This window comes from Xenopus tropicalis, chromosome 5, assembly GCF_000004195.4.
Source record: "Xenopus tropicalis strain Nigerian chromosome 5, UCB_Xtro_10.0, whole genome shotgun sequence".
Taxonomy (NCBI): domain Eukaryota; kingdom Metazoa; phylum Chordata; class Amphibia; order Anura; family Pipidae; genus Xenopus; species Xenopus tropicalis.
This window is the reverse complement of record NC_030681.2, coordinates 87795743-87856690: the sequence shown is the minus strand read 5'-3', so window position 1 is coordinate 87856690 and position 60948 is coordinate 87795743. Positions and strand designations below refer to the sequence as shown.

At 39.9% G+C, this 60948-nt stretch overlaps 1 protein-coding gene across 1 annotated transcript; it reads left to right on the top strand.

The window, feature by feature from the left end:
* Positions 1 to 17784: 17784 nt before the first annotated feature.
* On the top strand, positions 17785 to 44151 carry mrap2 (melanocortin 2 receptor accessory protein 2). Its single transcript, XM_002933917.3, has 4 exons — positions 17785 to 17871; positions 20110 to 20243; positions 42368 to 42467; positions 43681 to 44151. Exons 2-4 carry the CDS (start codon positions 20117 to 20119, stop codon positions 44069 to 44071), a joined length of 618 nt encoding a protein of 205 aa, XP_002933963.1. The 5' UTR covers positions 17785 to 17871; positions 20110 to 20116; the 3' UTR covers positions 44072 to 44151.
* Positions 44152 to 60948: the final 16797 nt, after the last annotated feature.

Genomic DNA, 60948 nt, shown 5'->3' with positions numbered 1-60948 from the left:
CTTAAAATGAACTTGAGATGGCCCTCGCGTAAAGTAGAGACTTCTGGGTCTCTGAATAACTGATCCCATATATAATTTTTATGTTTTTTAATAATCCAATGGGATCCATTATCTGGAGACCTATAATGCAGAAAGTTCTGAATTACAGGAAAGCCATCTTCTGCATTATAATCTAATAATTCAAATTTTTAAAGATTATTTCCTTTTTCTCTGTAAAAAACTGTGCCTTGTACATGATCCAAACTAAGAAATGGCTAATCCTTCTTGGAGGCAAAGGGTTTAATAGGGTTTATAGAGTATGTTTTTTAGTAGACTTAGGGGCACATTTACTAACCCATGAATCCGAATCCGAATTGGAAAAATTCCGATTGGAAAACGAACATTTTGCGACTTTTTCGTATTTTTTGCGATTTTTTCGGCACCTTTACGACTTTTCGGAAATTATCTCGACTTTTCCGTTACCAATACGATTTGCGCGAAAAAACACGAGTTTTTCGTAGCCATTACGATTCACTTGTATCTTGTCGTGACTTTTTCGTATTGAGCGCTCATAAGCGGCGGGCGAAACTTTCAGACTTTGCATGATTTTGGAAGCCTCCCATAGGACTCAATGGCACCCTGCAGTTCCAACCTGGCCCAAGAAAAGTCACCATACTGAAGCTTGAATGAATCCGAATGTTACGTACCCGGCGCGAAAGCTGCGAAAAAGTCGCGACTTTTCGCGCAAGTTTTAACGCTACGAAAAAATCGCCAGATTTTGCGCAACTTTCGGAATGGCTACGAAAAAGTCGCAACAATTTTCCGAAAAATCACAAAATACCGATCATTACGAAAAAAACGCAATCGGCCGCATTCGGCCCGTTCGTGGGTTAGTAAATGTGCCCCTTAAGGTATAGAGATCCAAATTATGTAAAGATCCCTTATACCTGCAGTATTTGCTTTGCAGCCATGGCGCCACGTTTTTAGTAGAATTCTAAGCTAATTTTATTTCTGGCTAGTTGTGTTTTTGAAGCTATACATATGTGAGGTACAACCCTATGTTGGTAAATATGCAGTATATGTGCGATATTCCATACTGCTGACCTTATAATGACAGATCCCAGATATGATTTCCAAAGAGTGGTTATATTTTCCCATGCTCTCTGTTTGCATTGATATTTAATTTGTTGTTATAGCATGTAAATGAAATAATAAACATGGGGAAAAGGCTAAAGAAAATATTTGTTACATAAAGCTCACGATGAGCTGATGTAACAAATGTGAGTTCTCTCCAGCATGGATCTGAGCAGGGTGAGAATATTTTCCTTCAATGAGAATCCCAGCTGATCTGTGTAAATCTGACTCCCTGTTCTCTGTTCCTGCAATTGGAGTTGGGAGCAATAAGCACAGTTTCCCAGCACTGACAAGTCTGTCCCTTTATCCCCATGTCTGATTCCTGTGCCATATAATGAAGGGATAAATGACATAATTATCTCTATATTTAAGACAATATCAAAATGGCTGATATGGTGCTGGGAACCTTATTAGCATTCTCATTGGTCAATTCTTTTGCATCAATATTTTTTTTTTCAACCTCTATAAAGTACTAGAGGGATTCCCATAAATGATACTGGCCAAATGATCCCATTGGCACAGGTGTATCATGGATACAGGTACATATAAACTAGTGCTGCCCTATTATACACATTGGATTGTAGCACATTATGTACATACTTTCCTCAATCTAGCAGAAAACTACTGTACTTTCTAAACAGAAAAAGCTTCTGGATGATTCTACAAATAACTTACATTGCCATTTAGGCCAAGCTGAGAGTTATAACTCAACCAAAACACTTTTCAAAGCAAGAGTTTGCTGAGCAGACTGGGGGTTTTATACACCTATACGCCTATTTATAATAGTGAGAGCCCAAACTCTGAACTCATTGTCAGTCAATTTGCATATGCAAATCAGCATGTCTGGGAAGGAACATAGTGTTTATGCAGCGGTTCCCCTGTACATATCATGTTGTGCTGCCTATACACCTACTGGCACAGTTTGGCCTCTCCCCGTGTGTAATGCACACAAACCCCAATGCAACTGCTTCATAAACACTTTGAGAGGTTATTGTTTTGTATCCCCACAACTAAAGCCAATAATGCTCTGTACATTGGACATGGGGGAGATCATAAGATGCTATGCAAATCAATATACCGCTAACAGAAAAACCTTTGCAATGGAGCAATTTATTCCCAGATGGACTGTTTTGTATAAGCAAAGTGACTGAAACTTTAGTCATAGCTTGTGTTCTCTATATAATAAACGGTCAGTGAAGGAATCTCCATTGACTTTGCTTTGTATACAATAAGTTGTGTTTTTTGTTATGTTTGTCCCCTATGTGGGAGCGGTATATGTTGTTTCACTCTATGGTATATAAGTAATAGAATCAACCTATTTTTATGTTTTAAAATAATTGCACAGAATTCAGTTTCTCTAAGTTCTGTTAATGTTTCCATCCTTTCTAACAAGGTGGAAAGAAAAGTCACACAATAAGGATTCAGCTAAAGTCTCGCTCCAAGCTCAATGTGCCAGAGCAGGACTGGAGTTTTTTAGGGAGCAGCCAGACAGGACTGTGATTGGATGGCTTGTATGCATGTTTAATAGTGACCAGGCAGTGACTAGAGCAAGCCGGCATAGTAAAGAAAAATATTGTGGGTCGATCCCTAAGCTGAGGTCACTGACATCAGCCAAGAGCAGACTGAGCATGTGCAGTAGTTGGGCAGGGCAAAAGATGGAGAGCTACTGTGGGCATTTTCAGGGGCACAGGGCTTTATTTCTATAGAGCGTTGGTGACTTTGGGCTGGTACAAGGGCTCAAAACACATTGTTAAACATTTCTAGCCATATTCTTTTTTAGACTTCAGTTGTCCTTTAAATACAATTGCAGACAACCCACGTTTATATATATATATATATAATATCTTTCCTGAAAAAACTGAAGCTAATCTATCATGGGAGATATTGGTAATGAAAATACAAAATAATTAACCGGCTGGAACAACCCATAGGATAAAAAGGCAACAGAGTTATAATGGTGCATTCTAGGGATAGTGTTTGATATCTGCAAAAGGAAACATTCTGAAACCTTGAGAACAGGCCAAAAATTTGCAAAAAAAAAACCTTAATTTGCAGATTTATTACATGGCCTTAGATTTCAATAGATGTTTTATACTATTTACATAATTTGAGAGGCAAAAGAAGGTTGGGACTAATTTTTAATTACCTTTAACTGAATACTCTACATAAATTTAGCCTGTGGTAAAGTGCTGACCACTTGACCAAAGTAAACTCATCAAAATAACAGATTCTCCAACCCTGTCCTGTTAATGGGTAAATGGATAAAACATTTAAATGTGAAAAACAGGTGTTGTAATTGATATCTCATCACCTAAAGAAAAGAGGATTGGCTGAGAGTGAGGTCTCTGGTCAGGAAGTAGAAATCAAAAAGTTAGGGGGTGCCACTGAGAAAGCTTAGGAGAAATGATATGAGAGTTAAACATCTCTGTAAAGGTGCCATGGGTGTCTCTGTATTTGGGTCTCTCTGTAAATAGTGAATTCCTACAATCATAAATAAGTGTAATGTTGTAAAGCTCTACCTATGCCTCCACACTCTTATACGGGTCATCAGGATACACCCAAGGAAAGAAAAACTGGTTAGTGAGAGGCTTTCACCAAGGTACAGTAAAATAATTTGTAATAAAATTACCTTTGGTGCGGCGGGGACGCCCGCCGCACCATCGGCAGGGACGCCTGCCGAGCCGCTCCTCTAGCCGGCTCCTTCCTAATGCGCGCGCGCCGCGCACGTCGGCTATTTAAAGGCGCAGGCACGCTGGCGCGTGACGTCAGCGCGCAATGGCGCCAAATTTGAAAAATTAAAGGGGTATTTAAAGGGGTTTTCTGGAATGCTTCTTTGCCCGTGATAGGTTTATTTCTGGTGCCTATATCTGTGCTTTAAACGTCTACTTGTTCCTGATTCCTGTTTTGACCCTGCCTGGCTTTGACTATTCTGAATACCTGTATCCTGACCCGTGCCTGTTTTTGATTACTGATTCTGCTTAATCCTTCTGACTGATTATCCGGTGTGACCCTTGCCTGCCCGACGCTCCTCGATTTCCGCCTGCCTCGACCCGGTCTGTCTGACTTCGTATCTTCTAACTCCTGTCTGTACCGTGACCGTTGGCCTTAAGACTTTTTATACTGTCGTGCCCCATTGCTGGCCAGAACTCCTGCCCTGCATCTCTCGTTTAAGTCCAGGTGGCATCTGAGTAGCTGAGGGCTCCTCCCGAAGCCAAAGGCGGTCACACTACTGGCGAAGCACGAGCCTAGACCAGGGTGCTTAGCATTTGTTCTGGCATTTGGGTGCCGACCGTGACATTATCACGGGCCACAAAAAATGGAAGACAATGGTCACGAAGCTGCTGCTGCTCCATCTACCACTGAAGTGTTGCTGACCACCTTACTTCAACGCCTAGAGGAACAAGAGCAGAAACAAAACTATCTTCTGCAGGGTTTCCACAATCTGACCCGTAAACTGGAGTCTCCTCTGCAGTCCAGTCCTGTATCTTCTCCTCCGGTAGGTTCTACTTCCATGTGGGGTAACACCTTTAGGCCCCAAGAACCTAAGATTGCCTTCCCCGATAAATTCTGTGGGGACCGATCTAAATTTTTTATATTTAAAGAGGCTTGTAAGCTATACCTTAGTTTCTTCCCTCATTCTTTCTCTACTGATGAGGAAAGAGTAAGGTTTGTAATGACCCTCCTTCAAGGTGACCCTCAAATTTGGGCCCTCAGATTGCCCACCGCTGACCCTGCCCGTTCTTCCTTAGACAAATTCTTTGACTCCATGGCGATTCTCTACGATGACCCGGATCGTGCATCCACTGCCGACGCCGCGATTCGTAGGGGAAACGGGATGTAGAGGTGTATTGCACCGAATTCCGTCGGTGGGCAGTGGAGACTGGCTGGAATGACATGGCCTTGTGCAGTCAGTTTCGTATAGGCTTGTCTGATTCTATCAAGGATAGTCTAGTCAACTATCCCCTATCTTCCAACCTGGATGACCTCATGTCTTTAGCCATCCAGGTAGATAGGAGACAGAGGGAAAGAAGGGGTGAGAGGAATACCTCTTTTCGTTCTAATTTTTCCAGCTCTTCTAAAGCTGTGTCTAACTTTGAATGTCCTGGTCCCTCCGTACCTTTGCCTCAGGAGGAACCCATGCAATTGGGCGTTTCCCGCTTATCTTCTGAGGAAAAGGTTCGCAGGCGTTCCCAAGGGTTGTGTTTATACTGTGGGGAGAAAGGTCATTTCTTAAATCAATGTCCTAAGAGGCCGGGAAACTCCCAAGCCTAAATGGAGAAGGGGAGCTCCATTTGGGTGCAGGTGTTTCCTCTCCCCTATCTGCCTCTAGGATCTTGATTCCGGTCGAACTGACCTGGCCTAAGGGCTCTATTAAATTATCTGCTTTCGTGGATTCAGGGGCGGAGGGTAATTTCCTGGATGCTGCCTTTGCAGCTAAACTTCATATTCCTCTAATACCTCTAAGTACCCCCCTGAGAGTTTTAGCAGTGGATAAGAGACCCCTAGGGTCAGGTATAGTCTCCAAGAAGTCTATGTTGTTATCTATGTGTGTTAACAATCATCATTGTGAGGAGATAGCTTTTTTCCTCATTGAAGGCGCTTCTTCGCCTCTCATTTTGGGGTTGCCATGGCTCCGGGCCCATAATCCCCTTATTGATTGGGTATCTGGGGAGATTGTTCAGTGGGGTTCTAATTGTGGGGGGGTCTGTACTCCTTTGGTAGTAGCAACTACCTCACTAGAGGATTTACCTGCAGCTTATTCTGAATATTCCGATGTGTTTTCCACAAAAGCTGCAGAAACATTACCCCCACATAGGCAGTATGACTGCCCAATTGACCTTATCCCTGGCTCTACCCCTCCTCGTGGTCGAACTTATCCTCTTTCCTTGCCGGAGGCCCAGGCAATGAAAGAATACATTAATGAAAATTTACAAAGAGGTTTTATTAGACCCTCTAGTTCTCCTGCCGGGGCAGGGTTTTTTTTTGTAGGTAAGAAAGACGGTAGTCTACGCCCTTGTATTGATTATAGAGGTCTGAACAAGATCACCGTAAAGAATCGTTACCCCCTTCCTCTGATCTCTGAATTATTTGACCAGGTTAGGAATGCAAAAATTTTTACCAAACTTGATCTTAGAGGAGCTTATAATCTCATCCGTATCAGAGTGGGGGATGAATGGAAGACTGCCTTTAACACCAGGGACGGCCACTATGAGTACCTTGTTATGCCTTTTGGCCTTTGTAACGCACCTGCAGTTTTTCAGGAGTTTGTAAATGATATTTTCCGGGACCTATTAGGATTATTTGTAGTGGTCTACCTAGATGACATTCTAATTTTTTCTTCTAACCAGTCTGATCATCTTAATCATGTCCGGGAAGTTTTATTGAGGCTAAGAAGGAATAATCTCTATGCTAAACTTGAAAAATTTATTTTTGAGGTTCCTTCTGTCCAATTCCTAGGTTTTGTCATATCCGATGAGGGGTTGGCAATGGATTCTGTGAATGTTAAGGCCATTCTTGAATGGGCTCAGCCTTTGTCCTTGCGTGCACTGCAGAGGTTTTTGGGGTTTGCAAATTATTATCGTCAATTTATTAAGAACTTCTCTTTAATTGTGGCCCCCCTCACTGATTTAACCAAGAAGGGTGCAGATCCAAGTTTATGGTCCTCCAAGGCAGTTCATGCATTCGAATTTCTTAAAAAGGAATTCGTATCTGCCCCTATCCTTCGCCATCCTGATACTGCCTTACCTTTCATTGTTGAAGTAGATGCCTCGGAGGTGGGAGCAGGGGCAGTCCTTTCTCAAAGGCATCCGACGACCAACAAGATGCACCCCTGTGCCTTCTTTTCCAAGAAATTTTCACCCGCAGAGGTGAATTATGACATTGGGAACAGGGAGTTGTTGGCCGTCAAATGGGCCTTTGAGGAATGGCGGCACCTTCTTGAAGGTGCAAAGTATCCCGTGATGGTCTTTACAGACCATAAAAATTTGCTATACATAGAGTCCGCTAAACGCCTTAATCCTAGGCAAGCCCGATGGGCTCTATTCTTTTCTAGATTTAATTTTTCCCTTACATTTAGACCAGGATCCAAAAATATTAAAGCGGATGCTCTTTCTAGGAGTTTTGAATCTATCCCTTCGGACTCCAGAGAGTGTTCTCCCATTATTCCTAAAGACCTAATTGTGGCAACTTTAGAGTCTGATCTCTCTTCCTTACTGACCCCTTTACAATCTGCAGCTCCTGTGGATACTCCTTCTAATAGATGGTTTGTACCTGAAGTGTTTAGGGAGCAAGTATTGAGGGAGGTACACGATTCCAAAATGGCAGGTCATCCAGGTATTGCTAAGACCATTGCTCTGCTGTCTCGTCATGTTTGGTGGCCTTCATTCAAATTAGATGTTAAAAACTTTGTTAATTCTTGTCCGATTTGTCAAAGGTCTAAATCCTCTCATAGTTTATCCCAGGGTCTGCTAAATCCATTACCCATTCCTGTAGAACCGTGGACCCATATTTCCATGGATTTTATTGTTGATTTGCCCCCATCTCAAGGGAAAACTGTGATTTGGGTGGTGGTAGACAGGTTTAGTAAGATGGGCCATTTCATTTCCCTCCCACACCTCCCTTCCGCTAAAACCTTGGCTGATCTGTTCATTTCGCACATTTTTAAGTTACATGGCTTTCCAGTAAATATTGTTTCTGATAGGGGGGTTCAATTTGTTTCTAAATTCTGGCGTGCTTTCTGTTCCTTAGTTGGTACTGAATTGTCCTTTTCTTCTGCCTACCATCCCCAGACTAATGGTCAAACCGAGAGGGTGAACCAATCCCTTGAGCAATATCTGAGGTGTTATGTCTCAGATAACCAGTCCTCGTGGTCCGAACTCTTGCCTTGGGCAGAGTTCGCATACAATAATGCTACTCATTCTTCCTCTGGGGAATCTCCTTTTTTCATAGTTTATGGATTGCATCCCAAAGCCTTTTCCTTTTCAGGTTCTGCTTCTTCAGTACCCTCTGCTAATTCTTCTGTGAAACAGTTTTCTGATATTTGGTCCCGGGTTCACGACTCTCTATCAGCAGCTTCCTCTGCTCAGAAAAAGGCTGCTGATAGATCCCGTAGAGAGGCACCTCAGTACAAGGTGGGGGACTTAGTGTGGTTGTCTACCAAGAATATCAAGCTGAAAGTTCCCTCTCCCAAACTTGGTCCCAGGTTCACTGGTCCGTATCCCATCATTTCCATAATTAATTCTTCATCAGTTCGTTTAAGGTTACCTGCTAATTTCAAAATTTCCAACTCTTTTCATGTTTCCCTGTTAAAGCCTGCTGCTGGTGTTCGACATTTGTCTGTTCCTCTCCCGGTACTGGTAGAGGGGCAGCCAGAATATGAGATCCAGGAGTTCCTCGACTCCCGCATTGTGCGGGGTAAGCTGCAGTATTTAACCAGGTGGAGGGGCTTTGGCCCTGAGGAGAACTCCTGGGTCTCAGTTAAGGACATTAAGGCTGACCGCCTCAGAAGGCGGTTCCATTTAAAGTTTCCTGGGAAACCTGGGGGTCCGGTGGCCCCCCCTAGAAAGGGGGGTAATGTAATAAAATTACCTTTGGTGCGGCGGGGACGCCCGCCGCACCATCGGCAGGGACGCCTGCCGAGCCGCTCCTCTAGCCGGCTCCTTCCTAATGCGCGCGCGCCGCGCACGTCGGCTATTTAAAGGCGCAGGCACGCTGGCGCGTGACGTCAGCGCGCAATGGCGCCAAATTTGAAAAATTAAAGGGGTATTTAAAGGGGTTTTCTGGAATGCTTCTTTGCCCGTGATAGGTTTATTTCTGGTGCCTATATCTGTGCTTTAAACGTCTACTTGTTCCTGATTCCTGTTTTGACCCTGCCTGGCTTTGACTATTCTGAATACCTGTATCCTGACCCGTGCCTGTTTTTGATTACTGATTCTGCTTAATCCTTCTGACTGATTATCCGGTGTGACCCTTGCCTGCCCGACGTTCCTCGATTTCCACCTGCCTCGACCCGGTCTGTCTGACTTCGTATCTTCTAACTCCTGTCTGTACCGTGACCGTTGGCCTTAAGACTTTTTATACTGTCGTGCCCCATTGCTGGCCAGAACTCCTGCCCTGCATCTCTCGTTTAAGTCCAGGTGGCATCTGAGTAGCTGAGGGCTCCTCCCGAAGCCAAAGGCGGTCACACTACTGGCGAAGCACGAGCCTAGACCAGGGTGCTTAGCATTTGTTCTGGCATTTGGGTGCCGACCGTGACAGAATTCTAATGTTTCTAAAGCTGGGCATACACACACACATATATATATATATATACTGCATATATATACTGTCATTAGATATAAGGTTTTATATCATTTTCAGAATGTCTGTCTAAAGAAATGAAGTCTTTTCCACCCAGAATCCAACCACAATATTCCACAGGTATCAGATCTGATGCAGGACTCTGTTTCAAGGAGTGTGGAGAAAAAAACTCTTCCTTTCTTCATATTACCTGTACCAGTTTAGCTCATTATTTATCCCTAGATTATAGGGGTAATTTAAGTGCTTTTGTGAGGCTGCTAAATTGGCCACAGTTGCGCAAAAAAAACCCCTATGTATGACATATACTTACGTCAACATGCTGTCCTGCTGGGGAAAATACTGCATTGTGGTTAAAAAACATCTCCCTTAAGTCTCCATCCTTTCATAATCTATATTACTACCTTTTATTTTTTATTACAACCGTCTCTTAGGTTGACCTTATACTGGAAAGTGGACCAGGAAATGTTATATTTTCTTGCTTAATGTAGAATACTCAGACAGGTTAAAGCAGGAAATGATGCTGAGAGACCTAAACCTCCATCTTTATCTGACCACACTTAAATATGTCTGTCATTGTCATAATGTGAAAATGTTATTCAAAATGGAAAGCATGCTGGCCTTGATGACCTACTCAAGATTTCATGGTGGAAGAAATTGGCCTAGAAATAATGTATAATGTTTTACACTGTATGTTTTTTACATTTTGTAAAGACTTTTATCTTTCTCTGGCTTAATCAACCTATAAGTATCAAAATTGTAATGACTGGAAACAAATATAGTAACACTGAAAGTTAGGTTGAAAAGGCACACGTCCATCAAGTTCAATCTTTTATGCCTATATATAACCTGCCTTACTGCTAGTTGATCCAGAGGAAGGCAAAACACCTTCTGAAGCCTTTCTAATTAGGCACAGAGCAGGAAAAAAAAAATCCTTCCTGACTCTGGACAATCGGACCAGTCCATGGATCAACTCCCGAAACCCTGTATTTCCTCACTTGCTGAAAAGCCATCTAACCCCTTCTTGAAGGTATCTAATGTATCAGCCAGCACAACTAATTCGGGGAGGGAATTCCACAACTTCACAGCTCTCACAGTAAAAAATCCTTTCTGAATATTCAGAACGGGTGCCCTCGTTTCTGTTGGAGGAACCTACAGGTAAATAAAACATTAGAGAGATTATTATATTATACACTTCAGTGTACGCAACCACAACTTGACTAGTCTTTCCCCATAACTGAGACTTTCCATACCTCTTACCAGCTTCTCTGGACCCTCTCTAACTCAATATCCCATTTGAGCACTGGAGACCAAAACTGCATGGCATATTCTAGATGGGGCCTTCCAGCGCTGGATAGAATTGATTAACATCCTGAATATAATTAATTGGGCTGCAAAGTTTTGTGTCATCTGCAAACACTGATACATTACTTATAATACCCTCCCCCAAGTTATTAATGAACAAGTTAACTAAAAGTGGACACAATACAGAATCCTGAGGGACTCCAATTAGGACCTTACTCCAAGTAGAGAATGTACCAATAACAAACACCCTCTGTGATCACTTAACAAGTCTTCAAATAACTTGCCCACCATGGATGTCAAACTTACTGGCCTGTAACTGCTGAGATCGCAATCCCTTTTTAAATTTAGGAATGACAGGATTGCTTTTATGAAAAAAATCCAGCTTATAAAAATGCAATATTATTAACATTATTAACACAGTATTTATAAAGCACCAACATATTCCGCAGCACTGATCCATTTATGTTTGATATGCTTCCTTGAATCATTTTACTTTATTTCCTCCATAAACCTTCATAAATTCATAATAAGCACAGCATATTTGCCAAATATTACATAAGATAGTACTTTGAGTACTTTTGGTTTTGTTATATTTTATTACTTATCTATTTAAGCCCTCTCCTATTCATATTCCAGTCTCACTCAGTCTCAAACCGCTGCCTTGTGGCTACACAAGTACAGTGGCTGTTGAAACTCCAGACAAGAGAGCTACTGAACAAAAAGCTATTTCTTTTCTTTTACATTAGATGTTAAGATTTTACATATCATTCAAACAAATATACTGTAATGGAAAATCATTGTGTTAGTCAAAATGGCAGTGTTATTTTGTATATACTGCTTCATATTATTGTCTTGCAATAACACTACTAACCAAATATTCAAGAACTGAAACAAAATCCAACAAGCTGGCTCTCAGGTAACCTAATAGGTCAACTGGGACACACTGGTACACATTGGGTATGGGTAAGAGGAAATGGTAAGCTAGACAGGTGTAAGTGAGCATTGAGAAACACTGTGGAATATAGGTTACATTTGGATCTGGGCATAGTAGGGGGGAAATGGGGGTGGAGAGGTGGATAGGTTCCTGGAGATTGGCATTATCATTAGCAGGCAGTATGGTTTTATGAAGGACCGATCATCTTAAACAAACTTACTTGTAAGCTGGACAGTTGTGTTGCTGTCATCTACTTAGATTTTGCTAAATAGTTGTTGTTTCTGGCCAAAATATGGTGTACAGAGAGTTGTGGTCAACAAAACATGGACTGCGAGTAGTATATCAGATAACAGGTAATCTCTTTATAGATAATTCTGTGTTCATTTTGCTTTAAATGTAATTAAAATATTTTTACTTTTTTAACCTTAAAGTTGTATCTGTTTACCAAGTTTCTACAAATAATATGTTTCTTGGCAACAAGTGTCCTATTTTGTATGACAGAGGTTTTCAGTATAGCAAGCACAGATTTACTGTTTTGGCTATACTGTTCCTTTAAACGTCCAGTTTAGTAGACTGTTGTACATTCTTTATATACAGATGCTACTATGTAAGATAATAAATCTGTTGATGCATGCCCTAACTGATGAGCATGACTGGGCCTTGACTCGTTTTATAGTCAGAAGGCTAGAGTGGTCTCTTTAATTAAAGAAGATGCAGTGCAATGCATTATTCAACTTGTATTATCTGAGATGTAGCAAGAAATTCTCAGCAGACATCTGCCTTTGCCATGGCTGGAAAAAACAAGAATTTATGCAGGATGATAAAAGGACTTCTGCTCACAGGCTGATGTCTAATATATAGAGGTTTTTAGACTACTAGGAATAGTTGTAGAGCTTGATAACCATGTCTGTACATTGTCAGCGTCGCCTCCAGAAGGAGCTAATTATTTTTCCTTAGCTACTGATTTCTTTTTTTTATATCGGGATTGATTGTAGCAAATGGTTATAGGTATAATTGTTTGCCTGCACTTGTATTGCAGCATCACTAAGGGCATGTACTGACTAATGTTTGTTCCTGCACTCCCCTGCGGTGGCGTTTTCTTATGGAAGAATTGGATGCATTTTGTACTTCCCTGCGGTGGAATGCAGAACACCACTGCAGGAGAGCGGAGAAACAAGCCAACTTTTAGTATAGCCAGTTTTTTAGTGGGTCTTCATTTTTTATTTGTAATAGTTTTTGAATTATTTTTTTCACTCTTTCAAGCTTTAAAATAGGGGCCATTGACCCATGAAGCTCTATAGATCTATTAGACTACAATTTTTACTTATTATTACTTATCATTCTATTCAGTGGTCCAACTATATATCTGCTAAGAGCTACAGGCCAGTTGCCAATTTTCTCAGAATATCACTCTCTATCATTCTAAAAGTGAATTCAAAGTGAACAACTCCTTTATAATATACTACAGTCGTATTTGAAAACACAACACTGTGGGGCTGATTTACTAAGACACGAATTCCAACCGAATTGGAAAAATTCTGATTGGAAAACGAACATTTTGCGACTTTTTCGTATTTTTTGCGATTTTTTCGGCGACTTAACAACTTTTCGGAAATTATCGTGACTTTTTCGTTACCAATACGATTTGCGCGAAAAAATGCGAGTTTTTCGTAGCCATTCCGAAAGTTGCGCAAAATCTGGCGATTTTTTCGTAGCGTTAAAACTTGCGCGAAAAGTCGCGCTAAAACTTAAAAGGCGCGATGTTTCGCACAAGTTTTAACGCTACGAAAAAATCGCGACTTTTCACGCAAGTTTTAACGCTACGAAAAAATCGCCAGATTTTGCACAACTTTCGGAATGGCTACGAAAAACTCGCGTTTTTTTCGCGCAAATCGTATTGGTAACGAAAAAGTTGCGACAATTTTCCGTAAAAATCGCAAAATACCGATCATTACGAAAAAAACGCAATCGGACAAATTCGGCCCATTCGTGGGTTAGTAAATGTGCCCCTGTGTGTTATAATGATGAGCAAATCTGTCCCGTAAAATTTGCGAAACAACAAGAAAATCACTAGTGTTTAATTACAAAACGAGACTGTATGTCTTAATCCTGCATGGCCTGTCACCACAAGATATAATTCCAAATCCCTTTCTATCATGTTAGTTGAGCAAAATAAACTTTACCTGCACTATATAAATTATTTTAATTTTGTTCTGTTTTTGGAATTCTCTGTCACAGCAACAGGTGCCATTTTACTGGACACTGTTATTAAGGCAAGCTGTGTTTTACCCCAAAATCTTGTGAATGCGCCAGAATAAGGGACCTAATGCCCATGCACTGACTGCTCAATTATGGACTGTAAGGAGGGAGGGGAGAAGTGCAGTGACATCTAGGAAGTGCTAAATGGAAAGTGTATATACTTGACAGCCCTGTCTCTATTCCTTAGACATAGAGGCAGGGCAGACAATATATGATTGACAGCTCAAATTTTTAAATACATTTATGACAGGTGTGGATGTATTAATTCATTAATTAATAATAAAAAAAAAAATTTTGGTTTTCATGTAATTTAATTTGCAAAGAAATTTACAGCATTTTTATGTCTGACAGGTTCCCTTTAATATATAAAATCCAAAATGTACAGTGAAGCTAAATTTTGAAAATACTATTTTCATATGCTTTTTGTCTTGCGAGTGGCTTAACTAACACAGACGTGTTCTGTTTGCACTAGTATTTGGTGCATTGAATGTATAGTTAGCTGATGAATTTTCATTGGCTGTCTCTACAGGCCTTTGTTGATATACAATGCATAATTCATTAGTATTGATGTTTATATCTGAACCAAATCAATTCTGAAAACTTGTATTTGCCACTTATAAGCTTTAATGCTGAAGTACCAAGACCAGAATAGCATAACATACTAGGCATAAATATGTACAGACAACTATACATGTACCATTGTTCATGCATTGGAATGGAGTCATAATTCTTAATGTAGAATTAAGGTGTTCTGAATTCTTGCATAGAAGGTATTCAGAATGGTAAATGTACTCCCTTCTTTATATGAACTAATTTATTTGGGCTTTATTTGAACTTCCACATATAAATATAAATGTATTTTTTTTTACACACACATACCTGATTCCAAAGATTAAAGGACACAATGACAACTCCAATGAGCCATGTTACAAGATCCCTTATACTGAGAGTATGTAATGCAATGCCCTCCCTCACCTTTTTCCATTGTAAAGTGATGCATTTAAGTCCCAGAAACTATCCCTGTACAATGTGGTTGCGTTACAGTGACATTCTTGGACTGGCAAACACACAGGCAGTAAACACAAAGAGGAATATCATGGTTTCCTTCAATATGTGGAATCAAGTATGTCTATATAAACATAAAACAGTCCAGATAGTGTGTAGGGATGTTTTCTACATAAGCCCAATTTAATGAGTTTATGTCAGAATAGGGGGTACATTTTTCCTTGGAATAGAATGCTACATGGCCTTGGCTGGGTGATTACACTGAAATTCGGTGCAGTTTACACAACATGGATCCTAGACTTGTGCATTTTCAAGTTGTCAGATCTTTTGCTTATCATCACGTACCAGTTCTTTCATGTCTGATTAATCTAGACTGCAAAAATGTATTGCTACTGGTTTATTGTGTGGTTGTGCAGATTTACCCCTTTTTTCATTTTCATTACAATCACTTAGGGTACCTAACCATTAGTACCCCCCAATGTCATTGCAGATGCAAACGTGCAATTTCATTGAAATAATTGTGATGTACAGTTGCGTTGTCAGCAAATCAGGCACTGATGCGCTAAATATTTCCTAAATCTGCCTGCTGTGTGCACTATACTTTTGACAAAAGTGTGCTACGCCTAATGACACAGGGCGCTGAGGCAACCTTGGAGCTACAGCCTGGTATTGGAGTAACTGAAGAGTTCCCCTGCTTCAATAGGGGCAGCAGCACCTGATTTGAACAGAAGGCGTCACTATAGGGAAGTGTGAAGGGTGCATTTTGATGCAAGTACCTGTAGTAGTGATGCTGGAGTTGGCCCAAAATCAACTGGATTTGTTTGTTGGGCGGGTTTGGCCCAAACAATTACCCCAGAGGTGGGTTGCAGGGGATGGCAGGCTATATTTGTCACCAGCCCATCCTCTCTGCTGACTGCTTTGCTCTGTCCTAGTCCCACTACTGATGTTGCAGTGCTTATCCAACCAGTGAGCAGTGAGACACAGGTAGGAGCTTAGGTGTGGCTTGGGCTGCTGCTACATAGTTTTGACTCTCCCGTTACTACCATGCCCAGCCCTCAATTCAGCCAGGACACTGGAAGGAGAAAATCTGGCATGGCAGCAACATTAGTCTGATCATGTTTATAGTAGATAAAAAAAATTAAAAAAACATTGTTTATCTGGAGCACTGTACAATTTAAAGAAGGGGGCATATTATACTGGAAGATGTGTATAACACAATATGTCTCCTTTAACCTTTAAACTTCAAGTTTAGAAAAACCATCAAAAACAAAAATAGCAAGCAGTGCAAATACATCTTTATATTTGGTTTACTATGTGAAAACACCTGAACTGAAAAAAGTATTTAGAAGGTGAACAACCCCTTCAAATAGCTTTGGCTAAAATAGCTTTGGCAATTCTGTATAGCTGGGCTGGTATTCATGTACCGAATGGCAAGATTCCTATACTTCATGGCCTTCATAAAAAGGTGACCTTCCAGTGGCCATTTTGCACAGGACAAGCCCAAACACCCACCAGTCTGCTGCTGAATTGTAGGCATCACATAAGATCTTCTTGAATAGAAAGAACAGATCATTGACATACGCTTGTGTAAGTATGGCTTGATGAGATTTACGAGTTCAACATTGTTTCTATGACTGTATGCCACTTATACCACTCAGGCCCGGATTTGTGGCGAGGCCACAAAGGCCCGGGCCTAGGGCGGCACATACACAGGGGCGGCATGCCGCCCCGTCGCAAGCAAATTTTAACATTTTGCTCCCATACGGAGCAATGGGGACATCTCCCCACTGCTCCGTATGGGAGTTCTAAGTTAGGCGCTTGCGCATGCGCATTAGCGGTCACGGGGGGGGGTTTGTTCGCGCAAGGGCAAGTTAGGCGCTTTCGCGGCAGAGGTGGGGGGGTGCCGAATGGGGGCGGCCTTGGGGCGCCCCAAGTAGAAATCCGGCCCTGATACCACTGAGTCCATATATTCCATCACATGGCATGCAACTGAATATAATGATAAAATGAAAGCAACTGTAACATAGGTACTGCTTGCTTAACATCTTACAGTAGTAGTAAACACAATTACTGCGCACTTGTGCTGTCTGGGTCAAAACTGCCTGCCCGGTTTAGAAAACTCTCCAAAACTGACAAGTTGATCACAACGCCATAGCCCTGCCATTGCAGGGCCCCAAAGTTTCTGACAGTGGCCCAGGCATGCATCTTAGCTATTTAAAGGGTAGTTACAGTACTGAAGAGACAGAGTACTGTGTTATATGGGCAATAGGTATAGTCAAAGTGCTGCAGCAGTACTAAGACATGGTGCTTGTGGGTAGGAAACCCAACGCTTATAGATTTAGTTGGGACCCATGTCAGCCATGCCCACACAAGGGCTAAGAGACTGACCTCTAACAGACCCCATGCAAAGAAATAAACAACAAATAAACTGAAACAAGAGCTCCTCTCATACCCCCTCATGTTCTATGCAACCTCAACAAGTGCTTTTATTTCCTGCTGTTCAGTTGATAGAAAGAAGCACTAACAAGGGACAAAATACAGCCCTGTACAGCTAAAGGAGTATTTGCAATCAGATTAGCAGATGACTAGCAAGCCATCCAGATAAAATGAACGATCGTGTGTAAGTCTCTCAGTCTAAAATCACTGTGAATGAAAATGCCCATGCTGCTTTTATTGTGCTCTTCTGTGGAGAGGAATCATTTCAGTGTGCACATCTTAAACGAAGCTGAAAAACGACCGTATGAAAATCCTGCCAACCCAGCCGATGCCAGATCGAAGGCAAACAGTGACCCCTAATGTTTGGATTCTGAAACTGCAGCTCTGAGATAACAGGCGTGCAATGCTTTCTATTGCGCATGCGTGTTCCAGTGCTACCTGAGCCGGTTGCTTTCTGAATGGAATGGCATTTGGATGTAACCGAGAAAGAGATGCAACAGCCTGAGAGCACTGCTTGTTATACAGTAAGTACATCATACACATTATATTATTTTAGCTTACAGCTGTATTTTTATGCTATTACTCAAGGTGATTTTAAATATATATGCATATATCTTGTAAAAAAAAAGTGCTGAAACACTCATTTATGCAACTATTATTCATGAATTTAAGATATGAGAAGTACTAAAATGATTTAAAACATATGCTTCATTTTTATCTAAGATTCCAATACTGATTTTCAGAATGGAGTGTACAGCTTTCTGCCTGCAATTATGTGTCTTTCCATTTTAAAGCAGCATCTGTTCTTTAGTGTACAATATATACAGTACCAGTCTCACACTGTACTTACTGCATCTGATCCCTTTTTCATTTGGACCTCCATAATGCAATCATAAAATGGTTCAGGTACTTTACTACTATGAGTTCAGTGTCCAGACACAAAAGTAACTTTTTTGTTCAGAATTTGGTGGAAAATTGTCTTTTCTCTCTGTTGAATGTGTTTAGGAAGACCAGCAAGGCAGCTTTAATTCATGCACTCTCCCCTTTAATCAAAAATCCATATATTTGTGGTTGCCTTCACAGTAAAAAGCAAAATGTTTTACTAAAAAGGTATACATGAAAATAACATAACTTAGCAAAATGTTTTACTAAAAAGCTATACATGAAAATAACATAACTTAGCTGTTTTTTTTTTACTTTTAGTTTAATGTACATTTAATATAAAATACATTTGAAAAAGTTAAGTCATTGTTCTGGGAAAGGGAACAATAACTTCCAGTGCCATTAAGGCACTGCTGCAGTTTCCTTTGTGATTGTATAATATCTCTAGGGCAGACACTTTTAAAGCCTGATAAAAACAATGGGAAATACAGTGACTGGGGTAGGCTCTGAGTTCTCTGTGCGTGGGGGCAGTGCAATGACTGCAGTAGACTCTGATTCCTGTGTGGGGGTCTGTCACAAGTAGTCCAGTGGCAGTGGCTCTAATTTTATGCCCCTCAGTACTGTGCATCATTCTCTATACCCACTAATAAGTTATTAAACAATGATATTTAATTGAAAAAAATAGATTAATTCACAAATAGGATGTGTTAGATTGGAGCATTTTATACATGATATCAAATCATTACTCTTATGTCTTAAAAAGGTCAAGTGTCTTAAGATTGTCATGTAGAGACAGATCACATAGTTTCTCCCTACAGTCACTGCCACAGTATTAAAAGGCATGTTTGTGTTTCACATGGAGCCAAGCACATTGTGTTACATTTAGTTTGTATCAGGAAAAGGTTGTCTTTTTAGTGACTGGCTCATACGGAGAATATCCCCTGAGTAGATTAATGTGAATATGGAATCTGATAAAATCCCTTCTGTAGCCAAACAAAGTAACACTGAGTGACTGGTTGTTGGAGCTGGGAAAACAACTATCTACCGAAACCCTGAAGCTGACAGGGAGATAATAGGTTGCGGGGCTGCTAATCAAATTCATTTCCATTCAGTGCCACTTCCACAGTTCCCTGCAGATCTCAGATAAACAGCTACCTTTACTAAAACAATTTTAGGGGATTAGTTTTAAAATTTTGATGCAAAATGTAATTTTCTTTTCACGGGTAGGTTTTTGTAGTCTATTTTTGGGGTATTAACGATAGGGTGAGTTGAAAATATTTTTATCTTATGTTTTTCAGATGCGGCTGTGACATTTATTAAGGGGTTTGCTCTTTGGTGACATAAACCATTATAATCTATGGCAAAATCAAAATTAATGTGTTGGTGCTACATCAAAATATGAAATTTTTAAAGCCACCAGCATTTTTCGTCCTAGGATTTGCGTCGAATTTCTGCTTTCCGCGAAACGGGTGCAAAGATTTGGCGTTCAACAAAAGACAGTTAAAAAAAAATATAGGTCTTGACTATGACATAGAAGCTTAAGCTAATGGCACCTAGAGATGTGTGACCATTGTATCATATGATTAAGGAATACACTGCTTACAGAAGACTCTGGTACTATCATGTGGAGATTGTTTTTAGAATGGGGTTAAATCAATAGGCAAAAAGTATGTTTAGCCCTATTCATTGAGCTCATGGAGAAAATGGGTGCATACTGTCTCTTTAACTGTGGAAGTTAAAAAGCCCTGTGTGCCATTAGCATTAGGGCTAGAGAATTACATCTCTCCAACTAATATTGAACATAATTCTCAGAAGTGTAGTTAAGAGTCTGTTAGGCTAATTATGATTTAATTATCTGTGCATTTTTCTTTCATTTTTAGGGTAGATATGTCTGAACAAACTGTTCAAACAAACAGAACATCACATAAGCAGTTGTCCAATTCTGATTACACATGGGAATATGAATACTACGAATATGCGCCTGTTTCATTTGAAGGATTAAAAGCTCATAAATGTAAGTGTCTGGCTTTTGCATAATGCAAGAAAAAAAATAAATGTTTATATTCATGACAGAGCTATTCATTAAAAATAGGTATGTTTACCATTTAGCTAAAAGCTTTTGAAAGAGCGTACTGAGAAATTCATATATTAGGCATATTTGTAAACATTGCCATGTTAATTTTTGGAAATTCTACAGGTGGCGGAAACAGTCTCAACAAGAAAATGTAGTATTATGTAGGGAATCTCAGCAGATTACCGTATATACTCGAGTATAAATCGATCTGAATATAAGCCGAGGTACCTAATTTTACCTAAGAAAACTGGAAAAACTTATTGACTCGTGTATAAGCCTATAAGGTGGGAAATGCAGCGGCTACTGCTAAGTTTCAATAATCAAAATAAATACGAATACAATTACATTAAATGAGGCATCAGTGGGGTATATGTTTTTAAATATTTATTTCAAAGAAAAACAGTAAATTAGCTCTGTAAGTGGAGAAGAGGGTCAACAAAAACAATATGGTATCAATAATGATACCTTAAGAGTACTACCCCCTTAGCTCAATCAGCAACCTAGCTAAAACAGAAAGAGTTAAAATCATTCAAAACAATATATAGATTATATAGAATATAAAGTGCAATGTCTAGTGCAGAATGGGACAGGTGAGAACAGTAGATGAAGATGAATTTGGGAGCGGGCCAGGGCACTGGAGGGTCTGGTTGCGGGTGGCCTAATTTGCACACAAAAGACAGAGGGTGCTAGTCTGAAGGCACCCGACTCGAGTACTTTTCAGCACATTTTGGGTGCTGAAAAACTAGGCTTATTCTCGAGTATATACAGTATTTTTTTACCTAATTGGTAAACAATGCAAATATACATTTATTTACCTTACTCCTAGGGCTCTGCTGTTTAGGGGTAAAAGAGCCGAGGATATTAGCTGGAGCTGGAGGAAGTTAAGGGGGAGCTGGGGGATGCTGGGGAGGATGCTGGGAGGGAGCTGGAGGATGCTTGGGGGGAGCTGGAGGATACTGGGGGAAATGGAGGATGCTGGGGGGAGCTGGAGGATACTGGGGGGAGCTGGAGGATACTAGGGAGGAGCCTGAGGATGCTAAGGGGGAGCTGGAAGATGCTGGGGAGGATGCTAGGGGAAGTTGGAGGATGCTGCAGTGGGGAGCGGCCCATAGTATAGGGACACTGGGGGAGGACCAGCAGTGTTTTAGGGGACCCTGGGCTGGCTAGCAATGTTTTAGGGGGTCCCTGCCCTGGCACCAATGAAAAACATAACACCTGGCTACCAATGTTTTAGGTGGGCCTTGGCTACCAATGTTTTAGGGGGCCTTGCTACCAATGTCTGTGTGTCCTTTCCACTGATGGGACTTCATACAGCTCTGGTGATTTTCTGAGTTTTGAATTGTTTAGAAATGGGTATTAGAGATGCTGAAGGTCAATATGTAGCAAGGGATGCTTGTGCTACACTGAATCTGTCATGATATACAGGTGCCACAGTGCGTAATGAAATCCTTATGGCCACAATATGTCATAAAATGATTGGGGCCACTGTGTCTTCTGGTGCACTTTGTGTATGTTATGCTTTTCAGGTGTGGTTTTGTAAAATGGGCCTGTTACAGTTAGAGCAGCTTTGTCAGGTGATCCCTGAGTGAGCACACAGAACTTTACTAAATGGTGACTTAAGATTTTCTGATATCATGTGCCAGTTTTTCCCCATCACACTGAGCAGGTGATTCAGTCATGTTTCCTTGTACCATGCTACCACCTCCCAGCTAATAGGTAGTGGGTAGTGATTACTATTGGCTGTTGCTTTCATTTTTCTTGCTGGGAGTTGCATAGACCCTGCTGATTTATAAAAAAAAAAAAAGGGTTAATCACTGGGGGAATGTGTATTCATTTGTTAGGCTCCCCAGTGAATATTATAGCTAACTCTTGGCCAACAGGTCTGTGCACTTCTTTTCTAAAAAAATACCCCCTGGGCACAATTCTATTTATTGCCATAAGCCGCATCAGCGAAGAGGAGCACTAGACCAGGGTCTGAATTTAGCACTTATTCACTGGGGAATGTCTAACAAATTAGTATCCCCCATCTATTAACCATTCTTTTCCCCTTAAATTATCCATATAATGTAGACATTTTGCTAGCTTGTTAAATGTGTTATACTCCAAATACATCATATTTGGCATGCTAACAAAATGTTGTTTTTTAACATGGAAAATATCTTGGCAATACATGCTCCAGAACAGCTTGAAAACTGTATAATTATTACAACATTTTGCCACTGAAACATTATGAGAGTATGAATTAGTTTTAAATACTTTTTACAGGATTTGGGAAAATTGGAACTAGTACGAAACGCAAATTTGTGTCAAATGTTAAGACAAGTAATCTTGTAATTTTATAAAAGTTTTCTGACACCAAACCCATTTTACTTAACTGCTTTACTTTATTATGGTCACTCAAGATCACAGCAACAGTTTTTTTATCTAAAGATTGTAATTTCCTTTGTGCACGAGAGGCTGCAATATCATGACAATTCATATTACCTAAGATAAAGTAACAGAACTGATATTTCATGGAAACCATGCAGATATATTTGTCCTGTTTGTGGTTCATACTTGCAAGATAAGCATATAATATACTAAATTAAGTGCCAACATTATTTGTATTGCACCAGAATTTATGGCAGTATAAATGCAGTGTCAGTGTCATGATTTATGCCCTGGGAACATGTAACAGTATCAGTAACAGTATCACAAACATATGTGTAATGCGCCAGAACACATAGAAGTACAAATACAATGTAGATTTAATTTAATAAATTAAATCAACTTAAACTTAAAGCAGCTTTAAAATGAAAGTACTTAGGAGTAAGCCACATAATAAATGTGCAAATACTGCCCTAGAACCTGAATGAGCAAAATATATATACAAACCATAGGCAGTATCACACACTATGGTTGCAACCTGTTTGGTTTTTGGAAGGGCTGTCTGGGTCCAAACTGCCTGCCCGGTTTTTCAAATTAGGCCTTCCTTTGATTGACGTGGCGATTTGTCCCCGTGTCATTTCCCTGTCCACTGATGTCACTCGTTCCACCCTGTGATATCATCACCCCACCCCCTGATGTCACTTGCTGTCCCCCACTGCCCAGAAGGTGGCACAAAACATTCATAAATTGATCAAAAATGTATACCATACCAAAGGGACAGAGGTACCATAGTGCTCCATGATCCCAGAGCTCTTTATTTACTCCTAATATATTTTCTCAGAGGAGGCTTTGGATTTTTTAAAGCCCTCATGAATCTAGAGTAGATCTACATCCAGAACAGAGCTATCTAGTAGCAGCACCCTACTCCTAAAGTAACAGTCATCGTTAATGAATTTTCACAAGTGTTAATAATAGCTATTAAAAGGAAAGCTGGTACAAAGGTGGCACCAGGCATGATTTCACAGTACTTGCTCAGCCGTATTTGTTAAAATAGGCCATTAGAATATTGTTTGTTAGCAGTAGAATGTGGAATGGATCACACATACAGAAGAATGTAGAGGACACTGTTTTGGGTTTTTTTTTTTTTGCAATAATATAAAGCAGAGAAAGAAAGGGAAACAACTCCAGGGGTAGGCAGGGTGTAATCATCAAAGCAAATACCAAGGACATCTCTTGAATCACGACTTTACACAATAAATGCCATATTGTGAAATTAGAGTGTAAAAAGGTCACAAGGCACAAGGGTCAGAGATAAAAAATAGAGGCTAAGAAAAAGGTCCCTGTGTAGCGTAGATAGCCTGCCTTTAAAGTAATTGCCAATATCTTGAGCTGTACGGGAGAGCAGGAAATTGAGAGTGCAGTAGAAGAGCTTTGGTTTGCAAGTTTATTTGACTAAACAGAGGCTAAACAAGTGGTGAAGCATTGCAGATAGAAAAGCTGTGACCATAATGTGATTTGCATGCTGGATTTCTTAGTGCATAGTTTGTCATTAATGTAACCCAAAACATCTTGCACTGGAATGACCTGAAAAGAGTATGTGTGAATACATACATTGTATACAGAATAAGTCTGGTCAAAAAATGCTAGAGATATCAAAAGAAGGGGTTAAAAAATATTTAATGGTTTTGGTGAATGTGTATTTAAAATGGCATCTGCTGTCTTAAGCAAATGGAGAAAGCTTCTTGGGCAATGCAATGCCCTATGGCAATGGTTTCTGCTGAATAAATATATTGTTCTACGTGGCACTAATGTGGCAAATCTATTGGCAGTAAAATGCCAAAATGACTTTCCACCTCCTTTAAAGGGGGCCTGTCGCTCACTCATGAAAAGCTGTATAATAAAAGTCCTTTGCAAATTAAACATGGAACTTAAATTATTTTTTTAAATTAAAATTAAAAATACGCATAAAAATATATTTAAAAATCAGAGCTGTCAATTATATACTGCCTTCCCCCACCTCTGCCTGACTTTCCATTCTGTGTTTCATAGATGTTACTGCATTCCTCACAGTCCCCTCTCCTCCTCTCGGCCTATAATTGCATGGGCATCAGCATCAGGTTCCCTATTCTGGTGCATAGACAAGATTTTGGGATGAAGCAAAGCTTGTCTCGATAATAGTGTCCACAAAATGGTGTCGCCTGCTTTCTGTGATTTTGAATTCAATGACTGATGGGAACAATTTGTAAATTTGTAAATAATTTATAGAATGTAAGTAAAGTCTATTTTGTGCAACTAACATAATTAAAAAGGACTTATAATTATTTCTTAGGGTGACAAGCCCCTTTAAGGGCTATGGTACATACTGAGAGACAACCAGGCCCGGATTTGTGGCGAGGCCACAAAGGCCCGGGCCTAGGGCGGCAAATACACAGGGGCGGCATGCCGCCCCGCCGCAAGCAAATGTTAACATTTTGCTCCCATACGGAGCAATGGGGACATCTCCCCACTGCTCCGTATGGGAGTTCCAAGTTAGGCGCTTGCGCATGCGCATTAGCGATAGGGGGTTGTTCGCGCATGCGCAAGTTAGGCGCATGCGCATTCGCTTTTACGCGGCGGGGGTGGGGGGGCGCTGAATGGAGGCGGCCTTGGGGCGCCCCAAGTAGAAATCCGGCCCTGGAGACAACCACAGTGGTCAAAACACCTACACCCACACTTGTTTCCCACTAAAATGTATGACCCTGAATTGGAAAACAGGCATTCCTGAGGAATGCTACGTGTGCCATAGAACTAATAGTGTTAAGGACTCTAAGTAACTGTAGTGATCTAAATCTGTGGCCACCGACATAAATGCTACTTCAGAAGTTTTAACTATTTGGATACATACTCCCTATGGAAACAGAAAAACATATGGAATGTCGACTACAGGATGCTCTGTTTGGCAGTACTCTTGGTCTTTATGCCTCCAAACCTTGCCTCCAAGAAATTTAAAAATAAGCACCTGCTTTAAGGCCACTGGGAGCAACTTCAAATGGGTTTATGAGCAACATGTTGCTCACAAGCTTCTGGTTGGGGATCACTGGTATAGACTACATTGTGCAATCTCCGCTTCATTATAATACATTATAGGCACATTCACTTACCTTGATGCAGTGTGCAAAGTGCAGTTTTGATTGCAATCACTATGTTTTTTCCCCACAATGCAGCATTTTCCCTCAGAATTATGGTGTCATTGCAGGCAAGATACAGGTCTCTGCCCTCCAGAAATAGAGCACCAGAGACCAGTGGCAATTCTTTCTTGCCCTTTGAACTTCTTGTAAAGATGTGTGACAGACAGGTAGGCTCTTCTCCTAGCTACTAGGAGCTGTGTGCTTTTACCTCCATGGGATAGAGCTTGTGTGCTATCAGGGCCCAGGGCAAAGATTTTATTGGTGGGGCCCCACTGCCCCCAAGAACTGTGTTATAGAAAACCCCTCAAGCATGTGAATTTCCATATAATAAGGCAGGCAATGAAGAATTGGTCTGCACTTACTGGATGATGCCCAGGTGTGTTTCCCTATACCAACAGCCATGGGTGCATTAAAAATAACAAAATGGGTGTATGAGCAAAAATAGCAATAACATTAAAATACCCACACTGTAGACATACAACCTGATGAAGTGTCTGCTTCTTTTGCACAGTTATTAAAACAGTCCAGGCTGCTATTCTAGAAGCTGAAAGAGCAAATCTCTTTCCTGTGCAATAGAACCCTCTCAGCACACAGCAGCAATGAGCAGCAAATTAAATGTAGCTGTGTGAATTATTTGTCAGGGTTTTTAGTGGAAGGCAAATTCTTTTTCTTCATGATCAGTAAGAGTTTATAAGTTTATAAGTTTCCTACACTATTGCAAAATTGCTACTGCTATTTCTCTAACTTGCTTTCTGTTACTTGCTTGTACCATAACACCTCTGTTAAATTTGCACAGTTGCCTTAGAAACGAATTAAAGCGTTGATTTCAGAGAGATTTTAATTCAGACACATATTGTCAATTAGCATTGCCTTAGTTACAGAATCACTTTTTGTTGTGCTTCAGTAATTTTAAAAAACAAGTACCATTTAAAGGAATCTTCATTATTTATTTAAATCTTAGATATGCAGTTGTTATTCAGGTGTATTTTTGCATTGTTGCTTGCTTCCTTTTTGTTTTGCATCATTGAAAATGATGCTGTTAACCCACCACTCAGGCCTGGTGAGTTACAACATTTGGCAACTTCTAGAACAGTGCTGTCCAACTGGCGGCCCGCGGGCCGCATGCGGCCCGCGACCCCCCTCTGTGTGGCCCCCCACCTGTCTGGCTGCTTTGATGGCTTACCTTTGAGTAAGCATTAAATGGTATCAGTACTGAGATTAACTGCCCCCCTACATGGTTCTCACCTCAGATTCAGGCTGTAATCCTCCTGTATTGTTTAATCATGTAATCCCCTGTGTTTTTCACACCTTTTATCTCTGCATTGTTCACCCCCTGCAGTGTTCACACCTCAGGCTCAGACTGTAATCACTCCCATTGTTCACTTCTTCACACCTCAGACATAGGTACTGTAGGCAGAGTATGGCACATACAGCCAGCATAGGGCAGGTAGAGTATGGCACACACAGGCAGCATAGGTCAGGGAGGGTATGGCACACACAGGAAGGGTAGGGCAGGCAGAGTATGGCACACAGTCAGGGTAGGGCAGGCAGAGTATGGCACACACAGGCAGGGTAGGGCAGGCAGAGTATGGCACACAGAGGCAGCATAGGGAAGGCAGAGTATGGCACACCCAGGCAGGGTAGGACAGGCAGAGTATGGCACACACAGACAGCATAGGACAGGCAGAGTGCTGCCTGTGTGTGCCATACTCTGCTTGCCCTATACTGCTTGTGGGAGGTGAACCTGGCAGGGGGTTGTTGTGGGAGTTTGTTAGCAGTTGGAAATAGCCATTAAATGGTCCCTAAGGTGTGTAATTATGTACTGGGGGTTGCTCTGCTATCCACAGACGAGGAGGAGGCATATGGAATTTAAGGGTATATCTTAATATGACATAATTCTTTCACATATGAATGATGGTTGATATCCACACAGTAAGGACCAAGCATTTGGGATTTTGCTGTGCTACCACCATTGTGATAAAATAGGTGTGGTTTGAAGTGGGTGTGGTTTCAAAAGGGGGAGTGGTCAAAACTGGCTTCCATTAGCGGCCCTCTACCATGTATGCTAGAGAAATTCCGGCCCTCGGCACCGTAGAAGTTGGACAGCACTGTTCTAGAAGATCATATTTTGCTGTATTTACAATAGAATCGTATCTACAGAGTCTTTGTGATGGCCTCTAATGTGGTGTTCCTCTTTGGATCACTGCACCTGAGTATATGCACATGAGTTTCTATGCTGACAGGTGATAGCTATGTTACTAAACCTTACTGCTTTCCTCAGTGGAGCCTCTGACTCCCCTTCTAACTACCCTCAATCTCAACCCTAAATCCCAGACTCCAAGGGGCCCATTTACTTACTCACGAACGGGCCGAATGCGTCCGATTGCGTTTTTTTCGTAATGATCGGTATTTTGCGATTTTTGCGGAAAATTATCGCGACTTTTTCATTACCAATACGATTTTTGCGGAAAAACGCAAGTTTTTCGTAGCCATTCCAAAAGTTGCGATTTTTTCGTAGCGTTAAAACTTGCGCAAAAAGTTGCAATTTTTTCGTAGTGTTAAAACTTGCGCAAAACGACGCGCCTTTTAAGTTTTAACGATACGAAAAAAGCGCAACTTTTCGCGCAAGTTTTAACGCTACGAAAAAATCGCAACTTTCGGAATGGCTACGAAAAACTCGCGTTTTTTCGCGCAAATCGTATTGGTAACTAAAAAGTCGCGATAATTTCCGAAAAGTCGTAAAGGCGCCGAAAAAAATCGCAAAAAATACGAATTTTTCCAATTTTTGTCGGAATTCGTGTCTTAGTAAATCAGCCCCCTAGAGTAAGCTGTAGCAGAAACTTGCTTTCAAAGTAACTAGTACTGCTTCTTTGTGAATCTTCTCCTTTCTGATGAGGCCTCCTGCCTCAGGCTAATAAGAACCCTTTCCACAAGTGGGGTCTTAAGACACTGAAACTTGGGATCCAAGCGGCAATTTTTATGGAATTGTAAGGGAAATTAAGTATAAGCCTATTATCACAAAAAACGCAAAGAATGAAGTATTATATGTTTCAACAGGACTACAGGATAACAATTTTTTAGATAATAGATACATACCCTTAGTTGTGCAGATTCTGTGTTTAACTGGGAGCCAAAAGAGATTCATGACACTCTTCCTCTTTAAACAACTAAGAAGGTTTGGTGATATTTTGCAATTTAACATTTTTAGTTGCCTTCAGTTTTGTTATTAAGAAACATTTGAAACAAATATTTATGAAACAAAGTGCACTAAATCTAATCAGGGTATTTTTTTTGCTTGTTTGGTATTTGTTCTGGTAACTGCATTTTACAGAAGAACATTGTGTTTTTATATTTTTCTCCAGTGATGGTAATTATTAGGAACAGTGTACTTTCACTTGAAGTAACGCCATGAGATTTGCAACTGTTAAGCTTTCATTTTCTTTTCAATTTAGTTTTCTTTTTATTATAGAGTTTCATTTGAATAAAAACACAGGATCCAGACAGTAAATGGCTAATTATAAAGTTCTGCTGCAGAAGTGAGCGCAGTTATTAAAAAAATATTAAATCAGGCTGCTCATAACCACTGCCCTGGTTAAATGCATGCTTTTTAGTGCTATTAAAGCAATGGTTTGTTCTTTGAAGCTTTAAGAAATACAGTACATGGTCATAATTAGATGGTCATAATTAGATAGGACTATTAGATGGACTATATTTCAGATCTTCTGCAAGCTTAGACATGAAAGAGGTACGTTTATCTCTAAGTAAATCAATTTTTAAATATAAGTCATATATTTAAGCCATCCAACCCCTTCTTGAATGTATTGTATCTACAGCCATTTCAGGGAGAGATTTCTATATCCTTGTGCATGCTACACAAATTAGTCCCTTGCCAAGATACCACAATTCAGGTAATTCTAATGTATTGTTGCCCCTCCCACCAAACAGCCAGTCAATTAAGTTAAATGATGATTAACCCAGGGTTGGCCCAGCAGCGATGGTCCACCCCTTTTTCCCACCAGAGGGGACTGTTATAGAAACAATCTAAAAATATATGTAAATATGTATATTTTTTCTGAAATGTTTTTGTTTTTAAGAAATTCTTGATTGGGAATGAAAAGGTTTACTCTTTTTCTTGTAGGAGAATACATCTCACTCTTGTCTGCTCTTCTGGCCATACCTTTTGCCTCTGCAAAAGATAATGTAGAGGTGGGCAGGGGTGAACAGGGATGTTACAAATAGCAGGATAAAACATTCTTGCTCTGTTTTGGTTTAAAGCAGGAACAAGTGAGAGAGTGTGGGAGAAGAAATAGGAAAGAATAAGGAGAGACTAAAAGAAGGAGTAAAAATAAGGGAGAAAAAAGGAGAGAAAAATCCAAGGAAAGCGAGTGCATAAAAAAGAACCAAATGTAATGGGCAGGAAAATGTAGGTAAGGAACATGGTAAACAGAATTGGTAATGAAGAGAGAATAGATAGGGTTGTAGAGAAAGGTGAGAAAATCAAAGTAAGCAACAGCAAAATAAAGGAGAGGTGAGCAGTAGTGATGAGCGAATCTGTCCCGTTTCGCCATAAAATTCGAGAAACGGCAAAAAAATTCACGAAACGGTGAAAATTCACAAAACGCATTTGTCACCCGCGTCTTTTTTGTCGCCCGTGGCTATTTTTTTGTCGCCCGCGGCTATTTTTTTGTCGCAGGATGAGGAAAGACGGGCTAAATTGAGTGTTTAAGATTGGGAAAGGAATAGAATAGTTGAAAAGTGATACTTGATAAGAGAAGCACAAGATAGGCAGGATACCAAAGAAAATAGAGGCAGAAAGTATGAAACAACCAAGTAGGAAAACAGTAGTGAGTTCAGGATTTTTTTACATGTGTAATATACAGTACAAGGTTGTTACCTGAACCCGTATTTTGCAGTATTATACATTAGATTAGATATAGATAACCTACTTTGGTTTGGGGATGGGAAAATATTTAGAATTGGCATCGCTTTTATCCTACTACATTTTAATGGGGCATTATAAATGAAATCCACACTGCATTGACTCTGCATGCATTGTAGCCCAATATTACATTGTCTTTTACTGTATATAATGTGCACTGGGTGCCAGTGGCCAATATTCTCATTGTTTACAATACCCATTGCTTTTCACGTTATTTAATGTGCTTTTCGTGCCCGTATGCAATGCCTTTACTAAATAATGTGATGGAGATGCTATTTCTAATTGCTCTTATGTGTTATATGGTGGGGATAGTATACCATTGCTTTCGAAGGGGCAGATTAAGTATGTGGTGTAAAAAACAGCAGCAACATACTCCACACATTGCCAGGCTTTGCCGTGCAAAAAATACTGTCATTTTTTACATGGTTTATCCTAGAGTGCCTTCCATCAGAAATAATTGCATTATTAACAGTTTATTTTACACAGATTTTTTTACACCGTTTTTCCAGCAAATTTTGTTTAACACAGCATAATAAATAGCCCCCATAATGTAATGTGTCCTGTAACAAAATGAACCCCTCTATTTCTATTGCTTCCAGCACGCATAATTCAGAAAAGGTGTATAATGCCTGTTTAGAGATGTAAAGCCTGAAACACTGTAATTTTAAGGAGCCAATAAAATGTGTATATTTTTTTCTAATTGGTATATTAATGAGTCTAAAATAAATTACAATGTGTATTCACAATATAAAATGGACTTGTCCTTTTGTTCACAGTATGCATGGTTATTTTTCATTTATAAATAATTGATAGAGATAATCCCCTGCCATAACTGTCCTCATAACATATTATAATCATCCTGCTCTGGTATATAAATCAATTTCCATTAGAGTCAATCCATTTCATTCCTTATTTCATTATTATTTATCCACAACACGCAATTGCAGTGACCCTTTGCTCACTGTGTGGAGAAGATTGATTGGCAAGTTTTCCCAACTAGCCCAATGTTAATGTGTAGCATAGTGATACAAGATCCTCACACACGGCTATTGACTAATAAATGCACTTCTTTGGCCTTCACATATTTTAGGTCTTCAATTGTGGTTTTGCAGTTTTACTGAATTGTATGCATATGTGTGTTTTTTGAAGAATGCATTTCTTTTATTTTATTTTATATTTCTTGTAAAGAAAAATTACTAGCCACGCAGTATGGGGATTTTACATGTATCTAAAAAAAAAAGAAGGATATGGCTACCCAATATTATACAGTGATGCTGACATCCTTATTTAAGAAAGGAAAGCCCTGAAACTATCAACACAGGGGCTACATGACAAGGGATCTGAATGACCAGCAGCCAGATTACAGTGGTTTATGTTTAGAGATCCCTTGGGTACCTTGCCCCTCCCTTGGGGTAGCTGCTTATCAGGCAGTGAGGATCCTCTTTGTATGAGGAGACCAGGACACTGATGTGATGCTTAACCAGTAGAACTTATTTATTGTAGACAGAACAGACAGACAGGTTATCCAGAAGCACACTTGCAGTCAGGGTACACACTTCTCTTTGGAGAACCTCTCTCCCTGGGGCTACCCACGGTACTCCCGCCAGAAGAGACCTCCTTTGGGGTTCCCTCCGGTACTCACGCCAGAAGAGACCTCACCCCGGTACTCATGCCTGAGCACCCACTGGATTAGGAATCTCCTAAACTGACCACTATTACCCCCTGACTCCAGCGATGTAGTGCTGGGGGATCTTAATCCTACTGGATCCTCTCGGGGCAACATCTGCCCTTACTAAATAACCTATCTATCACTCCCAGAGTGATCTCTCACTTCCCAAGCTGCTATCTAAACACAGGCCTGTTATTCACCCCTCCACCGAGGGAGGTCCCAGGCAGAAAACCTGCTGAATCAGGAAACTTTCCCTTTTTATATTCTAACACACCACCCAGTGGCCACTGCTACAAAAACTAGGACCACCTTTAGGTGTCCAAATCCCATGAGGCCACCCTCTAGTCCCTGTCTAAACGGGAACCCTCCTGGGGGGCAATTTTGGGGATCCCTACATTCTCCCCCTTCAAGAAAACTGTCACCTCCCGGCTGACATACCTTATACAAACCATATACCATGCTCATTTCCATTTACATCCACTTTAACAGCCCCTCCTGGTGTCTGCCAAGGGTACAATGGGTAACCTAGGAAGGAATGTAAGGCACAATAAACATTTCCCACCACCCCATAGTCTTTGTGAAAGTCCCCAAAAAGAGTATCTGTTCCTTTAAGAAATTACACAGACTTCAAATAACTGAAAAGATCAAAGTCTCCACCTCTCCTTGAGGGAGTCCATGTCCCAAGGCAATCAGTGCCCTGGGATAACTCCAACCAACGGGTTGGGCACTTGAACCAGTCCTCACTTGACTGATCGACCCTCCTGTGTCAACCTTCCAGCCGGGGGTCCCCCCATGGCCAACAAAAGATCTCCCCTCCGGGATTTTAAACAGGAACAGTCCTTGCAGGTAACCCTCACCCACCCCCACAGTCCCTTCTTGGGAAAGCACAAGTCCCTCCTGAGGGGTACAACAAAACTGTAGGTGCTACTTCCCCTTTAAACCCAGTCCCCTCCAGGGATTTAGCACACCATGCTAGGTGAATCTCACCTTTATATCCTTATATTATGCATAGTACTTGGGGTGAGGCTTAATCCACCTGACTAGACACTCCAGCAGATGGATTGCTAGAGTGAACTATTATAGAAACTCCTAAGCTAGAACTCCAGCCTGTAGATAACCTTTTCACAGAGGGGTAGTTCCAGGACTAAAACCTGCTGAACATGGGAGTCATCCCCTTTTATATTCCAACACACCACCCAGTGACTGCTGTCTGAACTGCAGAAAAACTCCCTCTTTTAGCACAAAAACATCTAGGACCACCTTTAGGTGTCCAAATCCTATGAGGCCACCCTCTAGTCCCTGTCTAAATGGGAACCCACCTAAGGGGCCCAAATCTGGGGATCCCTACATATAGATAAAGTTATTTGATTCAGCCTCTAATTTTACTGGGCCTTATCGAGTTGCGGATGTCATCTATATATTATATAGATATTATACAATATATAATATATATTATATAGTATACAGAGAGCTGTAGTTGAAGTATACAAAGAGGGCAGTGGAACTTAGTCAGGAATAGGGCAAAGCCTGAATGCAGTAACTTTCCCAGGCTTTGGGTTAATAAGTCTGTACATTGCATGGTATTTCTGTTTGATATAGTTACTTGATTCAGCAGCCTGTAGTCAGATTCTTACCTCTAATTTTACCGGGCCTTATTGAGTCATGGATTTCAGCTCATGCTTAGAGCACTGTTACTGCGGATGGAACCTACATATAGTATAATCCTCTGTTAGTATGTCTAGTAGGTGTTCAGATACCGATAGGTAAGTATAAAAAACAGAGCCTGCTTATTGTAGCTTAGTTGGGATGCAGCCGACTGGTAGTGAGGCAGGTGCTTGACGGGCATGAATCCTGTAGGAGTGATGACAATTGTCTGCCTGGTTACACTTGCCCACCCAACCCCTAGCGGCTGGGTGCCTGGCTTGTCAGGTAGCCCAGGAAGGCAGATGCTGGTTGATTATTGGCATGTATTGGCATGTAGTTATCTCTTATGGAATTCTGGCTTTGAATATTGCCTTGGGGTGAGGCTGGCAAGGTCCTATTTATTTGAAAAAATATGAATAAATGCTGTGGCCATTTCATCCATTTCTGGCTCCTGGTGTTTCATTAAGGTATGCAACAGTAGGGTTCAGAGGGATGGTTGAAAGTGAAGGGTCAGTTGAGGAGTCCCCTTGTCAATGGATTGCTCTGTAATTTCTACAGCCATTCTTTATGCCTGCTTCACATTACCTTTTTATATTAGATTCTTGTCATATAGGATTGATTGTATCCTAGGGTTGCAAATTTTGCTGGCTAGGCAAAGGGGGACAGTGTAATGGTTTGGCATGATGGTGTTGGCAGTGTGTGTGATGGCATTTTGGTGGTGTGATGGCATTGGGCCAGGGTCATTGTGTCCTTTGTTGCTGAAAGAAAACCGAGTAGAAAGTTTTGAGCCAGTCAGCCCCTTGAAAAATCAGGCAGTGGGAAATCCTATTGTGTCCTCTGCACTATTCTGGTGTATACGTGTGAGTGACGAAAATAACATTTTGTGAACCCACTACTCAATAAATAGCAATTTGCAGTAATTACTGCTGGAGCTGTCTTCCATTCTTCAGTGTTCATTGCCAGTTCTTTTGTTTAACACTGCATACAAATCAAAATACAAGTATGGGATCCATTAACTGGAAACTTGTTATGCCATAGGCTTTATTTTAATCAAATAATTAAATTTTTAAAATTTGATTTCTTTTTTCCCTGTAATGATAAAACATTGGCTTGTACTTGATCCAGCTAAGATATAATAAATCCTTATTGGAGGAAAACAATCCTATTGGATTTATTTAATGTTTACATGATTTTTAGTAGACAAGTATGGAGGCCCAAATTACAGAAAACCCCAGGTCCCTAGCTTTCTAGATAGCAGGTCCCATACCAGTACAGCAAAATCACATACCCTTATTTGTGCAGTCTACCTATAACCGATTTTTTTGACAAGACACTTTTTATATACATTTGCTGTCCTATCCAAATAGGATATGCTAGACGAGGGATTGCCAATGGTTTTTTTCTCACAAGCCACACACACATGTAAAAAGTGTTGGTGAGCCACACAAGCATGAAATAAGATAATTTTAGGATGCCAAATCAGGACTGTGATTGGATATTTAGTAGCCTGCTGGCCTGCAGAAGGCTCTGCTTGGAGTAAAGCTGCATCTTTATGCTTCAAAAACCTCCAATCCAGAAATGTAAAAAAAAGAACAGCAGAGCATGGTAGCGATCTCTTATGGAATTCTGGCTTTGAATATTGCCTTGGGGTGAGGCACCTACTTTGAGGCCACTGGGAGCAACTTCAAATGGGTTGGTGATCAGCATGTAGCTCACAAGCCACTGGTTTAAGATCACTGTGCTGGAAGAAGTCTGTCACAGGCCCGTTTTCTCTAGTTTCTCACCATCTAGCTGTAAAGATAGTTTAACTGCAGCAGTTTTTGTATGTGGTTTTGTAGCTGTATGTGTAGCATTCTGGAACTTTATGAAAGCCATCTCTTTGGCAGCAGTAAAGTAAATTTAAAAGACTGGCATATTAAAAAGCAACATGATATGAGGTGTATTCTTCTTTAAGCTCAAAACAGATGCACAGGCACATACATGAAATGCGTGCAGTTTGTCTGTGGTGCTTCTATTTAAAGCAGACTTGCTAATGCAATGTGAGAAGTTGTTATGATTGCCACATGCAGAGACTAAGTACAGTAGGAAACATATGGATGGTACAATCTTCCTTTTTATGTGTATTTATGAATATATGATAATGTCATTAAAGTAGCTCAGACGACAGACATGCACAAATTCAAATATACTCAAGATGCACAGTATGTGGTACTCCTGTAAAATGAAGCCCTTTTGTACCCACAGCATAATCAGAAATTGTGATTTTGTGTGACTAACAATGCAGTGTGCATTAATTATATGTTGAATGCCTTAATATTTGTTTAACACAAAAGCAATATAAGGCATTTAAGCTGTGCTTTTCCCAAGTACATGATACAAAAAAGTTTTCTTGTATTTATGCTTGTCCTTGCATGGAGTGCTCCAGTGAATCACATATAACCTGTAATTGTTTCCACTTCTCTGTAGAACAGGGCACTTGTTGCAATTGCAGGTCTTTCTTTTCAAAATTCAAACAGCCATGCCAACCAGATTTTTATAGGTGTGTTTAAAAAGGCTTTGAAATATACTAAAAATTGTCACTTCAAGGCTATGTAAAACCACTTGTAGTTATAAATCTGAGGAATGATTTTATGCAAATATGTAGCCAATTAAAAAATTCTGTGGTAAAAAAAAAACCAGTCTGAAACCAGAATAACATGTCACCATATTTTACACTAATTTTCACATAAATTATTTTTGACCTAACAGTTGCACATGATTGGCATAGTTTTAGATGTTACTATGGTCTGAAAGTAAATATATACATATAAATGTAAAGAAAGAGCTCCGCACACACAGGGGCTTTAATGCGAAAAGAAAAAAGTGTTTATTAAAAAAATGATCAACGTTTCAAGCACAGACGGTGCTCTTCCTCAGGGACAAACCCTGTCCCTGAGGAAGTGCACCCCCTGTGCTCAAAAAAAAAAAAAAAAATATATATATATATATATATATATATACATAAATCTGTCCAAAAAATGCAGCTCATCCCATGAATCAATCAAAACTAATTGGGTGCACGTAGGTGAGTGGCTTGTATTATATACTATACACATTACCCCAGCACTCCATTATATAGCTTCAAAAATTAAAAACCAAGGGGCGCATCAGCTTATGTATACTTTGTACAAACCGTGTAACTAAACGTGTCTCTTTTCACTAGAATGCAGACTTTTTTTCCTCAGTGTGTGCAAAATTGGTTTTTAATTTTCTCTTGAAGCTATATAATGGAGTGCTGGGGTAATGTGTATAGTATATATATATATATAGGTTTTTAACAGATATGAATTGTGATTTGGGTACATAGACTTTCTGTTTGTGAAGCACTTTCATAAGTGCGTTTTTTGTGTGTATTCAGTGAGTCTGGCAGTCATTAGAGGGGATTATAGGCAGATGGGGGATGTTCTTTTTTCCCATAAAAACAATCAACGCACCAGAGGCCCCCCCTTTAGATTAGAGGAACGGAGCTTCCATTTGAAGCAGCGTAGGTGGTTTTTCACGGTGAGGGCAGTGAGGTTGTGGAATGCCCTTCCTAGTGATGTGGTAATGGCAGATTCTGTTAATGCCTTTAAGAGGGGCCTGGATGAGTTCTTGAACAATCAGAATATCCAAGGCTATTGTGATACAGAAAAAAATCTGCTGCTGCACACTGACTCCTGCTTCTCTGTGCATTCCCAGAAAGCTGCTTCTCTGTCAGGCATGCTCAGAAGGCTCTCCTCTTCGACTATCCTGTAGTCGAAGTGATAAGGAGAGCTCAGCAAAAAGAGGGGGCAGGGCTTCACACTGTAAAAGAAAATGGAGGAAAGGAGCTGGAGATTTCAACTTATAAGTCAGAAAAACCAGATCAGACTGACTGCATGGTATGTTACTCTGGGGGTTTAGAGTCATTTTAAAGAGAAAAAAAAAGGTTTACTTCCTCTTTAAGCTGCAAGTCTCAGTTCCCCCAAGAGACCTGTTTAGTAGTGATGTGCAGGTTTAGAAAATTTCGACTGGCACCAGATCCTAACCTGCCCACTTCCAACCTACCCAACCCGGCTTCTGCCCTGTATTAATAGACCCATGACCACCCTTCTAAGTGCAGGTGTTGCCTGTTAAGTATTTGGTGGCTCTCTGCCAAAAGCCTACTTGTCTAACTAAATTTGAGAACCTTTGTATCTTTTTTGGCATTCAGTGCAGGAGATCAATGGGAAATGAGGGACTTTTTTAATAGGAATCTGGGACTGCAGGCTGAGCTGTTAAAGTCGGGACTGTCCTATGAAAATCAGTACTGTTGAGAGGTATCTACTACTAATAAGCCAATAAAATACAGTACTGTTGTGTACAGAAAGTGGCAATGACTCAAGGGATGAAAGCATTTTCTACTATATATATATACCTTGTAAGACCTGCAGTGAGTGTTGCAATAATAGAATACAGAAAGCAGCGGAGAGTATTGTGTGAAAGAGATTTATAATGGAGAAGATTACAAACCAAATGACCGCAGATAGAATTGGGATGCAATTCACTGAAAGGCTCTCTTTCAACAACACTTTTGATTGCAAAATGTATGAAAAAGCATCAGTAGCAGAATGAAGTAAAGGGAATGGACTATTTTTTTTGTGCACATAACAGTATGTACTAAGTGCAATGAGAACTGAGGTAAAAGAAGTGGATAAAAGAACATATTCTGCACATTAAATGGTTAAGCCTGGAGAGTAAAAACTGAATTTCTTATATTGTTGGTAAGGCTAAAAAAAAATGACTGAAATATCACAATTAGTTCCTTCAGAGGAGATGCAGCCTAACAGAGTCTGCACTCCTGAGGAGAAATGGTATTTTTTAAGAAAAGCCCACTAGCAAGCATTCTGCAGCCGAGACTGAATGGGGCTCCCAATGTGGGCGGCCATGCTGGGGATGAATGAGTACTCCAGCTTTCTCATTATGCATATGTGTGATGTAGGAATGAAGGGTGTAGTGACCAATCCTACATTGCACACATGCATATAATGAGCAAGAAAGCAGGGCACTTGTATGGTTAAGGGGCAACAGAAGTTAATTTGATATATTTAAAATCACTCGGCGCCCCACACCAAAGGGTGCTCCCAGTGCAGGCAGCCATGTTAGGGCACACACATGCACATCATGAGTGAGTACTCCAGATTGAAGGTTAAAGGGCAGCAGAAGTTAATTTGATATATTTGAAAGGCTTAAGGCTTAGACATTTTCATTCAGTGGAGTTATTATAGAGAAAGCGGGGGGGCGGATGTGGAGGGGAGACATGAGTGGGGGGTAGGTGGCTGGGGGCGGGAAATATGTGGGCATCAGATCTGAGTATGGATCACTGTGAACTGGCCTCTATCGAAGATTTTTTTCTGGGGGGGGGGGGGCGTAAAACGCTGCTGCTTTCATTCACTTGCTTTCATTAGTTGCTGCTTTCAACTAAATTTGAACTCCATCTGGATAAAAAAAATTAAGCTTGGCCAAATGAATGAAAATTCAGGTCAATGAATATTTACTAATTTTGTTATATGAAACGGAAAAATGCCCTGTTTTGTGGGGGAAATAACCCTGCTGTGAATAAAACACAATGTGAAAAAACTGACAAAACTTTGCAGTGTTTCAGTTGTGCATACAATCTGCTAGAGCAATGCAGAGAAGAGAATGGGACATACAATCCTTATTGGAGTTAACACAAAGCTATTAGGTTTAATTCATGTTCAAATCATTTTTAGTATAGAAAGTATGGAGATCTAAATTCCAGAAGGATCCATTATCTGGAAAATCCAAAGTTCCAAGCGTCTGGATAACAGGTCCCATACGTGTAATTAAAATATAATTAATAAAATAATTTAAATTATGTAATTAATATATATTGGATGCAGTTCCCCTATAAATATATGTAAGATAATTTTTATGACCGGTCTATTTTATTAGATGAATATATATGTATTTCCTTTTCTGTTTTGCTAATTAGCAGTTTCAGACTTTCATTGCTTGGTATATGCCCTACTGTTGTGCTGTTATCCCCATAGTAGAAGTAATGACGGTATATATACTTGTCGGTAGAACAAATATAACAAATACCACCAACCACTAATGGTTGTACCACAGGCATAGTGATTGCTGGGGCAATCCTACGACTTTGCAGAGCACCTGGCATCATTACAGGAGACAGATGTGTCCTTTTTATAGAGCTAAGTAAAATGAATCATCTAATTTCACGAAAGGACCAACAGGCACATTACGTTTCCTCAAAGACCCCCTGTGTGCTAAGCAGCATTTTCCCAGCAGGCAATCAGATATCTCCAGGTTGCCTTCTTAGGCATTCAATGAAACTTTAATGTAGCTACAGTACAGTATAAGAAGAGAAATTACCTTTCTTTCTTCTTACTGTGAGCTCAATGCTGGGTAATGTAGCTTGATAGCAGAGAATTGCACATTTGGCTTTATGCTCTTTATTTTGATGTAAATTACCTTCATTTTGAACAAATCTTTCTCTAGAGTATGTGTAAATGTTTGTAAATGTTATAAAAGTGTTGAGTTATAAAATATGCATTTGGTATATATCAGCTGAAATCCTTATCAACTGATGTCCTTCAGTAGGGATTTAAAGCCATAAAAGCCTTATTCACACAGTTTCATTAGACTGGTTTAAAACTGACCTTTTGCAGGGTTTTCATTTTCATTTACCAGGAAATAGTTTAGGTTTTTTTATAGATAAAACGTGTTTGCTATATTAAAGCAATTTATTAAAGATTAAGATCAAAACCTTTAGGTTTTAATCAAACAAAAAGTAATTTAAATATATATAATGTTGCTATGTAATTGCGGGATTCAAATTTCTTGGAACTAAAGGACATGCATGTTGGTTCCCTTTATTCCCTTAATTACTGAATATACCGGAAATGATCAGTACACAGTGTAAGTTATTTACTATAGTTTGTAACCACATTGGCGCCTCTATTCATATGTTTCTACATTTTTTTGGTGCTTTTCCTGGATTTTCTTTAGAATAATAGACAAAGGGGCATATTTATATATATATATATATATATATATATATATATATATATATATATAGGGTGTGTAGCTGTTTAATGTGAGAATACACTGTACAACAACAATTGAATGAATGTGTAGCTGACTGTAAAACGTGTTTCGTGCTTGACTATAATTGCTTTTATTGTTTACACCACGTTTTACTTTTTTCCAATATTTCTCAAAAAATACTAACTTGCTTGCAGTCCAGATGCTTTCCGAAACTATGTGTGATATATTTTATAGATTTAACCCATTCCAGATAAAACCTAGACCAATTTTAGCCAGGTTGAGTCAGTCTTACTAGCTGGATGGCAGTCCATTTACCACCTTGGGAATTTTTGCAGATTATGCCATAAAAACTTTGGCAGCTGTTTACCCCATGTCAGTGGACTGCTTGGATTTTCACTATCTCGCTAGTGTGCATGATATGTCGTTAAAAACTGATGGTTATAATCTATACTCATTTTTAGGTGGGCATTCTTCTTGCATGTGCTCTGCTGACAGTTAAATGCACAGTGTTACCTAGCTGCTACAATTATTTTGTCAGCAAGCCAGTGATTATAATTTTTTTTTAAAAAAGAAAATGACCAAAGCCAGTAACCTCTGATAAAAAAGGCACATACAGTATACAGAATAAGTAAACCTTTTCTCTATAACTACTCTAAATAATGCCTAGAATAACATACCTTTCTATCTGCATTCAGTCTCATATCATTTTTAAATCAAAAGCTGAAAACTACAGCTCATTTAGGCTACTTCCTAGTCTAGAAAGAAATGACTCCCTCTATTGTTTTCTGAGCTCTCCTTCTCTTTTGGCCATTAAGATGGTCAAATAGGTGTCTATTGCTCATGCTTGCTGCCTTCTGCTCCAATGGAAATCAGACGTGCAGGAGGCACCTCTTTAACTGTCTTCACAGTCAAAGAGAGAAGGAGAGCTAAAAAAAAAAAGGGGGTGGAATTGTAAACGTGAGGAAGAGCTTGAAATGAGCTGCAGTTTTCAACTTGTGATTTAAAAACAACATGAGACTGAATGGAAAAAGAATGGTATGTTATTCTGGGGGTTCTTCAGTCTTTTTAGGGATTTTAATTTAAAAAGGAGTACTTGTCATTTAAAGAACAAGAACTTGCATGCTGGAGCAGCATATATACATATATGTATTTGAAGAAATAAAACTAATATGTCCTGGCTGCAAACTAACATATGTTTCTTGACTTGCAGACTCAATTGTAATTGGATTCTGGGTTGGTCTTGCAGTCTTTGTCATATTCATGTTCTTTGTTTTGACTTTGTTGGCCAAGACAGGAGCTCCTCATCAAGAGTAAGTCCATTGGTTTATCCATGTTATTATGTCTGTATGAATATCTTTACTTGTGTAGCACTACAGTGCTGTTCATACAGGGGACCAGACTTGCAATAAAAAAAAAAAAATATTTACACATTTACACAGTGGGCAGCCACTTACATCATATCAATTGTATGTGATTTTCATTTGGCAAATAGATCATATTCACACAATTGACTTTACAACCAATTTCATGCAACCCCAGAAAAATCAATGAGGATATAAACTCCATAAAGATCAATGAGGATATGGTTCACACCATCACTCATGTAACTCAAACCCCTTCTTTCATAACCATTTTATCCCCCTATGAGAAGATTTGTTGCAGCTACAATTGCTTATAAACGATACATTAATGATGCATGTCAAGAATATACTCTGTTTCAGTACAATATCCTGCCCACAGCAATATATTATGGTAGCAATGGAACCAAAGATAATAAAATTAGCATTTTGCACTTTTAAGGTATGCTTGAAGATGGGGTAAAAAATAACACCTTTTTCGTGAATAAGTTTTATTACATACACTGCGCTGTGGGGCAAATGATAAAATTCACTGTCTTCCTTCTGTTAGGGAAATGGTCGATAAAAAGTTTCCAGGCTCGCAAAAGCTATATTAAATTTGCGCATAGGCATACATTTTGTGTTAATGACTTTTATTACATTCCCCCATAAAGGTTTACATGATACCCTATGGCAATGACTGATCTCGATCAGGCAGGTTTGATCTTCCAGCTGGATTGGGGACCATATTGGCTAGTTGATGCAGTCCTTTGTCTGGGCCATATATCCGTCATTTTAATTTGATTGTTTTAGCCTGATAGTCCAGTAAAATCTCTTAGATTTTCAAGGCCCAAAGCCTATTGAATGCAGGAGTCCCCAAAAGAAAATCCCAATTTGATTTGTGTAAATCTGGCTTCATGTATTTCGCTAATAGGCAAAGAATAACTTAACCGTGTCAATTTTGATATTTAACTGAGCAGTAATACCCCTTTGTACAACACAACATACAGTAATGACATGAAGACTAATGTAGGAGCAGTAGTGGCATAGATCTATGAAGGGTTTCTATCATGTTCATAATTTCTTTACTATAAACCAAGAACACAACTCCTCGTACACTCATCCAAATTGTGTTATATATTTTATTAATGTGTGACTGCAGTTGATTTTTTTTTTATCTTTGTAGAAATGTTGATTCATTGGAGAAACAATTCAGAATGGACAGTTTTGCGCCTGATTTTGGAAGGAACACTGAAGCTGACACTGACAGAATTTTCTCTCGCAATGTAACAGAAGAATCACGGTCTCTCTTTCACTGCTACATTAATGAAGTGGACCAGCCAGAAAGAATAAAGAACAGGAACAGAGCCATGGACAATGAAATTATCATTCAGCAAACCATTAGAAATTCCAAGGTAGAAGAGGACATTAATATGATTGCAAAGTTCAACATCCCTAACTTTGTTAACACAGACCAGAGTTCTTCAATTGGTGATGATGACCTTCTATTATATGATCCACCAATGAATTTGGAAAACAAAGCAGTCCATACTAGTTTGTGTGACTTTATGAACTGATTAAACAGCAAGCAAAACTGTGGCTGACTGACTGATTTGAGTTTAAAGGGGAACTCCACCCAAACACAACTTAAACTTTTTGCAAAAAAAAAATTTAAAATAACTTTGCAATATACATCAATAAAAAATATGCTGCCTTTTCATGATGTTTTAGGTAATATGGTTTAGAACACTTACCTAATCCTAATCCCCTGTTCTCCTGATAATCAGGCTGACTAATTTGAGACTCAAATAAAATGTGACAGTAGTTGACTGTTCTCAGCTTTCATCCTCCGAACTCCACAATCTCCTGCACATGTGATGACAATGCAATGACAGTGCAATGCATTGTGGTTAATGTAGTTCCTGCATGCTGTCAGTAAGCTGTAAAGAAGTTGTTACAATTTGTAACATAAATGTTCCTGCATTTGAGCATATAAAATGGCATTTAATTATAGGAACAGATTATTATAACTTTATTTATGAAGTGCTACAAGAATACGCAGCGCTGTACAATCTTACAATATACAAAATTACACACAGGAAGGAGAAGTGTTATAATAAATACAATCAATAATACACAGAGATCAAGTGCCACGTGGTGTGAGACACAGTAGGAAGGAGCAGGGCCGGAACTAGGGGTAGGCAGGAGAGGCACCTGCCTTTTACCTACCTCTAGTTCCGGGCACATTCCCCCTCACTGCAGTCCCCCCGATGCCCTTGTTTGCGTACTGCCTCATGGCAGCAGTGCCCCTGGGTGGGCTGCTTTTCTTCATGCTGCCTAATATGCACTGAACTGGTTCTAGCTGATCTCAGCTGTGATCTTCTAGCAACCAAGAGGTAGTCTTCCCCCACTCATTTCTTACTGTGACCCCAGTGTGATCTCCTCTGCTTCCATGCCTTTCTAGCCCTGTCAAGGCTACCTTTCTCTAACCCTTTGGGTTTAGGTAGCGCCAGTATTACATGCTGGGGGAAAACAACAGTGCTAATCACCCTGAAAACACAATGCCCACGGAAAAGCAAGGTGGTTGTAGCATCATGTTGTGGGCATGCCTTTTATTGGCAGGAACTGAGAAGCTAGTCAGCATTGAGGGCAAAATGGACAAGCCAACTACAGGACTTTCCTGAACCTGGGTTGGAGGTTCATCTACTAGCAGAAGTGGTTTAATACCATGAACCATCGGTCGCTCGAAAGATTGTTCAATCCGCCACTAACCGTTCAGGGCTGAAACGGCAGATAAGGAGAAAACTATAGAAAACTATAGGATTTCTACCTCCTTCTGCCAATTCAGCGCTGAAGGCAGATTTTGCTCAGGCGCCTTCTATGGCGCCCGATCAAAATCTTTTAACCTGAACGAGGTTTTGTACGATATTATCGGTGTGTACAGTATATGGCCAGCTTTAGAATGGGAATAAAGTTCTTGATTCCTTATTCACGTGCAGATTTTTTTAGAGGACACTACCATACAGAAGACCCAGTGACTGCCGGGGCCCGGACTGTTGTGTGGTCTGTTGTATGATTCCTTGTCCCCGGCCCACTGCCACAAAGAAACCGGTGTGCAGGCAGATTGTAGCGTGGCAGAGAGGGGCACTAAGGAAAGAGAGCACCGGTGTCTGAGTGTACGAACCAGTCCCCCCTTAAAGATTTATTTGCAGTGAGCCCCGCTCTATCATGTTATTCATATTGATTAGATGAAAGAAAGTTTCAGTATATAAACAGTTTTCTTTTAAGTGAAAGTTGTAAAAATGTTCTCGCTGTGGCATTTATATATTTTATTATCTATTTTTACCCTGTCACCTTGTTAGATTATTGTAAGACCCCTGTCTATTCTAAATTAATGTAAAATTCCGAGTAATATACTGGTGCTATATAAATCCATGATCTTGATCATTTCATTTTTTTCTTGTTGAAAATCACTTGTAGACATTAAACATATTTGCTAGTAAATTTGTGTACATAGGCCCCTTAATGTGGATATATTTTGATGCATTTTCTTAAAGAATTACTCTGAAACATGCTTTTAAGGATTTTTGCATTGCATTATAAAATATTCTTTACACTGCTGTATAATACTGACACCTTGTGGTACAGTGCAATATAGTAGTTTTGTACCACTGACCATTTGGATTGATACACAGGCTTTGTGCATCACCCAACCTTGTGTATATAAAGCACATCATTTTTACTGAGTTTGTACATTGAATAAAAAGGGGGTGGGGGGGGGGGCTGTGAGGAAGAACTGGAAAGAGCATTTATAAAAAGAAATCCCCCAGTTATAGTCCTTCATTCCTTGGTTCTCCCATTATAGTGTAATATTGTCAAGTAAAAAAAAAAGCACACAGCAAATATCAGGGTAGAAATGCAACAGGATGCATTTTAGTGCCTCTATCTGCATGGTGCATTCACTAATAAGCTGATCCTCTCAGTAAACACACATAAGAGGTGCAGATGTAATGGAAGGTACTGGTAAAAGTATGCCTGGGAGGATTATTTCGCAACTTGCACTTTCCTCCGCAGTGAGTGGCTAAAACCACTTTAATTAAAGGTACTTTAAAATGTGCTCCTTGCGCATTCCATATACTTTAGCTTGGCACCTTTCTGTCTTGCATTTCAAATGGGGCACTGCTGCGCCTGTTTGCGTCCAAATAATCAGGCCTAAATGTCATTCAAATGCCAAACACCAGAAATCTTACCAGCCAGACTGAGAAAATATTCAGAGCATCTGTGTCAGATTTGCAATGTAATGCACGTGCAGTTGCATCCATTTTGGAGAATGGACACAATTGTGGTAGGTGCAGCACAATTGCATCAAGATAATCATGTGTTTGCAACTGCAATTATGCCAGAATTCTGAAACAAAACAGTGTTTGCAGGAAAAAAATACGGCGATTGCACTTGAAATTGCACTTTGCACACTGCGTCTAGGTAAGTTAATCCGCCCTTATTGCATCTTTCATTTTTGGTATTAGGATGTCCCTTTTCCTGGCTTCTTATTCTTAGTCCTACTGATAGGTTAGTCTGTTGCCTTCCTTGCCCTTACAGGTTTAGTTATGCTACAGGATGGCTCCAGTACCTAAACACCTACACCATGTATCAGTATCAGAAGAGAGGGAATTTTACAGGCATCTAAATAAAGGAAAATGATACCCCTAGAATGAATACTTAACCAACAGATAGTTATATTATGTTAAGTGACCTATTAAAGAATCTCTCCAAACTGAAATATATATATATATCAATAACTATTGCTCTTTTACATCCTTTCCCTTGATCCACTGTTTAGTGATGGGCTGTGTGCTCCCCACATGACCAGAAATAATGCACCTGTAACAGGAAGAAGTGTGGAATCAAAAGACAGAACTCTGTCCATTAATTGGCTGATGCGACCTAGTATGTGTAATTGCCTTGGCTTGTTTTTGTGCACTTTGAATCCTATGATCCCAGGAGGCGGGCCTTAATCCTTGAAATGGCAATTTGCTATTTAGGAGTACCCAATAGCACATACTACTAAAAAAATTATATTTTTATGAAAATAGTTTATTTAGATGAAGCAGAGTTTTACTCATGAGCTTGTTTATACAGTATATTTTTATAGAGACCTACATTGTTTGGGGGTATTGTCTTCCTTTAAGTGACCCCAGTTTTAGTGAATGTAGGCTGCACCTCAGGAAGATTAGTTTGAAGGACTTAGGAAGGATGGAGGGAGTAAGTGTAAAGCATCAGGTTTCAGGGGCGGGCCAAGCCATGGGGGGTGCGATGCGATGGGTCATTGCCTTCACCGTTAATGACAAGCGGCAGGGGAATGACAAAGGAGGGGGTCTAGGGGTAGGCAGGTAGGTAACCTCTTGCACCTCCTTTTCCACATTCCTCCAACCAGCCATTGCTCATTACCCTTGCACTTACATAGTTACATACTTAGATGGAGCCTACACTTCTGTGCCAATTATGCCTTCTGCAGATACCAGGCCGGCCACCTCACCCTTGTGACAGAAGAGGTATGTGCTCAGCGCCACTGTTACGACCTAGTCACTAGAGATTTGCTTAATTTCCAACATGTAGTGATGGTAACTTGTAATACATGAAGGTTTCTGGGGTATGGACATTTTAAGATCAAAATATGTTACTGTGACGTTTGTGTAGTGATTGTGGACAGATAACCATGGCAATCAGCTAAGAGTTAAGTGTGATTCATAATAAAAGGCAGCAATGCCTTGATGATACCCAAGAGGTGAAAAGCATGTATGCGGAAGAAGGAAGTCAATGCGGTGCTGGAGCCTTGCCCCATTTGTTTGTGAGGGTATGTGAACATTAGCGCACCTGAGAGCACAGAGTGAGCCTACCTGGAAACCTTGAAACCTCTCCGTTTATTGAAGCTATGGCTTGTATAAGGAGTAGAAAGAACAAGCCTACTGTGACCTTGTGGAGGCAGTATTGTATAAAGGCAGTTAGTCCGCTTTTTTGATTTGATTTTGAGTCCACATTACCCTGCAATGTTTAAGCATTTCTTCCACGTTGATTAAAAGCACAAGTACAAAGTGACTATGATATTGAAGGATTAAATAAACACAATTTGATGGACTGTGGACTAATTGCAATAGATTATGGGCTATTTTTCCTCATTGGTTTTTAAAGAAGAAGGAAAAGTAAAAACTAAGTAAGCTTTATCGGAAAGGTCTATGTAAATACAGCCATAAGCACTCACAGAAACGCTGCACTGAGTCCTTTATCAAAAGAAACAGGATTTCTTGTCTCTTTTTTTTCCTGTGCCAGAGTCTGCACAGCTCTCTCCCCTCTCCTGCTCCCCCCTCCCTCAAGAACTCCCTCCTCCCTTAGGAAGTGCAGAAACGCTGCACTGACTTCTCTGAAAAAACATACAGGATTTCTTGTCTGTTTGTTTTCCTGTGCCAGAGACACACAGCTCTCTCCTCTCTCCCCTTTCCTGCTCCCCCCTCCCTCAAGAATGCTAAGAACTCCCTCCACCCTTAGGAAGTGCAGAAACGCTGCACTGACTTCTCTGAAAAAAGATACAGGATTTCTTGTCTGTTTGTTTTCCTGTGCCAGAGACACACAGCTCTCTCCTCTCTCCTGCTCCCCCTCCCTCAAGAATGCTAAGAACTCACTCCCCCCCTTAGGGGCCAATCAGCAGGAAGCTTCCTCATAGTCTTACACACTGAGCATGTACATCAGTCTTGGTGCAGGAGCGAGGCATTATGGGAACTTTCTTTACACAGCTCAGCATTTTGTTTTCCTATGAGGCTTCTGATCATCTGAACGGAAGAAATATGGGGAGACTTAAGGGCACTATTGAGAGAAATGAAGGTATGCCTGCAGCTTGAGATTAACTCTTTATTAGCCTTTCCTTCTCCTTTAATACATTGATTTTTAATTATTGATATGGGAAAAGATTATACTGGGCTAATGATCTAGCAAAGAATAGATTGTTATGGTGAAAAATGAATTGTTCTTTTAACAATTGTGGCTTCCACTGAACATAAATTAACTGAGAATATAATAATAATAAAATAATTTAATGCAAAATTTAAGAGGCACCTTTTTCCCCTATGGTATGATTGTTTTTTGTTTTTGTCTCACACACCACCACTTAATGTAATTGAATTGAATCAGTACCTACATGTGCACTAAGTTGCTATATATTTTGTTTACTAGGGATGTTGCTGCTTCCCCTGGCTGCCGATGTCCTCCCCTTACTTGTTCATTTACGTGCGCTCAGGGGACAACGTCGGGTGGGTGGCGGGGGGCCCCTGGAGGGGGAATGGGGGGGTGCAGCAGGGGTCCCTGCTGGGGGTGCGGGTGACGTGGCTGGTGGGGGCACCTTGGTAAGTACCTGATCCAGCATTTTTGCCTGAGCTCCTTACTAAACACCCAAAGATGTTGCTTCCCTCAAAAAATCCTTAAATGTAAAGGAAGACTTAAAATAATGCAGTAGAAATAATAATTCACTAGCGTATGAAAAGATGGGGACTGGAAGACTTCTTAGTGCTGCACTCCCATTTATAGCCCTACTCTTGCCCTTAAATTGATCTATTTGAATTTATCGCTCATTACTGTATAATGCTATTTCTTTATACTTGGGCCTTAGTGAACAGTAATGGAATTCTATGGGAAGATACAGTAGTCTGAAAGAAATACACAGAGGCATCTGTTATAAAATGATAGAAATAGAATAAACAAGAAAAATAATGGTACTCAAAGGATTTGCAGATAAACACTGTGTCTCGTTTATGAACTCAGCGTTTTGGACCCCCATAGGGACCTTCTTCAGCAGTGGCAGGGGCATTTTTGGGGTCTATGCCTCCCTGGGGTCTATGCCGCCCCCCCATTGTACCAGATGCTCCAAGAGTCGCAGAGGTGCAAGGTCAGGCCGCATTGCTAATGCAAAGAGTACAATTGAGCTCTCTGCACTAGCAGTGCCGAAATTCCAATTTAAAACTCTGAACTTTGGCTCTTAAAGTTACCAGGAGAGGCTTTTTGCCCCCTCTGGTAACTTGGGGGCTGCTACCACTTGAAGCAAGTTTCTTGCCTCATTATTATTATTAACATTTATTTATAAAGCGCCAACATATTCCGCAGCGCTGTACAATAAGTGGGTTTCATACATTGGACATACAGAGTAACATATAAAGCAATCAATAACCGATACAAGAGGTGAAGAGAGCCCTGCCCAAAAGAGCTTACAATCTTTAAGGAGAAAGGCTTGAGACACAAGGTGTGGGAATGGGCATGACCAGAGTTGTGAGAGGTGTGGCACAGGTTATTGCTTTTAGCAGCACACTGAGGTTAGGTTAAACTAGATTAGGGTGAGCTTCTCTAAATAAGTGCGTTTTTAGAGATCTCTTGAAGGCAGAGAGATGGGGAGAAAGTCTGACAGTTTGTGGGAGCGAATTCCAGAGAAGGGGGGCAGCCCTTGCAAATCTTGAATGCGAGCGTGTGAGGAGGGAATGAGAGAGGAGTTGGTCAGTAGAGGGGCATAACAAGCGGCAGCTGCACCCCTGAGTTGCATCTATATATGATATATACTTTATACCAGGGGTCCCAAAACCTCCAACCCAAGGGGCCGGATCAAGGGCCCCTCAGACTGTTGGGGGGCCGGACCGACATCACCAGCACAACCCCCAACCTCCACCGCCGCCGACAGGGGGGCGGAGCTGGTGAATTAGCCCACATACTCTTTCGTATCCCGCCTGCTGCCGCCGCCATCAATCCATCAAACCAGACTGTTCACAACTCCTCCCCACCGGCACTGAGTCCTACCTGTACCAGTTCCCCCGGTCTATCCTTCATCTCAGCTCCCCTGTGCCGTTCCCCGCTGAGTCCTCTCTCTACACTGCCAGGTGGGAGGACGCAGCGGGGGGTGGGTAAATTCCTCTGGGGGGCTAGATCCGGCCCATGGGCTGTTGTTTGGGGACCGCTGCATTATACTGTATATATTGTGTATATATAATGTATAAACAGTCTAGGCACACTTCATCAGTTCCACCAGCAGATGTCAGAAAAGTAAAGCAAAATAAAAACTTCAGAGAAACACAGCTTTCAGTTGGTTGTAGTAGAATAAGCTTTTTGCTGGACCACCAACTATTTATTGAAAGTATATAAATCTTGCAAAAATGTCTGATTTGTTCTTAGTTACTGTAGGAAAAAGGTTTATGAACTGGGCACCAAAGATTTGAACAGAAGTGAAAAGGTCATTTTGCAGTCAATGTAGAGTACAGTATAACATGTGTATTACCTCTCTGCAAAATGCCTATACTGAGAAGAACTAGGTTTTAGTTGCAGATTAATCAAAGGCAACAAACATTTTAGTTTGATGTTAAGGGGTATACAAGTATTACTTGAAACCATATAATACTGTATTTCCTGTATCACTTTATTATCCAGAATGCTTGGGATTTGGGGTTTTCCAGATAAAGGGGTCTTTCCATAATTTGGATCTCCATACCTTAATAACTGAAAAATTATATAAAGCCAATATGATTTTTAGCCTCCAATTAGGACTAATTATATCTTGGTTGGGATTAAGTATAAGGCACTATTTTATTATTACAGAGAAAAGGGAAATCATGTTTAAAAATGATATTTTTTTTCTTTTAATGGAGTCTATCAGAGGCAGCCTTCCTGTAATTTGAAACTTTCTGGATAATGGGTTTCTGGATAACTGTTTATATATTATTATTATTATATATGTCTAGTGTAATGAAGTGACTATGTTTATTAAAAGTTTATCTTAAAATTGCTAAGAAGCACTTAAGATATGTTATGAAGTACACAGACATGCATGATACTATATCTAATTTTAACAGAAATTAAGGGCTCAGCTAATTGGTACAATGGGCTAATGGGTACAGCCAACCAGGGCAAAGCTTTAAGGTAAGGTTCATTTAATTAACAAGAAAGGTTGACCTGTAGCTGGGCCTTCCTTGCTTTCTGTGCACTAGTACCAACTATAATCCTAACCATAAAACATAAACCTGACAAGACAGGCTTTATGGCTAGTAGAGGCTCCTGTAAGCACCATATCAAATTTGAGATTATACCTTAGACATTGTACATTGTAAAATGATCTCATACACACAGAATAAAAACAGCAGGGCACGTATATCACCTTGTGCAGCCAGCAAGCCAACCAATTGGCTAATTTATAGTCCAGCTTGTGTAGGGCCACCTTAACATAGTGAGAGCCTTTTTTGCTTGCTAATTATATGCTATAATTAAACATCAGAAGGGTGGATGTAAAGTGACCAGTGACCCGTAACAAAAGTGTAGGGAACCAAGGGGCATGCCAGAGCCGTAGGGGTAAGCCACTCCCAGTTAGCAAGGGATTCACTGTTTTGAATGTGGCAGGCAAGGGAAATAAATAAGCGGATTGGAGTTTCCCGCTTCGTGTTCCATCTTAGGCAGTACAGGAAAACGCCCACCCTCCCTCCCTATACAGGTGAGTTGGTATTAAAATTTTGATGGCGGGGTGGTTGAGTCCGGGAACCAATGGTTTCACAGTGATTGGTGGTTGGCACTCCTGGCACCTCAGGGGTAAGGAGGTGTATCAGGAAGTGATTTTGTTGAGGAGTAGGTGGTTCCGGGCTAGGATGGCAGCTGGCAGCGCTAATGGTGTTGCACAGTTATTGGATTGTTGCAGTTGTTTGTTATACAAACGTTCAAGTTATGTTTATCATATGTTCATGATATGTTTAGTATAATTTCATGTTATGTTTTGATATGTTTATCATATGTTCATATGTTCATGGCTACAAAGCAGCTTTGTTTAGATAAACTATAGTAGTCTTTCTGAAGCAGACACACAAGTTTTTACAAGTGCAGGGCGACAGTGCATTATATTTAGTTAAATTGTGATGAGTATGTTGGATAGCTGGGATGCTCAAACTAGGTAGTTTTAGTAAAGGAGTAAAGGTAATTTGTGATTGTCTTGGCAAAGTGTAAAAAACAGGTGCAGCCCCCTAACTTGTGATTCATTCAGATGTGCAAATTCGGGCGCAGGTGACCACATGCTTCCACCATCTGATTTGGGCCTAGCACTGGATTTTTTTTATCTAGGTAGAAATGCTGCTTGAAGATGGTCCTTCACACAATGTGACTGCCTAAGCATTAAACACTTTTTTTTATAGCACTGAACATTTAAACAGCACTGTGTGTCTGTTGGTGTAATACTGGGAAGGAAATACTTAGGGGGAGATCTACTAATCCATGAACGCTCCGAGCGTATTTTCGGCGACTTTTTCATATTTTGTGGGAATTTTTCGTACTTTACGACAAAATTTGTGCGACAAAATTGTATTGTCACACCGAGTATGAAAGTTTCGGATTCATTCAAGCTTCGGTATCGTGACTTTCCTTGGGCCAGGTTGGAGCTGCACAGGGCCATTGAGTCCTATGGGAGGCTTCCAAAATCATGCACAGAAGGATCAAAGTCGAAAAGGTTTTCCTGCATTTTACGATCGTTTGGTACGAAAATTTTGGATCGCCAATATGTGACCAATAAGATTTTTTCGTAAGAATATTCGTGATATTTGCGATCTTAAGAAATTATTGTATCCAATCCGAATTTATCCCATTTGCGATTCAAACTCGTGTTTTCATGAATGTGCCCCTAGGTCTAAGCCATACATGTTTCCTTTCTCCCTAATGACCAATTTTAGTGCAATCTGACAAATCCATCAAATTATCATAATGTTAGTGGGCACCTAAAGATTATAGATCTAGTGACTATTCATCCAACAATGGTTAGAAAATTGAACGGGACAGGTTTGAACATTTTCGTCCTTAACAATGAGATTTATCCATTGTCCAGTTGTTTGCAGGACCAAGCAGATAATTTTTCCAGCTTCAACTAAATGATATCACTTGAAATGGTAGTTTTAAATACTTTTAAATTGTTTCAGGATAAACTTGGTCCTACAATAACAAAAAACCTTAATGTGAATGTCCAGCTTTAGTCTATTTCTTAGCTGGGAAATTGTATTTGAGAGCAAAGTTTCCTCTTTTTCTATTGTTCAATGTATGCCGGAAGAATGCAAGTTAAAATTTCCTTCAGAGGGTTAAAATTTAACTGTACTTTTCACATTCATAAAGCTCACAGAACTCATAAGGGTATCTGTAAAATGAATCAATCAATTTCTGCCTGACAGCACAATAGTACAGGAACAAGCTATGCGTGTTTTCTTTAGCAGTGGGAGATGTCCTCTGTCTGTTAGCGCTGACATTCCATGCAGACCTCACAAATGGAACTTGCTCAAAAGCATCTTCTTATTTTACCGAAGTAAACTAAGCTGTACTGAAACTTATACTGTCAGCAAGGTGATATGATCAAAAGGGTCTTCTGTCTGCTTTATGTTTGAATTGACCACCAAATTGCAGAATTCAAAAAGTATAAAAATGGTGCTAATGTAGCTGCTTACTTTTCCATGACAAAATAATTTGAATTAAAGTTTGTCTATGGTAACAGTACATTGAATCTGTGGCCACAGAAACCTCTGTGTATAAAAAGAAGGGCATATGTGACAGGGGCTCATATACAGGTATAGGACCCATTATCCAGAATGCTCGGGACCAAGGGTATTCCGTATAAGGGGTCTTTCCGTAATTTGGATCTCCATGCCTTAAGTCTACTAAAAAATCAATAAAACATTAATTAAACATTAAACCTAATAGGATTGCTTTGCATCCAATAAGGATTATTTATATCTTAGCTGGGATCAATTACAAGGTATAGTTTTATTATTACAGAGAAAAAGGAAATCAGTTTTAAAATTCTGAATTATTTTATTAAAATGGAGTCTATGGGAGACGGGCTTTCCGTAATTCAGAGCTTTCTGGATAATGGGTTTCTGGATAAGGGATCCCATACCTGTACTAATAAAGGGAATGACCAAGTGGAATCACCAATAAGAATGATCTTTACCAGCACTACTGTATGTCAGTCATCTTGCTGTTACCTGACATACAGAGATTATTAAGTAATTTTTTACTTTATTATATCACAATGAAACACCACTAGAGTGGACATACTGCTGTTTAGTTGTTCTGTGTTAGAAAGGCTCCAAAACTAGTGGTCATATTTAAATGCAAAATAATCCTCTATTGAAAATCCAACATGATATGTATAACTCAGGCTCGGTGTGCTTTCTCCTGCAACTGGATCAAGCAGTATTTAACCCAGCACAAAATAAGTATGACCTTCTTACCTTCTCTTCTGTTTTTATATTGCCCAGTGTAGGTTTTAATTGGGACATACCCTTTCCTTTGCAATGTTGCTACACTGAAATGTTACTGGACTACTAAACTTCTAAACTACTAAACTAAACCTGTACAATTCCAAATTCATGCAAAATAATATGTAGAAAATATATCTATTTATATGTTAGCAATTTCTTCAAAACAATCACCAAAGGATTCATTTTTATTCCATAGCTGCTGTTCAGTTTAGATTTTCTTTCTTGGTTATTTTTAGTATCTCTGAAGCCTGGGAAAGAAGAAACATAAACTCTTTAAGCACTGTGAGCTGGCCAACTGGAGTGGGCCTCTGAATCCGATTAGATAAAATAACACAGGGGTTCTGTAAGGGCAGAGGAAGGAAGAACTAAGGTGGGTGGCAATATATGTCATTTCTCCTGGGAGATACAAATTCAGAGAGTAGGTGAAAAAACATAAGCTGTATGAAACTTTCCCACATATTGGCTCATTCTGCAAGATATATCAGCTTCCTCTATGTTCTAATATTCCTAAAAAATAATAAACATGGCTTTGCAGTACTATTATTCTAGAAAACCTCTGTGAGCGTATCAAGTTGGTGCTAAAAAAAGCTATAAAAACTATAGCAACACCAATCAGAAGAAACTGAATTGTGACTATAAAATAAATGTATTGACAGAGGAAAAATAGATATAGTTGTCATTGTTTTATTTATGTTACACCGTGTAACTCAACTTCTCATTGTCCCTAAAGTAGGAATGATCATGTTGGAAGTTTGTTATCTCTGGTGTAAATCTTGCTTAACTCTGGGATCCTTAGGCTAATATCCCACCAGGCATTCCTTCAAAGGTGGAAAATATCAATTTGCTCCTCCTGATAGTGTGCATTTACTAAAAAACGCCTAGTGTGACATTTGTCTTAACATCGGGACCCAAAATAGGTTGGCAAGAGAGTGAAATTAACTAGCAAGAGCAATTAAGTACCAAATTAGTAAATATTCATTTTAAACATGGGGGAATAACTGCTTCTATATCAAGTTTTGGGTTGTGAAGCTGATTCCATTGATGAATTGGGTATCCTCAGAAAACAGTTAAGTAAGTGCAAAAAGATGTAAGGCTTTTACATGTCACCCATGTCTGACCCAATCAAGGGTGGGGTCTGTCATTACTTGTATTCAAAACACACAATTCCCAGACTTTCACAAGCAAACCAAGGTGCCAAATGCACCTTGAACAGCAAGTCAGGTTGACCACAGTTTGTTCAATTACAGTGCAGAACATCAAGCAACCCTATAGCTGTGTTCACAGATGGAAGGTTAGGGTAATGATATAATAGGAACAGACAGATACAAGAACAGGGGTCAGATTAAATGAATAAACCTCAGGGAATAGGTTTAGTCTAGAAGCAGGCTCTGGATAGCAAGAAACAGGAGAAGCTAAACACTTGGAATAGGATCAGGAATACAGAAGCACTATACAATATTTAAATATACCTGGCTTTAAATGAAAATATGGGTAATGTTGTGCCTATGTTTATTGGTGTTGAATGAAGACACTGAAAATAAAACAAAGGCAAAACAAGAAAAACATGTGCTGCAAGACGGGCAATGGCACACAGGATACTTTGGCACTCACAATAAATCTTAGCTACCGCAAGCTACAAAACATCCCTTGTTTCCTTTTAACCAGCGATTGACATTATGGCCAGTGGAAAAGCATTTGCAGGAGATAAGTCGTCTGCAGTACAGTAGATTTATCAGGCAACTAATATTATCTTATTTTTAGCACTTTTATTTGAAGCACTCACCTGATATCACATACACAAACCAGTTTGTTAACTGACTGGGATAAGAATGGAATATGTTTAAGGTGAAAAGCACAGGAAATGTTGGATAATGTATGTGTAGCTATTATTGCATCCCCCAAGGGCACATTGCCCTCACTAACCCCAGCAGTGTTGTAGATGATTGCACATTAATTGCTCTGCTGGTGTTTGAGTTTACAATAAGAACACTGATGGGCTAAGCTGATTTTTGATACCTTTCTTTCGTACTAAGTATATAGCTACATACTTACATAGTTAATCATGTTTGAAAAAAGACAATTGTTAATCAAATCCAAACTCACCAAATTACCCCCATTGCACATATATACACATGCATATAAAAGCCTATCAGTCTACAATATCCTAATATCCTCTAATGTACTTGTAATTATACAATGCCTTTTTCCAGAGTAAACAAACATAATGTGGTTTTTCCTCATAGTTATATCTTCCAACCCCTTTACCAGTTTAATTGTACTCTCTCCAGCTCTTTAATATCCTTCTTAAGGACTGGAGCCCAAAACTGCACACTCAAGGTGAGGCCTTACCTGATACCTATAAAGAGGCAAAATTATGCTTTCATTCCCTTGAGTTAAAGGAACAGTAACACCAAAAAATTCAAGTGTATAAAAGAAATTCCAATATAATGTACTGCTGCTCTGCACTGGTACAGCTGGGGTGTTTGCTTCAGAAAAACTACTATGGTTTATATAAAGAATGCAGCTGTGTAGCCATGGGGGCAGCCATTCAAAGGAGAAAAGGCACAGACACTTAGCAGATAACAGATAAAACACTATTGTATTCTACAGAGCTTATCCATTATCTGCTATGTAACCTGTGCCTTTTCTCCTTTTTTCCAGCTTGAATGGCTGCCCCCAGGGCTACACAGCAGCTTATTTATATAAACTATAGTAGTGTTACTGTAGCAAACACACAACTTTTACCAGTGCAGGGCAACAGTACATTATATTTCATTTACTTTAAAACTCTTTAATTTTTTGGTGTTACTGTTCCTTTAATGCCCTTTTTATACAAGACAGCACTTTATTTGCTTTAGTAGCCACAGAATGACACTGCCTGGGATTAGACAACTTGTTATCTACAAAAAACCCCAGATTCTTCTCAATTACGGAAGCCTCAACACTACCATTTAGGTGGACATATATTCACTTTTGCATTTTTTTTCCAAGATTAGTGCTTTGTTGCACTAAAAAGTATTTTTTTTAATAATCTTTCTCCATTTATTATACGTCAAACCACAAAAAACGCAAATATAAAATTGCACCACCTATAAACTGTTGAGGTGATGTAGAAGTCAATGGGAGTTGTCCTAGGCAAATTTTAATAATCTTTATTTAATTAGAGGTTTTTGTTTTTTTTCCTTTGTAAGTTTGCGAAGATCCGTAGGAAAATTGTGATTTTTGTTTTTGTTCCACATTTTAATTTGTTCGTGATTTTTTTATTTGGCTCTTTTAATAAATGGCTAGACATTTGTGATTTTCGTGGAAATGAGTTTATTAGAATGTTGATAAATCAGCCCCTAAGTGTATAAGTAGCATTTATGTTAATCCTACCAAAGGGCACACAATCTCATAAGTCTTAAAGCCTATGACACTCAGGAGTCTGCACAGGGTCAGTCACTTTATTTGCTTCTAGAAAGAAATGCAATCTCTCTGCATAGGAATCCCAACATTATAGCCAGGCTGGCAATGTCAAACTCCTCTATATGTGGCCCAGGGACATCATTCTAAACAATATGGTCTCTTAAGTTTCTTTTTATTCACTCAAGTCTTTTAGTTTGTTTATGTATTATAGCTCATATCCAATTCTCATTGCCAGAATTATATTCCTGACGGAATTAGGACAGAAGAGCCTCACAGCAGCCGCAAGTTGAATAGGCCTTACTTAATAAAGCACATGGGTGAACTGCCAACAAGTTGAGAGGAATGAAATGATAGACAGACAGATACTATAGAAAGCAATTTGATTTTCAGCAGAACAGGATGACACGTAGCAGTTTTAGATCTCACTCTAATAGCCGATATATAAAATGTTCACAGTCTTTTTAGGCAAAACAACATGTCTGGGAACTGAATTGCTTTGCAATGGTTTCCCTGTGCATAGAATGTTGTTTTGCAAATACACCTTCTGTCAAAATGAATCCTCTCCCTATCTCAATCAGGCTGTTCATATATCTCCACTCAACTGGCTTCATAAAAGGTTTGCATTCGAAATCTACATTGTACTGTTGTTCAAACAACTTGAGAATGAAGACACATTGAACTACTAGTAGGCTAGGGGTGGCAACAGAGGTATCTCCCTAGCGCCCGCTCACTGTTGCGCCCTAGGCAGGTGCCTCTTCTGCCTATCCCTAGTTCCAGCCCTGTTCAGGACCCTTGGATTAGGGAAGAATTGATAGTTAGTGGGGGACATTTTGACTGCTACTGTTTCATACCTGTGTGATAATAGTCTTATAGAGCAACAGGGGATCTCATTTGCTTTGCTTCATTCAGGGTGAAGCCACACAGAGCTATGAGTAGCAGATACTTGTTGTGGCTACTAAAATAGGCAATGCCGATCATTTACTGATGATTGTCTCTACATGTGTTTTAGCAGAGGCAATTCTTAGTATTGTCTATGGCAGGGTATTTTCTGGGGTTTAGTAGCAGTGAAAAACAGTGCTACTGTTTCATACCTGTGTGATAATAGTCTTATAGAGCAACAGGGGATCCCATTTGCTTTGCTACTTTTAGGGTGAAGACACACAGAGCTACGAGTAGCTATTGTGCCTAGGGTGCAATAGTGAGGGGCAGCTAGGCAGTTACCTCTGTTGCCAACCCTAGTCTGGGATCTCTTACCAAGACATTAGATTTCCTGGCGCTCCCTCCCTGCATGGCATCCGCGTGCCATTGCACAGCGCTCCCTCCTCTACGGCCTCCCCGCATGTGCAGTAAGTGCGAGGTGGCCAGGCGCGTCACCTAGGGCGCCCAGCCGACTTGACCCGCCTCTGGTCCTAAAATACATGTAGCAGCAACAGGCAGAATATGTTTAAAAACATTCACTTGACATGACCTTTGATGGCTTCAAATGCCCCAGTCATTAAGGCACATTTACTTACCAGGTGCAGTGTGCAAAATTCAATATTTAGATGCAAATCTCTGTGGTTTTCTCTACGTTGCACTGTTTCCCCCCACAATTCAAGCATCATTATGCCCACACAAAGAATGGCATCCACCAAACACATTGCAAATGTGCATTTTTAAAGTAGATATTGCATCACTTTTGGCAAGTAGCAAAAACTGCATTAGTTTCTGATTCCTTCAATGCACGTATTTAGGGGCACATTCATTAA

Coding starts and splice junctions, on each gene's coding strand:
- mrap2 (XM_002933917.3), top strand. CDS start 20,117: ATGTCTGAACAAACTGTTCAAACAAACAGAACATCACATAAGCAGTTG. Junction 20,244..42,367: donor AGGATTAAAAGCTCATAAAT/GTAAGTGTCTGG, acceptor CTTGACTTGCAG/ACTCAATTGTAATTGGATTC. Junction 42,468..43,680: donor ACAGGAGCTCCTCATCAAGA/GTAAGTCCATTG, acceptor TTATCTTTGTAG/AAATGTTGATTCATTGGAGA.